The sequence below is a fragment of the Gallinula chloropus genome (genome assembly GCF_964237585.1).
Source record: "Gallinula chloropus genome assembly, chromosome: 2".
Taxonomy (NCBI): Eukaryota; Metazoa; Chordata; class Aves; order Gruiformes; family Rallidae; genus Gallinula; species Gallinula chloropus.
The window spans coordinates 128,975,580-129,047,668 of NC_140086.1; the positions used below are offsets into that span (position 1 = coordinate 128,975,580).

Here is a 72,089-nt window from a genome sequence, read left to right on the forward strand (position 1 = left end):
TAAGGATGAAGAAAAAAAAAATCCCAAAGAAATTAGTGTTCTTTCCTAATAAGAGCTATAGACTTTTGACCAGTTAAACACTGACGTTAACAAGTTTTACAAAAATTGTTTCAAGTATCCTTTTTTTTTTTAAATCACAGTGAAAATGTAAGACCAAGATGTAAATGTTGAAGTGAGTGAAAGATTCTCAGATGAAAAAGGCAAAGGTACTAAATCAAAACATATAAAAATGTTTAAACGCATTTCCTTCATGTGATATGAATAGAAAGGTTATCTGTAAAAAGTTAGAAAAATTAAAATAAATTACATATTTAGGTACACCTTCCCTTCAACATTTTTATAAAAATTCAGAATAGTGTACTTTGGAATATACACAGAGTAAAAATGCAGGGGTGCCGTAGGTTATCCTTGGTATCTACACAGCGTCACGTCAGCGCATCTGCTGCAGTTGGCTTTATTTGTTAGTTAAGCCCCTGGTGAGAGACCTCAGTACACCCAGCTAATGGGCACCCACTGGGGCTCCAGCCGCAGCCGCTCGATAGCAGTCTGTAGCTTCTCGAAGGCTTTGTCGAGGTTGTCGTTTACAATGGTCAGGTCAAAGTAGTGGTTGTACGCCCGCTGGATCCGCGCGCTCTCGTCCACCGTTTTTTTCAAGTCGGTGTCCTGTTGAAGAGGTTTGACAGATTACTAAGGCGTAAGGCTGGGCAAATCCTTCTACACCTGTACACACAGCTGACGACCCAATCAGAATAAAGGAACGCTTTAGGAACGGCTGAGTCCATCGGTTATGTAAATACATTGGTGCCCTGTTTTGTTTCCACAGAAAGCACCCAAAAACCCAAGAATTAGCATGAAGTGAAAGATACAGTTCTGGTAGGAAAAAGGGTCTAGACAACCTGGCTGATTTTAGAAGCTACGTTTCAGACTTGCTTTCCTGACATCAGCTCCTTGTTTGGAAACTACTGCTGCATTATTTGAGTTCTGACATGAGCTGCAAAATACGCAGGAGATTTTTATTTCCACATTATGAAGCCTTCAGGAAGTGCTGCCACTGAGCATTTTTTATGTTTCATTAGCCCTACACGTCCTCAGAAAACTCCTCTCCACTTCTGCACAAAAGCATTTTTTTGGAAGCAGTTAAGAGATTTGTCCCCTTGACAATATTTATTTTACTATTTAAGTCCCAATACAGGTGTCAATACCAAAGCCAAAATGAGAAGTGAGTTGGGGGACAGCCTTTCCTTCCCAGCAAATGAAGGAGACAAGCAAAATAGTGAGAGGTAGAGGACGCTAGAAGGTAGGCCCATCCGCAAGCAGGACACAAGACTTTAAATGAGGTTTGTTCTTCATTTGTTCAGGAAGTACAAGAATATGAAAAGGGAAATCATACTCTTCACATACTTGTGAACAGATACCCCTTGGAATCCATAAAGATACATAAATGTGTATTTTAAATGTCACTACCGTCTTTATTATTCATAAGGACAAGTAAAACCAAGGCAAGGATGTCCCTCAGGGAATCAAGTATTAGGAAGTGTGGGAAATTGTTTTTATACTTCCCTGGACAGTTTTAACTTTCCCCTCTCTTACACACATCACAAAATTCAAGGTTCATCTGGGGCAGGGAGGAGGAAAGGCAGACTGCCCACGGAGATACTAGAACCTTTAATAACCAGAGTCCGTGACTAGGACTGGACAGTCTCTCATGTGGTTAAGAGAATGGCATCTCAGAGGTTGGAAAATTAAAAACCCACTAAAAATTCCCATATTCCTTTAGTGGAAATTTACCCACCCTCCGTTCCATTGCTTTGAATGCCCTGTCATTCAGCACTGCACAAGATTTTGGTATTAGCTAAGCTGCAGCACTACAGGTGTGATCTGTCAGCAACCCATGGCTTTTCTCAGCCAGGGACGCCGCCCCTGAGCACAGAGGGCCCTTCTCGTAACTGCTCAGTCTGGCTTTTGCTGCTTTGGTCCAACAGCTGGGAAGGAAAGTTCATGCCCACAGAGTATTCATAACGTGCTGCACGGGGGGGGAAGAGGTCTCCATTTCCCCCTGCTACACACAGTGTCTCCAAAAAGGAGAGAAGATCTAAGGGGTAAAGTGTGCCACTTTGCTTTACAGGACAGACCAAGGAACCTGAGGTGAAGAGCAGCTTTTCAACGCTTCCTACTCTGGCTCTTCTCAGGGCAGGTTCTCAGGGCAGCACGTGCTGCTGCTGCCCCAGAAACACGCCCTGGCTGCATGCTGCTGCCGGTTGATTTTTTTCTATTTGTGCTGCAAGATCTTTCCTAGGTATTGCAGGTTCCACTTTTAAAGCACACCTGTGTTATAAGGCAAACCTGAACAAAAAACTTTGGAGGGGGGGGACAGATGGGGAAGTGAAGACAGTTACATAAAAGAAGAATCCCCACCATCAAGTATCTACCATTTGCTGCAAATAATCAGAGGTGACACTGCCCAAGTAACACACTACAAGTAATTTTTGTAATCAACACTTCTCCGTAAGAGGTCTATTTTTAAGAAAGAAGCAATCTGCCTTACACATAGTATTTGATTAACTTCTACTAAGTAATCAGCAAAATCTTGCCTAACTTTTCTTAGAGACATTAATTTCAGAGCAAATTCCATCTAAAATGAAAGTTAAAAAATATATTAATCTAAGAACATCCTGTTCAAAGCAAACTAAATATGAAGTGATCTGCTTACAGTGAGAAGTTTAGTTGTAATTCCAGCATCTACCACAGCCTTGTGCATGGCACGCAATGTCTCCAGCTCTGGAGCAGCAATAAACACCACATAGGGCATGAATTCTGAAGTCCTCAATATTTTCAGGGCCTAGTAGAAAAGAAAAAAAACAACTGAAGTTTGAGAATGACACACCATACATGCCTGTTACTTAAGGGACACTGCCAGACCCGTCTGTTACAATGGGAAGAACCGCCTGAGCAAAGACTGGTATCTCTATTTTAGGAACTCCTTGCACTGCCTTTTGAACAGCTCGACACCATTCTTTCGTTGGCTGAGAAGATTATTTACTACTCTGCAAGACTCCTCATCCATGCAGATTCTAAGTTGTTTTTCTCCCATCTTCTAACTCGTTCCAGCTAAGCACCACAAAGGCAAGAATCCCATTGATACTGTATTCTTTAACCCAGCTAAGAAGCCTTCTAACTTAAAGGCATAGCTCTTCACCATTACACTCCCACAATTGAAGTGTAACATCACAAATAACATACCTGTGGATTCACATCCAAAATGCAGGTCCTTCCTGTCTGAACAACTTCAAGGATGGAGTCAATTTTGGTGCCATAAAGATTTCCTTCATATTCTCCATGCTCTAAATATCTGCCAGCTTTAATATCCATCTCCATTTCACCTCGTGACACAAATCTGTATGCTTGCCCATCCTTTTCATCATCCCTTGGCTTTCGTGAAGTAACTGAACAAAAAGTTTAGGACAGAAATTGAACATTTTCTTTTAATACAGATATGAGATTGGACTGCCTATTAAGTTATTAGGGAGAGTATAACTCACCTTAACACAGAATTAAAATTTTTCCGTGTACAGATTAATTATTCTCGTATAAGCTTCAACACTGAGCACACTCCCTCCTGTTCCCTTTAGTTCTACTCTTTCCTATATGTCACTTACCCATTTGCTCAGTTATTTTGTATTACTCCTTCACACCATATACAATACTAATTCATACCACCCTTTTAATTATTCACTTGATAAAATACTTAAGTGCCTTGGAACTCAAATGGAAATTTAACTGTCCAATGCCAAATGTACTCTGAAAATAACTGAGCAGACATCAGAGACTGCCACCTCCCCACCCCCCCAAATCTTAGCACATGCTTTGCTCCCCATATTTACCCTATAGGGTAGAATTACCTGAGCTAGCTATAAAGAAAGTTAGCTTAAGTATCAGAAGCCCAGCCACTGTAGCAGAATCTTAGTGTGGGCCAAGCTAATGCTGCGTCCCACAACACCTTGCCCTTTAAAGCAATGTCAACTCATTAGCAGCTATCTTGGGTACTGGCTACGCTGTGCAGACATTATTTAAGAAAGAAAGTGAAAAAAAAAATATAAAAAAGAAAAGAAGAATATTATTACTGACCTTGCTGTCCAATCACCATATTATCTGCCCACTAGCATTTAATTAGATTTAAACTCTACAGTACAATTAAGCATTGCATTTTAATAACAACATAAGCATTTAATTAGGTTTTAGCTCTACAATACAATTAAACATAACAGTGAATGGATCCCTTTGGTGATACTTGTATCACCACGTGGTGCAACTTGGTGATACAAGGGGAAAGCATTCTCCCCCTCCCAGTAATTCCTATTAACTTAGTAGAGAAAAATTAAGTCCCCAGAGAAATGATGAAGCTGTTAGCAATTAACATATTATTAGAACATCTAGTTTTAGCCAAGATTTTACAGAAAAATTAAAACTAGAGTGGTTATGGCAATACCAAAAAACCCCCAACATCTCAGTTTGAAATAAATTTTGGGGAATGAGCTTGAACTGTTTACAGCCCGAAGGTGACAGCAGTTCAGCTCCCCACACAGAAGGAAAACCACGGCACCGTTTGCTCGGTCAGAACTCAAACACCAGGGACGTGCTTCTCCCCACAGCAAAACTGGATCCAGTTCAGCCATTCAAAACCACCAAGCAACCAACCACACGAACCACAAAAACCAAACAACCCCACACACATCTGTTTGTGAATAACCAAGAGAATTTTCTTCTGAGCAAAGAGACTGAAGTCAACTAAGATTACTGCTTCTCCTACTTAAAGTCTAAAAAAAGAGGAGATTCTATACGCAATAAACTTCATACTGCATGTGCATGACTCAGTTGTCAGATTGCTAGGTTGGAAAAGTTAGATTTTATGCCTTTGAAGGTGTTCCAGATCTCCAAGTAAGAGCATTTTAATGCTGTTTTGCATTACTTCGTGTATGTATATATTTAAACATCTCTGTAGCGTTTTAGAGAAGCCAGCAATTCTGAGGGCTTTTTAAAAAGGTACTAAAAGATTTTCAGAAGTAATAAAAAGTTGCTTACTACTTTGCCAATTCCCAGGGAAAATTTCTTTCAAAAACTAACACTGAGAAGTCAACCTTGTTATCAGTCAGCACACACCAATTCTAAGTGCCCTGGGCAGTTTCAGTGTTAGAGATACAGCAAATGAGAGACTGGTTCTCTCCCGTTGCACTATTTATCTTCCATACCTGTCCCTCCACCCCCATTATCAGATCTAATTCTTGCCCACTGAAAACAGAAGGTTTGGCTTTGAAATTCTGCAGAGCAGGTGGCAGAAGGAGAACAATAATTTAGAAGCAGGGTGGTCAGCAGTCAAACAGGAGGGGGCAGTTAAAAAAAATAAAGATCTTATGAATGAGCAACATCACTATCTTGAAAGAAGGCATGAAAAGAATCCTTCAGTGGTTTCTTCTCAAGTTGATAGGGAGAAGAAAAGAAAGATCATGGGCTTGTACTGAAACATCCAACTATCACATAAACTGTGGGAGATGACAAACCCCAAACCCCTCAGTTTTACTGGAAGTTGGTTGCTTTCTCCTACATTTCTAATATTAAAGTAACAATTTATAATGCCTAGGGTGCTTCTACAGACAGAACTGAACGGCAGATGCTGCTTGTTACAGAAGACTACTGGGAGCTTCCAGAATCCCCTCAGTAAGTGACATGACTGACATGGAAGAAACCTAGCAGACTGAAATGCTACATATACAACAAAATGTTTTTCTGCAGCACCAGTAACATTTAACTGCCAGTTACAAATATTTTCACTGTCATCACAGGCTAGGTTCAGTTGTCTGAGAAGATGAAGAACCTTCTGTTTTCCCACTCTGTACTACTATGACAGAATTACTCCTACCCCGAATCACTGGGATAAACATCAGGCATTTTCCAGATAATCAGAGGCTCTAGATAGGACGTTACAACAGGAATGCTGACAACTTACATGGCACTGTAGTTCCAAACCGAGTAGGATTCAGTACTATAAACCTGTTCTTCAAACTTCTTCGCCCCACTCCTTGGGCCCCAATTAAGACGAGTGTTTTCCTCTGAAAAGGAGGCATTTTGGCTACTTCCTCATAGATCTGGATTTCATGACGATCAAATTCTGCATTGAGAAATGTAGAAAAAAGTAGGTAATACAGAGTCAGCACTCTAAGGAGGAAAAAAAGCAGTCTGATATATATATATATATATATATATATATATATATATATATATATATATATATATATATATATCAGCAGAGCATGTGTGAAAATAAATAGTACTCAAAGGACATTAAGTCTGATACAAGCTTTCCTGCTTTAAATTGGCATGGGAATAAAATAGTTAGCTCTTCATCAACAGCATAAGGCCAGGTAATTACTTTTACTTCCAAGGAGAAAATTTGAGATTGACCGGAATGGGAAAGCTGTGATTAATAATTAGTGAGTTTTCACAGAACCACAGAATGGTTGTGGTTAGAAGGTGCCTCTGGAGGGCATCTGGTCCAACATCGCTCAAGCAGGTCCACCTGGAGATGGTTGCCCAGGGCCACATCCAGACAGCTGTCGAGAACTTTAAGGGTGAGATTCCACAACCTCTCTGGGCAAACTTTGCCAGCACTCAGTCAGCCTCACAGAGGCAAAGTGTTTCCTGATGTTCAGAGGGAACCTCCTGGGTTGTTGATTTTTCCCTCTGGTCCTGCCACTGGGCACCACTGAGAAAAGCCTGGTTCTGTCCTCTCTGCACCCTCCCTTCAGGCATTTATACGCATGCATGAGATCCTCCTGGGCCTTCTCTTCTCCAGTCCCATCTCTCTCAGGCTTTCTTCAAAGGAAAGATGCTCCAGTCCCCTCATCATCTCCCTCTGTCCATGTCTCTCCTGCACTGGGGAGAAGCCTAGTACACTTCAGGAGTGGCCTCACCAGTGCTCAGCAGAGGGGAGGGATCACATCCCTCACCATGATGACAACAAAGCTTTCACTTTTCTTCTCTTTTAACACACAGCTCTTCTCTGACTTTCACCTACCAAAAGATGTCCTCAGCACCACTGTATCTTTACTGGCCACCATTAAACCATAAAAATTATTTGATCTATCAAACCTATAATAATGTATTTTACTGCAGTTCTTTCAGCTTTAGATATACTAGACCCTGCAAGTTCAGAAGCCTAGAGAACTTGAGTCATGTAATATTGAGATATACCTGCATTTCTTGTAGTGAGGTACATCATCTTTTTCTTTTTTTTGCTGCTTATTGTTCCACAGAAAGGCCCTAGAAATAAAAATTGAGAGAAATTCATAATTTTTGTAAATGTGCTTTTCCAAAGCTTATTTGCATGAACATATGCAAGCTTAGATTAATTAAATTTACATGGGCTATTTTAGAATTTTATGTATTCTAGAGAGAAGATCAAATCTTTTTCATATACATCAAATGGTAGAAGAACCACAGTGAAAAAAATAGTTTTCCAATGAAGCTTTGTATAAAACAGCAGAAAAATCCATCAAACATGTTTAATTTATTAATTTTCAGTGCATACCATAAAAAATATAATTAAAACAAGAGCTAATTCTTATGCCTTTCCCACCTCATTTAGCTTTTCATCAGCAGGTGGCAAAACTGATTCATGTATCTATGAAGACTAAGCACACAGTTTGTGCTTCAGTCAAAGCCAAAATATAGTAACGAGCATTCTGTCATCATACAATCATAGAATGGCTTCAGTTGGAAAACACCTTCAAGATCATTGAGTCCATACACTAGGCCATGTCACCAAGTACAACATCTACTCTTCTTTTAAACACCTCCAGGGATGGTGACTCAACCACCTCCCTGCGCAGCCTGTTCCAGTATCTGGCAACCCTTTCAGTAAATAAATTTTTTCCTAATATCCAACCTAAACTTCCCCTGACACAACTTCAGACCATTTCCCCTTGTCCTGTCACTAGCTACCAGGGAGAAGAGACCAGCCCCCACCTCACTACAACCACCTTCTCGGTAGTTGTAGAGAGCAATGAGGTCTCCCCTCAGCCTCCTTTTCTCTGGACTAAACCATGTTCTCTGTATTCTCACAGAGCAGTTTTCTAGCATCTACGAAGGCAGAAGAAAACAAAACAAATGGAGTGAGAGCAAAATGGGTTCCTGAAATTCAAGAAATCTCACCTGAGTTGTCCCAGTCCCTCCTAACAAAGGCCTTTCTCTTCTCTTCCAGGAACTGGCTTGGAATGAGCCCTGCACTTCCTCCTTCTTTGACATGACTAGCCTGGGGGAACAAAAATAAAGCATAGGTAACTTGTAAGAAGCATTTTTTCCTCATTGACATGGTGCTGACTGACTTTCACACAGCCAGAGTTTCTCAATGGTGAGTATTGATACGTTTGCTATTCAGACTTGGAAATTCAAACCCAGATGTGGATATAAAATGCTGTCTTACAGCAACGGCGCCTTGCCACCGAGTATTAAAATTCAGGAAACATAAATAAAATAGATGGAAGTTTCATTACTGGTTCCCATTAAGTTAGTAAGCTCTTATAGCCATAAACTTTTGGCATCAAAACCCTAAATGGAGTTCTATGGCTCCAGACACTGAACTCTCAAGTGACAAAACTCAAAACTTTCTAGCACACAGTACCCTTATGTTACGTACTTTCAGCTGCTCCAAACAGGCTCCAGTGCAGCTGGACTGAATGCCATTAACACATGCCTAATCATGCCTTCAAGCCTTCTACACTAAGTAACCACAGATTTAAAATCTTACTAATTAAGTATTCCTGGTAATGGCAGTTTGGCTAAGATTCTCTACATAATAATTTCACGACACACACAATTCTCAGCAAACTTCACACATATACAAACACACAGTTACAAAATGTTACACTTTTCTTCTCCATAATTGGTTGGTCAGCTCTTGCTAACAGGAACTGTTTGCTTTTCAACTCGAATGCTTTTCTCCACCAGGAACTGATATTTTCACAGCTAGCAGGTTTTCAGCAACAGTCTAAGCGTTGCTAGAAAGCACAAGGAAAACCTCACTTTTCTCCCTGGTGGCATGATCTGCATAGCAATACTTGCACCACACTATGCTGGTTTAATGCATTTCATTTTTGCCATTGATCTGGTGTTTAAGATTTAAGATTTATTTCTCCTGGACTCCTGGAGAATTTGAAAAGCACAACAGAAGACAGAATGTAAGCTAAATGTCAAACTACTCCAGAGTTTTGGAATACCTAACTTCTGAAACTAATTACATTGGCTGTAATAAATTTTCTGCCTTCCCTCACACAGATTCTCTTTCTTGCTGTTATTATCATCACTGACAAGGAACAGAATTCAGCAACAGTTGTTGATGTATATTAAAACATTTTTTGTTGCTTTTAATGTCACATATATACTGCTCTCAAGTAGCACTTGGCTCACCATCCTTGTCATCTAGCAAAGGGTGAGCAATTTAGGGGTGGGAAGGGAAATTAATAATGCCAAGCTCCCTAGATTGCCACTGCCACTTGCAATTTTTAGTATCTTAGTTGAGAAGTGTCTTAGAGGTTCACTAGTCCCACTTTCAAAGGCACTGATTATCTTTAATTGTGTTTACAGTGTCTTGCAAAAATAAAAATAGCATAAGCACTGGCTTACATTTCTACTGCAGGACTGGATGCAGAAATACAACCTTAATTCAGGATGAACTATAAATATATCAAATAGTGCCAAACACTTTGTTTATGAAGATTCCTGTTACAGCTCACAGACACTGACCACCACCACCACTGTGGGAAATAAAAGATACGGCTTCTCCAAGCAGCTATTCTCACCCCTCTTCAAATCCACAGGGTCACCCTCTCAAATCTGAGCACATAGAAGGGGTGGTCACAGTCACTGTTAGGAAGGCTTGTCACACTCACCTTAGCCAACCCAAGACCTTCAGGTAGAAATTGTTCACTGAAACTGACTATAAAAACTGACTATAAAGAACAAAGTCAAACAAACTGCAGTAACAGCAAAGTGAGTGTCACATATACAATTCGTAACATTCAATTTTCTCTAGTATTTCAATGTTGGTATCTTGATATTAGCTTGAAATTAGATAGCAGTGTAAATATTTTATTTTACTTACTCTTTAATAGAAATAGATCATTATTTAAAGAATTTATTATTAAGGCAACTAGTGAAGCTTCTGGGGGGTCTTATTTTCTTAATCTTTTCACTAACCTGCCACCAATTTGGATCTTCCCGGTTCACAATCTGAAGGATTTCTCCTTTAGAGAATTTCAAACCTGCTTCTTTGCATGGGATGAGGTTGTCATTATATGGATTATAATCAAAATGACACTTCACAAAAACCTGGAACGTGCAAAAATTTACAAAGCTTAAACATTATAAAATACATTCTTCCTCATTTATCTGTCAAACTGAAGCAATGTCTTTACCTACAGCATAAAAAGTTAAGACATGAAAAGTTTGATGAGTTGCATTTGGCAAGTAAGATACAATCTATAGAAAAAGCCTGACATATACCCGCTGAGAGAGTAGAAATAATCAGCAGTGCAAACCTTGGCTGAAGGAGTTTCATGATAAAAATAAAGCCCCCAACTGTTCTATTTGGACAACGTATTACAAAACACTCCCTTCTGCATTTCAGTACATAGAGCTCAGTTAGTGTTCTGACTCTAAATTACTTTAAAACAGAGTAAAACCTCCGGATGTGAGCACTGTATTCAAGGCTTGTAGAATCTTAAGAATTAATTTTGCCACAAACTCAAATGTTTTAAACCAAACAAGTTCTGTGACTGCTTCAGATTCAATTTTGAAGCAGGGGAAGAACCAGGTATTTGGGTAAGTAGACTGGAAACATCTCTGACTTATTTTTGCCAGGTTGGGGAGCACAGGAAGCAGCATCAGCCCCAAATGCAGCATCTGCTCAACGTAAGCACAGCCTACTGTATCACGGGCCTTAAGACCTACTACCTGAATGAGTGTCTTACAAGATGTTGTAATCTTATGCAATAAAGTACCAAGCAGAAGTTCTTTTCACAGAATTGTTAGAAATGTGTTACTGACCTGTTGAGGAATAACAGTGTCTCTGTAGCTGGGGAGAATCTTCAGAGTGACACTGCCACTAATATTTTTCAGCAGTTCCTGCAATTCTTTTGGATTGTTGCCAACCTCATGACCATTCACCTCTTTAATAATGTCACCTACATGCAGAAGACCTTGTCGATCTATCATTCCACCATGGAGAATCCGTGCTATTACCAGATCATTGTTCTCAACTCTGAACGTAACACCCTGAAAGAGGTGACACCTACTTTACCATTGTTTGAATTTCAATTTCATTTTACCATTACCTCAAGAAAAATACACATCAGTGGGATATTCTGGCTACCCCAATGAAAACAGACAGTAACAGTTACTACCGTGTAAGAGTTCCCAACACACAAATAAGCATCAGGTGACACAGAAGTGCTCTCAGACAAGTTTTCCTATGACTGAACAAGGACTGTGCTGTTCCTGATTGCATGTAATCCTGTCATTTTGTATCAGGAGCAAAAAGATGTTGTGATAGTTACCCTAGCAAGTCATTCAGCCTAGTGACTGCCTATTCACTATCCCATAGCTTCTTAAAAAACACAACAGGATGGAGAACATAAAATATCTTATTTCAACGTCATTAAATTATATAACCTAAAAATGGAAATAATTAAAATGTAATGCAAGAATTCAAGCACATGCAAATGTTTTCACTCCACAATTTAAACTGAAGATATTCTTGTCTTCAGTGACTTACCAGTGGTTCTCCTGCTCTTTTGTGAATCCCAAGGATACGAATAGCATCTACAGGAACAATCTGGTTGTTCACTGAAGAGTTATTGACTTCTGGGCTAGAAGGAGGGGAATCGTAACATTTTGAAGCCACAATATCATGTGCTTCCAAGAGTGACTGCAAAGGAACAGAAAAAAACCCATTTTTCAAATCATGAAATAACCATCTGCAAAAGGATTTAGTGCTGAATAACCACTGAATCTGCCCTTTTGGGACCAGTTCATGAAGCTCTTACTTCATATGGAATGGAGCAAACATAGAAGTACTCACATTGACCAATAAGCCTACTGTCTTGGTAAATATGCTCTCTTTTGAAAATACAAAGACAACTCTAAAGGAAGCAAGGGAGAAATGTAATGGACTTGAGAGGAATGAGATCTTATACAGAAGAAGATGGAAATAGGAGTTCCTAAAATAGTCTTTCACCTAATGAGACAGTACCCGAGCAAATGGATAAAGCAAACAAACAACCCACTGAAAAAAAATGAAGATAACTCATCATTAGATACTTGTGTTTAATGTAATAAAATTTTCCTACACCATAATTTGGATAATGACAGGTATTCAACGGCTTCTAGCAATCTGCAGAACAAGTGTTCTCTGCTTGCATAAAGCCAAGGCAGAATTCTAGCACCAAATCAATCCAAGTTGACAGAATTCACTTTCTGGAAGACAGACACTCAGGCATTACTGTTAATGGTGTTTTCACCAGCCCACACACATAGATACAACGCAAAAGGAGGAAATCCAAATAAATAAAATCATCTTTGGGGGACAATGCACTTTAGTCTTGATTTTCTTGTAAAAGGTACTTTAAGATCTAAAGAAAAGATTTATAAAACAATGCATGCAGGTAAAACAAGATCAAAGTCGTGGAATTAGATAGTGGAATCATTATGTCTTAAAGAGAAAAAAGGACACCCTGTAGCTACCACATATAGTAGTTCAAGGTAAAGCATCCTATTGCACAGAGTCTCACTGACAGAAAGACAGCAGAGCTTTGTTGCAGTGACCTGATGGATGGTTTTATGTCAGATCACTGACTGGTGTCATATTAAGTAGCTAAAAAGAGAAGACACCACAGGGACTCCTGCGAACAGCAACATGCACGTGCCACAGCGTCCTGGTTCTGGCCATACTACTACTTCAGTGCTCAGCTCAACATGCAAGCCCTTAACGTATCACAAGTCTGAAGAGCCATTTTAACCTGCCCACTACACCATGACCCTGCTGATATTTCAACCTGAGGCTAGAAGGAAGCGCTAATTCACCAATTCTGCCCTCGCCATGAAGACTGCAAAGACAGCTGCTTATTGTGGCTGCTCTGATACTGTGGACATAAACCAAATAAAATTAAATAGGAATAACAATTGTTTATTTAAATCAAGCAGCTGTCAGATGCTAGCAATTTCTAATTCTTCATTATCCAAGACACATCCAATCCAGAAACCAGGAGAACAGATCTCTCTTTGCCAGTGTTTGCAAGCAACATTTTTAGATCTTTCTACATTTCCAAAATGAACCTAACTAGCATTAAGTAAATATTTTAACACATTACCACTGACAAAACCAGGTAGGTACACATCAGTATGTATCTACTTCCAGTTTTCTCTTTTGGTCACATGCTAGAACATACTGTTTCCAAAGTTTCTGGCCACAAACCACTAGGTTTCTCACAGAGCCCTTACACATGCTTGTACAGCTCCCTTCAATTAACAGTCATATAATTGATGGATTAGAATCTGATCCACAGTCAAAACAGACAACTGAAATAACAGTCTGTCATCCTAATCAAATTAACATGCTCTGTGGGATTCTTCACGTCTTAAATCTGATCCCACTCCACATTATCCTATTTATTCATTCAGTTTTATGGATAAGTATTAATTCTTTCAAGTACTGCTTAACCATCTCTCAACACAAAATCTTTTTCCTGCTATTTACATGAAGGCAGAGTTACAGAAGGACTACCAGGGACCATACATACCTACCCACAACTGTAAAATGCTTCCCTAAAACAAGTCCTCTTAATTTATTTCCTTCCAATACCTAATTCTCAGTTTGGAAGCTCCAGAGTCTATACCCATTTTACAAGGCTGTTTCCAGCCAGGCAGACAACCACATACAGTACTGAAGAACGCTTAAGCAAAGTCACCTGGCAACAGGGGCCACGGTCTGTATCCACTGCTGCACTGCTCTCCAACATTTTTACATATCTTAACTATTTTCTTATTTCAGTAACATGACTGAGTGATCTGTGACATACAGTTGCATGAACTTCACTTGCTTCTTTCCTCTAGTATTGGAAAAAGTAATATTTGGTGCCCCTGCAACTCCAGAGCTCACCTGAAATCTGACCTTTCCCATACCGGTGCTACAACACTTATCAAACCACTACCAAAGTCTGCAAAAAAACATGGACTGAATAATCAACAACCATAAAACAGTTCCATTCTCTCCATGTAGCTTACATAAACAACATCAGCTGGCTATGTAAGACTGTTTTTTATGGCAAAAATGTCAGTGTTGCCAGAATAAGGCACCTAGAAGTCTTTCCATATTATGAGATAGTGCAGAGTGGACATACTGTTCTATGGCAGAAAAATTTTCCCCTTTGTGCAAGATATTGTTATAAAGTAATCCATAAACTTAGAACATACTGACTTCTTTACAGCAGTTTTGTTTTCTTATTTCATAGTACAGCATAATTGATTCTGGTTGGAAAAGACCTTTAAGATCATCAAGTCCAACTGTTAACCCAGCACTGCCAAGTCCACCACTAAATCATGACCCTAAGCACCACAGCTACACGTCTTTTAAATACCCCTAGGGATGGTGATTCAACCACTTCCCTGGGCAGCCTGTTTAGTGATTGCCAACCCTTCTGGTGAAGAAATTGGTATTATATGAGTCCATTCTCTCTTGTCCTATCACTTGTTACACAGGAGAACAGACCAACCCCCACCTGGCTACAACCTCCTTTCAGGTAGTTGTAGAGAGTGACAAGGTCTCCCCTCAGCCTCCTTTTCTCCAGGCTAAACAGCCCCAATTCCCTCAGCCTTTCATTGTAACACCAGACCCTAGTCCTTTAGGCACTTTACAAGCTTCCTTGACCTCCTCTGGACACACTCCAGCACATCAATATCCTCCTTGCAGTGAGAAGCCCAAAACTGAACACACTATTTGAAGTACAGCCTCACCAGTAAATGAATCATACAGAGTACAGGGGGAACAATCACTTCCCTAGACCTGCTGGCCAGACTACTTCTGATACAAGCTATTCTGAGACAAAGTATTTCTGATGCAAGCTCTTGGCCTTCTTGGCCAGCTGGGCACGCTGCTGGCTCACATTCAGCTAACTATTGGCCAGTACCCCCAGGTGAAAAAATAATAATAATTTTTTAAAAAATCAAAATTCATTGAACATTACACATCCAAGGCTCTTTATAGCACTGAAGCCAAGTTCAAATTCAGAATTTTTTAAGGAAAAAGAAATTTTCAGCACAATCTATATGAGTTATGAAACATTGCCTGCCCTATATAGTAACTATTTCCCCCACTGTGATCCAATAGAACAGCTACACTACAAGCTGGGGGCTAGGGGTGGAACAAAACACACAGGACCAGAACAAGTCTATGGCCTTGAATTCACAACTCCTTTCCAAACACTTCAGGCCTTAAAATATTCCCATTCCTCATTCATGTACTAAATATGTGTTAGCCTTCTCTGATAACCCTGTTTAAATATTGGAACTTAATAAATAGACTGCAGGCTCCTAATGTGAAAATTAGATGTTCTCAAATGGTATTCTGGAAAAGTCAGGAGATCATCTAAGACCTTAGAGAAATCAGGGGAACGGCAAGGAGGCATGACTATGTGGGAAAAATAGCCCTATAAATTAGGATCTGTCTAGGAGGCAGCTTAAAATCACTTTTCCAAAGGAAACATTTAAAGGTATGATTAGTTAACTATCAGAAGAAAATATTGGCTGCTTTTCAGATTAAAGATTTTATTGCCAGAAGAATCTACTGTTTAGGATGAATGGCTTGCATAACTCTTGGAAAGGCAAAAGCAACTGAACAAGCTCTTCCATAAGCAGCAGAAGTGATTCTTCTGCATGTTTAACCACTCCAATGGTGCCAGACTTCTAACTCCTCTCTCCTCCCTCATGGCAACCTCTCATCACTCTTCTCTTCTGCTCTCCAGATACTGTCTGGCAAGACTTGCTACAGCCTTTTCTATGCAGTGCATGTGCCAGCTGGCTCTTCAATACATACTAGCCTGATGGCCAGCTATCAACACTATGAAACCCACAACAATTTAGTATCTACCACACTTGGGCTTCTGAAAAGTTTAGTGAAAACTACTGGAAGGGAATAAAAGAAAAGAAAAAAAAAAAAGGAATTCAATGAGAAAAGGGAATAGGGAGACAGTCAAACACACCAGTATAACCATACATGCACCTGTAGTTGAGGCCAGTCCCTCCCCAGTATATCTTCTGTACAATGCATAAAAGAAATGAAGTAATTTGGTCTTTTCAGCACTAAATGATACATTCAAATAAGCTGTTGCACTGATGACTTGTACACCACGTTTGATACTTGTATGCCCAAATACCTTACAATTTAAGATGATGCTGTGATGAAGTGGCACCATTAATTTGTAAAATGCCACATCAGCCTCTAAAAGAGTTACACAACAGTGTCCAGAAGACTAAGAGAGTCAAATCAAGGTGGCTTGTTTACTACACATTTACTGAACTGGAGAAGGGATACAAATCACATTTCCTGTAATTACGAACGACACTGTATTTTTCTTTCCTTTCTTGCAGGTCCCTTCTTGCAGAGTTTGGAATATGCTTCCTTGCACCAAATGAGGCAGAAAGGATAGCACTTACTTCTTGAGTATTTAGTTAATTTCTGTTTCCTTTACAGAGACAGAGAGATAAACAGTCTCCCTAAGCCTTAGGAATGAATACTGCATCCACATTTTGGTGTGCTTATTTTCCTAGCAGGTCTTCTAGAAGGATCATAACTACAATATCAGGTAAATAAAAACACTTAATTAAAATAATACTACTTTGGCTTCAGTTATCTTTATTGCCTGCCTCCAGATGGGGAACAGAAGCACAAAAGGACCAAAAAGTGCACCCTAATTTTAGGTTTTTGAACAGAATCCCATCAGATCTACTTTTAAAAAGCAAGTAGCTGGCTGCTTTTTCCCTGTTTACAGCAGCCAAAACTGTTCACTGTTTCTGCAAATGAGACTGAATGCCTCACAACAGGCACTTAGAAAAAAACAAAAAACAATCAAACAACAAAACCACAAACAAAACACCCCCACCAAGTTAAAGCTGCTTCAGACGTTGGTATATTTTTCCTTTAAAATCAACTCTAATTCTGACAGAGTGAAGGAGGTTAGTTCTCCAGGGCAGCATTTAACTATCTTAACTATCAAATAAGTCTTTTCGTTTCCATTTGTACCTAATTATTTCTGTACCATCTAGGTTTTGAAGCAAATGAAGTAAGGAGGTTTAGAAACAGCTTATTTCTCTTACATACCCATGAGTCACCCAATGGTATAGTGAAAGAAGCAGCATGCAATCTTGTTCATAGCACACAATAACCATGACATGAATTTTTAAACTAGGTTCCCAGGAAGAGGCAACAACTGCAAACCAGCCTGATGTTGATACTACTACAAATTAGAAAAAGTTTCCATAAAGCCCAGAGTGATTGGATGAAATAGATCATGGAAAAGCATCAACACACTTTAATAAAGGGAACTCCTGCTTCTCAAATCTAGTTAAGTCCTTTGAAAAAGCCACCCAGCAGGGCAGCGAGGCAGTTACAGTTGATAAGAGAGATCAATTTACAAAAGGCGTTTGATATACTCCTTTATCAAAGTCTTTTAAAGAAAAAAAAGCTACTATAGGATAAGCAGTGAGGCTTTCGAGTGGATTAAAACATTGGTTAAAGGACCAGAAAAATCTGGGCCAGGAATGTAGCATTAGTTTTCACTATTCATGTCACACGTGGGCTCAATTCTACACCTGCCAATACACTGACATGTCAGATAAGTGATGTAGGAAACAGTCGTGAGAAATAAAATGACAGGGTTTGCTGAAGCTCCTAAACTATTCAAGGAGTAAAGTAAGTGGTTGTAACCCACAGGAGCACCTCACAGGCAACCGAGCGAAGGAAATTCAACACAGAGTGCAAGGGTAAATGCATCCCTAATGTAACACAGGGACAGACTCAGACGTGGCACCTCAGAGGCGTCAACAGTACAAAACCAGACTGACAATCCACTTCTATGATTACTGAGCTTAGAGGTACCTCTTCTTTACCAAGAGGGTGGTCAAACACTATGCTAAGGATGAAGCCTTTGGGGAATTGTTATGGAAACTCCAGTCATAAAGGAAGCAGATGTTTGTCCAAGCTTTCCAAACATGGAAACTCAAATGGATTTTAATACAATGACTGAAGATATTCTTGAGGTGATATCAAAGAATAAAATCATGCTCATTCTTAACCCCACAGGGCTTTTAATTTACCTTTCATCTGGAGTAAAATCTTACATATTAAAGTTTGCCACACCTCAGGTTTTATTTCATTATCATTTCTAGATCCGTATGTGGACACTGACACAGTAAAGTGGTAATACAGAGTAAAAAGGTGGCACCTGAAAATGAGGCTCCTTGAGTATTCCAACCAGTTCTGCAATGTTTTCATCTTTATTTATTAAGGGACTGATGTCTTCAAGAATTTCATTCACCAGCTCCAGGTTGTTGTCACTGACAGCCTCAAGTTTAGAGTCTTCCAGTCTCTCATGAGCCTGTAAGATTAAATATATGAGACTACACTGTAAATAGGTTTCAAGTAGTTCCAATTTATAAATGTTTTAAATTAATTTCTTTGTGTAACCTTTAGCAGGAAAGCTAGGAAATATTACTAGGAAATATTTAGGTAAAAAATATTTAGGCTAGGAAATATTTAGGTAAAATCTGTGTATTTTATTTTTATAACTGCTGAAGGATTTTGCATGCTTATCCACATGACCCAAACTTCATATGCAGCACCTGTCAAGAGATGCTCCTACATCCCTATTTCCTATAATCTCTATGCCATCTACACCAGTCTTTTCTGAACAGTAGAGCACCTCAGACTTTTTCTGTTTCAGCACCCACTACAAGTACACCTTCTAGAAAGAGGACAAAAAACGAGCTATGGGATCTGCTCAGAAAAAAATGTCTGCAAGAAAAGCATTTACCTCAGGCTCCTCTCATTCAAACCCCTTCAAAACAGCAAATTCTGAAGGAAAGTCTGCATAACTACAGGAAATTCTAAAGAAAAGCCTGTGGCAAAGGCAGGGAACAGTATCCTGGGCTACATTAAGAAGAGCGTTGACAGAAGGTCAAGCTCCACTCAGCACTAGTAATATGGAATATTGTGTAGAATTCTGGACATACTGGAGACAGTCCAGCAAAGGGCCACAAAGATGATGGGACTGGAGCATCTCTTCTGTGAGGAAAGGCTGAGAGAGAAGGGACTGGAGAAGAGAAGGCCCAGGGGGATCTCATCAATATGTATAAATGCCTGAAGGGAGCCAGACTCTTCTCAGTTGTGCCCAGTGGCAGGACCAGAGACAATGGGCACAAACTGAAACACATAGGTCTCTATGTCTCAACACAAGGAAACACATCTTTATTGTGAGGCTGACTGAGCACTGACACAGTTTGCCCAGAGAGGTTGTGGAGTCTCCATGCTTCGAAATACTCAAAAGCTGTCTGGACATGGTCCCAGGCAACCATCCCCAGGGGAACCTGCTTGAGCAGGGGGTTAGTCCAGATGCTCTCCAAAGCTACCTTCTAACCTCAACCACTCTGTGATTAACTTTTCATCTCTTTCTAGAGCTATTGCTGCAGACATAACACTTTCCTAAACACTGTAGATACTTAAATCTAATGAAAGGTGGGAGATTTGTGCTGTAAGAGAAACATCTCATAAACACGAATGCTTCATTTATTATGGGCAGTGCTGTATCATAAAATTAGGGATAAGAGGAGGCCAAAAATAGCTAAGATCTTCAGCACAGTTAAGAGATATTTACAACACAGCTAGCAACAAGAAGTTCCAAAAAGAACAATAACTTTGGCATATAAAGACACAAGAAATAACAGCTATTTGGGAATCATCTATATACACTTCCCATACATATATATATATATGATTTGAAGGTATGCACAACACATCTACTTCTTATTAGTGCTTCAAAACAGTTGTTAAAATAAAATTTTGCTAAAACCAGAAATCCTTATTTCCTGAGTATTAAATGCTGCTTTATGTCTAATAAAAGGGTACTTCTGCAGCACTGATGATGGAATACTGGAAAGGCTAACTTAACACAGAGAAAGACATTTCAAACATTCCCCAACACCAACACACACAAACCAAACGACCATGATTACCAAGTCATAGGAAGTCTGGCACCTACACACATTCTCCTTAATCAGGGAATGCTATTTTGTATATAATGCATGTAGTAAACAATATCCTTCTTTTACAGTCTACTTTTTTACAGCACGTAAAAACACAAATCTATTGACTTTTAAGCATGCTCCAACCTTTATAAGATTAAAGAATATGAGTTGCCTTCTTTCTCACTCTTTTTTTTTTTTTTTTAAATACTACCACTAACAAAGGGTATACTCTACATACAAATACCCTCACCCCTCACTCCAGAATCAAGGTCATGTATATGCCAGGAAACAGAAAGTTTATCAGTCAACGATTTCTGCCCCTGTAACATGGTGTGACAGGGTGTGGTGTGAATAATGTAACCAAAAAAAAAAAAAAAAAAAAGGAATAGCTTAGATACTTGGATATTGCAATTATTTTCAGTTCAGTTCACCACTTCAGAAATAATGATAATGAATCGAGTCTTTTGATTAATTTGAAAGTTATTATACTTGCCAAAAGTTGAACTAGTAAGGCTTTTGCCTGACACCCTAAATACTGGACTCAATGTTTATAGACTACTCTTAAGATGTCTATTTGGTCTGGGTTAGGCATTCACCTGGTATCCTGCAGGCTATGCTACAGTACTATGCTATAGTACAACTGCAAAAAAGAAGATAAAGTTTTGAAGTTCAAAAAAATAGTTAGCAATCAAGAAGAGAATTTTGATAAGACAGTTCAGTAGCCAAACTGGGTAAAATTCATGCATGTTCCAAATTCAACAACTGTTTTCAAAAAAGCATAGCAATTATAAAGGCTAGTTAGGATTGAGCATAAGCATCAGTAACTGACAGGAAAATGCATTATATGTGATTACAGTTACTTCCCCTATACCACCCACTGAAAAACAGAAAGGTACAGGAGAAGAACCCATCTGGAAAAAGTTCTGTAATTTCTACCTTTATGCCTTTATTCTAGACAGAAAAATTATGAAATGAACTTAACACAATTTTGTAAGATTAGCCAAATCTTGCATTGCATGATATTCTAAACTACCTACTACACTTACTGCTTCTCTTCCATTTTTTAAGGACCGAAAAGAAAAAATAAGCTTGGATGGCTCATAGCACGTTTCCCTAAGTTTCTTTTTGTCCTTTTTGGGATACTTTACATAATGATTAGTCTTAACTGACTAACAAAGGAAAATGAAAAAGCATTTACATTTCTGGTTTGTTTTGAAATCAATCTGGTTATATAATCTGACCATCTCAGGATACTGAGAATTATCTATTCTGTTAAAACTAGCTCTTCTAATAGAAAACCAATTTTTATATATTTTTAGAGTCAAATGGATATATATGAACTACATATAGTTCATGAAGCGTGTTGTTATTTTGATCTTGTCCTTATTTAGCACTGCTAAATAAGTTTTGGGGTTTAATTCCAAAATAATTACAAAAGAAAATATGAGCTAAGTCATGCCATATGAGCACAATTAAAACCTTTCAGTATTCTAGATAAAGCAAGCTTACACTTAAGAGCACTTTTTACATCTGCTAGTCATTAAATTCTACATTAACTGTAATTGTCCACCAAAGCACAAATTCTTGCTATGAAAAAATGCTTTGTAATGAACATTTTCTTCATAATAAATATTAAAGATGATGTATGCAGCAGATACTGAAGTTGGAAACAACTCTAAGAAAATGCTTTTACTTACTCTAGTAAATTTAGTACACAAATCCTTCCCTCCGTAGTCATCTCACTAGAGATGAAATACATGCATTATATCTAAGTTTATCACTATGCAATGTCTTCCACTTACAACCAATTTTCGAACAGCTAAACAGACATAAATTCTTATAAGAATTCTTATGAGAAGTTTTGCTTTCCAGATTTTTATACTGAGCAAAATCCCTGCACAACAATCCTTTAGCTTTACAGCTTTTTCATGCTTGCCCAGAGGGCACTGCTTTCAGATGTCTATTCCTATTAAAGAGACAGCTACAACTGTTTTTTCCTCATGAAAGGAGTTTAGTTTTATGACTTAAGACTAAGAAAGAGTATGTGCTGTGCAATACTGACTGCATCTTCAACTATTTTAATTAAAGTCCCAAGATTTTTTGTAAATATCATCTTACATATTTATAAATATGTAGCATCTATATAAAAGATTTTCACAATGTATGACCTAAACTAAGGATAGTCTATGTCTCAGAGCTGACAATCAAAGGTCCTGGTATTACTCTGAGATCCAGGAAAGGGCATGGGGAGACTATTTCACTGGGCTGATCAGAAAGTTGTTTGAAGCTAAAGACAAAAAGAAAACTTGTTTATGCCATGGGGGAAAGAAGGTTATTGCTCTCACTTCTCATCTTTGGCAAAATGCTGAAAGTCAGAAGACATACGGATTTTGCACACAACAGTGGTCACAAGACTATACTGAAACCAGCTGCTTCTAATTTCGAGTATTTTGACGTTCTCTTCATAAATAATTTTAACAAATTACTGGAGTCTCTGATTTTTTCTTCTTCATCTAGGTTTTTCCATATAACAATAAATCAGCATACACAGAAATTACATTAAACCAAATCTTCACACAAAAGCCACTGTTAGTTCCTCATTCCATACTCAAGGTTCATACAACAGTTTAGGAGTTAAAATATTCCCAGATTCTACTCAGAGCAGCAAGTTTAAATACCTTAGCAAGTGATCTTACAATAGGGTTTTCCATAATTCCTTTAAGAAAAATCAGGTCTATTTCTTCAGCGCCTGTTGATGTCGGCAGATCAGTAAGGTTATCCAGGACCTGCTGCATGGCTGCTGACAAAACAAAAGCAAAAGGTAAGTACTGACCAAAACAGGCTTAAATAAATAGCAAAAGCTCTGGGAAATGCCACAATATTAATTTTAGAGATGTTAAATAGTCAACTGCAGCTACTGAGAGCAAGTGGACAGAATGGAAAAATAAGGTTTTCTGCTGTTGTTTGAAAGGTGGAAATAAAGGATCTATCCAGATCCTTATCAATACAATCAACTGAAATCCATGCCCAGCACATTCCTTTCAAGAGTCATTACAACATAGAGACAGGAGAAAAAGAAAGCCGCAAATATAAACTACACATATGCACAGTCTTCCAAATACAGTAAAAGCAACTCATTCACAACTCCTTACACTTCCCTTACAGAGCAAGTTTTCAGCCCTCATACGTACACCAACGAACTTCAAGTTTTACAGTTCGTGTATAGCCAGGCATCACTGGTTCTTGAAATAAACACACAGTTCAAAACCAACTTTTTTTAACCACAAAATTGGTTCCAAGGCAGCTCTTACCTTGGGGACATTTGTGTCTGTCCCCAGCAGTCCTTTACAAACAGTTCTGGCTTACTGCACTTGAGCACTCAGTGCAGATGGTGCAAATGCTAACGCCAAGGTGGCACCACAACAGACTGCAATAGGAAGCACGTCCTACAACGTGAAACAAATTGTGCCTGCCCAATACCCTCAGCAGAGATTTTCCCAGCTACCGACAGACTCACAGGGAGAACTGCAGCAACTTGGGTGAGAGTGAACAATGGTGCCCAAGAAAAAGTCAGGAAATCCCACTGTCCCAGCTGCCCCATCCCATGAAGTCACTGGGGTGAGTGATGAGAATTTATTTTTTAACTGTGTGCTCCAACGCTCAGCCAACAGGTTCAGAATGTCCACGTATTACAGAAGTCTTGCACATTTGAGCACCTGTGCAGCAAGCAGCGCTTAGCAGGGATTACATCAGTTAATTTGCAGAGATTAACGTGCCAGTTTAGGCTGAGCACAAAAGGGGCCACACTGGAGACAGTTACAATGTCCTTCACAAGGCATATGGTCATTCTTTTCCCATTCACCAACATATGACTAAATATTCCTATCTTCTACAATTACCTCGGCAGTGAATAACCAATACTGCTCTTTTTAACTGCGTTCTTTTAACCTCTTGCAGAGTTACATGTGTATGCTCAGACACAAACATAGATATATTGAAAAAACCCTTCTGTTAGGGATCTGAACAAAGCTAAAAAGCATCAGAACAACCACTGTGTACTGCAGTGCTCCACATGTTGCATAGCAGCATATATCAAGAGAATTAGAAAGCCTATATGCCCCTTCTCCCACACAGGAATTTACCCTTAACTTTCCTCGTTGCTTTATAATGAAAGCTATTATGAAACACAGCACATAACAGAACAAACAACATTTCTCAACACCTACCTTCTAATTTCAATTCTTCGTAGAAAATTCCAGCTCAAGAAAAAATTTTCTGGCCATTCTTTCTGCCAAGTGGAACTGACTTTCAACAGTGAAATCATCTTGTGTGTCAAAAGACCGCAATTTTGAAAACTGTTTTAAACATACTTCTCATTTTCAAAAAGTGAATCTTCTTGTGAAACCATGAGTAGGAGGGAAAATGACACTTACTTTATGCTTTCAGATTTTGAAGCAATATTATTTCTACTTTTTAAATAGACAAAGTGCTGTTGGCAATGACACATTACATAAAGTCACCAAATCAACCTGTAAATAGCCCACATCTTCCTCAGGCGAGGTATGTCCTATATCCTGACTAGTTCTACTGCAGATGCAACTGCCTTGTTTCATGTTTTCTCAATCCCCAGTTACAGATTCATGACTCAATGCAGTCAAGCAAGCTATAGGATCTGCAGAAGTAGATAGATCTTTCTAGCCAATTTATGTAGCATACTAGGTGCTGCATAAATGCTGCAGGTGTTTTTAAAATGTACAGAAAGGTTGTTATTAACAGTTATGTACAGTATTTTTAAGGCAGTTCAATATAGTGCCTTTGTTCTTATAAATAAACTGAGTAAAAATACAAAGCTTCCTTCAGGTCAAAGCATGTATCTCAACTATGAGTTGCAATTCCAGTACTTGATGCTGACAGAGGCATGCATAATAAAGACATTCCTTATATATCTCCATGCTAACAAGCTGTTTCCTACATAACCCTTACAGAATTCTGCCTATCTTGGACTGATCAAATTAAAAAATAAATTCCCTACATAAAAAATTTCTTATGAAGGAGAAACTGTTAAGAGGAACATTTAGCTTCACAAGAATGACTTTCAAGATTTGTGCAGCCAGACAGGATATTTTCAAATTAGTATTTTATTTGATAGAAGTTTCACAAATTCTAGCATCAAAACTACTTAACTGTATTTTAGCATTCTGCAAACACCTTTATTAACATGCAGAGTTGATAAAAAACTACACAGAGGCAGACTTGCATCCCAGGTGATCAAACCCAAACCCAGTTATTCTCAGAAATAGCTTCCTATTGCTGTGCATCAGATGGTTACCTTCTCTCACAACACAGCTATCATGGCAAGCGTCTTCTTAGCTATAAATAGTGTTCCCTCAACATTAGAAAGAAAAACAAAAAGGCAGGCATATGTAAACTGGATAAAGCACCTTTACTCACCCTGGATTGTTTACATTTGAACACAATGTGGTTCTCTATATTGCCTAATTGTAGCTAGCTCCCTATCCTCAGGGGAAGATCTTTTTAAGTAGCTGAATATAAAAATAACACTGTTAAGTACCATTTTATTTTAACCAACCACAAGGTTAAGTAAAAGATTTTTAGTTCCAGAGAAAGCTCTAAGAAGTTTCAAAGTCTTTGCACCTATGGTAACTAGAAACAACAACATTTATATGCTTCCCTCTCTTTACCTCCTTCATGATGTTTCACTGCTTTACATTCACCTGCTAATAAAAAAAATCCAGAACGCGACCAAATGTTATTTTTCAAAAAGAAAAGCATCTTCCAACAGGAGTTGTGTCAGCTGGATTTTTAAAAAAGATAATTCATGGGTACTTCTTGTGACAGACTAGACTAAGCACTTTAATTTCAGTGTTTTACATGTATTATGCAAGTCATGGGTCAGATTCAAATGTGGGTCCTGTTTATGTGAAATGCTAATTTTTATTCACATGTGAACATAGCTTTGAAAATCTAATCATCATACTGACCCATATATGCCTCAGATATTCATACATGTACTTTCAAAAAATTTGATTTATCAAACAATTTAAAGGCAGGGAGGAGAAGACGACACTTGGTAAATGTATTATAGACCCTCTTTTAATGTATCTATTTAACAGGCTTTTGTTTATTAATTTCTAGGGGAAAACAATCTTATTAAAATAGAAACAGCAGGAGATATGTTGTTTTCAAGCTTAATTGTAATGATCTTTCAAAACAACATAGATAAACACGGAATTTCAAGTAGCAGGCTTTAAAATAATTTCACTTTTTCTTTCCAGGGGCAAAGCCACCTTAGCTCTTTTAGAAAAGTATTTTATCTCTGAGCAGCAGGAATGAAAGAACATGTTAAGTACTAATCGTAGGAAAGTTTTAACTAAAAGATCCTATCAAGCAAGGAACAGATACAACTAAGGAATCTGGACACTACTAATACCCTTCCAAAAATGGCCTCTTGAGCCTTCCATCTCTTCTTTGCAAATCTGCCCCTGAAATGCTGATGAAAGTTACTCGCTGGGATGGGGAGGTTGGAAGGGGGAAGACTTGTAGAACTTAAATTTAAATCAGTCATACAGGACCAAAAGACTACTCTGAACAAATGCACAGCCTGGAAAGCAGTCAAACTGCATACACTAGGCTGTCAGGAGTGGTCCTTCTTGAGTACTTTGGTGTCTAATAAAAAGTAAATGTGTGCTTTTCCTTCAGTGGAAAATTAATGTGGTCTCTCCTGCCTCTGTCATCCCACCTTTTAGAGGAAACTGGTAATAACACCCTAACTTTGATAACTCTACCATGTACCTCATTCTCTCTCTGAAGACAAGCTTTTTTCCATATTCACAGACCCATCTGGGTAAATTTCACAACACAAAAGGATTACTTTTGTGAGGACAGCATGAGATAGTCATGGTTGACTATGAGGGTTAACAAAACCACCCAGGAACACACACATCGCAAGAAGTGCAGGATGACAACAGCCTCCAGACAGAACAGGAGAAACTGAGCAGAAGAAATAAGGTCTCCGTTGAGGTAAGGTATTGAAATAAAGGGGTTCTTAGGAAAAAGTGATAACAGAGCTGAGTTTGAGCTGGGAATCCTAAGAGAAAATGAGATTACAACAGGACTCCCTCCACTCCAGCCCCTGGCTTTGGTGACAGGGAGCATACACATATACAGAATTAATTTCCACAGTCAATTTTCAAGGAACATTTTCATAACCATAGAAAGTTTAAAGCCTCAAGCAACACTCAGCAGGAGCATATTGGTCTGTTGTGCACATGCACTGAACAATTTAATCCTACTATGCATATGATCCCATGCTCAGGAGAAACTAGTTTGTCTTTTGAACACTATATCAAAAAGGGAAAAGGCAGGAGGAAGGAGGAAGAAAGCCACGTTAACTGATCTCTGTGGCAAACATTGTCCATCCTGAAGCATAATACAGAAATCCTACTTGTGGATGCAAAATTTACTAATCAGAATTAATTCAGAGAGCTCTTCAGACAACCAAAGGATGCTTCAAACATTTAACTGAACATATTGCACCTTACAATAGGAAATTCAGATCAAATATAAGTAAAAGATACTATGATAACTCTTCTCTTGCAAGAAAAAGACAGGTTTTCACCAAGCTCTCAACTGTGACTCTTCCATTAAATTTGATTTTACTCTTTCTTTCAGTGCCTAATTCTTGTCTACATTAATTCTATGTAAAGGAAAGAGGAAGCATACATTTAAATAAATTTTCCAGATTTGCAGACAGAAGACAAATGTGTCATTCACTGGGGAAAATTAAGGCTTTCCAGAATTAATACCTTGCACAGATTTTTTAGTTCAATTTCATTTTATTAGTCTCCAAGCTTACAAACTAACAGGGATTAAAAGAAAATTACATATAATATACGTGAATAAATGTATGCATATGTATTTCCACATGATGTACCCATCTGGATAGGAAGTTACAATAAATACCTCAAGGACTACTGGTGAGGCTGGTCCCACACAAAGTCTAGAAAGTTAGATTAAAAACTCATCACACATATAAACTTTGGTTTTAAAAGCTTTTCAAGGGAGATATATCCAAAAGAAAAGTTTCAGAAGACACATAATATGCACAGACAAAAGACGACTCATTTGTAACTCATACAGCCATTAACCAATGAAAGCTGCTTTAATTTTTTCCATTTCTATTAATTATTTTTTAATGGATTTATGCTTATCCAACTGCAGGGGGAGGGGGGAGTTATTTTGCATTGGCCACTTCTCAATAACAAATTATAATACTTTTGAGAGAAAAGTACCTATGAACAAGTTAACAACTTAAGGTAGTACAAACAAGTTCATTCACTAACAGGCTACTGACCAAGAATAAACCAAACAATGACCAAGCCCTCTGTTTTAGGGCTGTTAGTGTATGTTTAAACAACCAGCTTTCATGGTAAGTCTCTGGGAAGGCATTATACAGTGAGCACACAGGACATTACCTTTGCGTTGCCACAGCTGGCAACTGTATTCACTGAGAAGAGATCAGATTTAGAAATACCTCCAGAGGACTGCTATAAAAGTGATGTACAGTTGCAGTTTAGCTCCTCTGCTCCCCTATGCCAGGCTACAAAACAGTTATATAATCCCATATGAGGCCTGTGGTGCTTATTGTAGCAGGATACGATGGCATTTGCACTCTCAAGTTTCCACAGACTTTGCCTCTACATCAGGTTTACTTCAGGCTGACAAATAATTGCCACGCAGGGAGTGTTGGGGCAATGCAGCTATACTCCTATTGGTAGTCACTGAAACCCAACTACATCTGTGCAGCAGTCCACTGCAGCATCATGTAGGCACGTTTTCTAAACAGGACCCCTTCCTCATCCAGTGGGAACACTAAGACTGCTTCATGAAGGGAGCTGCTGTCTGCAGCATGCGTACTTCACTGACTGTGGATTCAGTGAAATTAATAGCATGTATGGCAGTGAATTAGTAGAGGAAGGAGAAAGTCTAATTGAGAATAACAAATGCTCCTCCGGATATTCAAATTATACTCACTGGATTTTTGCATTTTGCAAAAAAATATCAAAAGTACTTAGACATGTTTACTAAATGTTTTACTTCATTTTCTCCAAGTCCTCTGGCAAGCCAAGAGCGAGCTATTTTAGCATAACTATAAATAGAAGTTCAAGCAGTCCCTACCTTTACAAACCCTAGCTCAATTAGATTTCACATGCCCGTTTTTCGTACCTCTTTAGGTCACAAAATCTATGGGGAAGAGCAAACAACCCTTCTCCATCCCAATCACTGTAGCCATACTTTTTTCAGGCTGTGAAGTTTGTCTAAAAAAAGATGAAGCACAAATTTTCTGATGAACAGATGGACCTCACAGCTGCATCTTTTGTAAAGAAAAACACTATTTTAAAATTATTTCAGCAAAGATAAAATGGGAACAAAGCATCACATCTCCAAAACTAGCCAAATTAAAAGGTTAAGTCTTATTTGAATCGTGACCAACAATAAGATCTTGGTAAGAGACAAGCTCAAACCCAGTACTGAGGAAATGGTGTTAGACTTCTCTTTCTTAAAAGGTTGTAAAGAAAGATCTCAGTCGTAAAGTACAAAGGCAATTACCTTAACTTGATGCTCACTGACCAAGCTTGATGCTTTGAAGATAAGCCTATGCAGGTGTTAAATATAACAGTTTTCTGATATTTTTTAGAGAAAGGACGACGCAAGCTTCAGGCACAGATGATGAACTGAGGAAGCATACACATGCACACACACAAATAAGCTGAATATGTCTTTTCTGACTGAGAGAAGCTTCTCATGCAGTGGTTCAAATTGTACAGGTCTAAGCCCACAGGTGAAAGCCCTCGGCAGCAAACAAATGGTAGGACAGCAGAAACCTGCATAGTCATTCTGCTGAAGTAGTTTGAGCCACCTAGTCTGTCTGCTGCTTCATGATGGTATTTGTGCCACAGTGGAAAAGGCAGGAGACCTTAAGATACCTTCTGAAAGATTCAGGAGATGCAAATATTTAAAAAGAGAATTCACTTTCCCTTTTTTCTGCTTAAATAGTTTTCATGCTTCATGAAAAAAAAAGTAGCATTTTTTTACCAAATTACAGCATATACAATTGTTTTAAAATAATCAGTTAAAACAAATGTTTACTAAAAAGTAAGCATTTTCCTCCCAGGGGTACATTCAGGGAAATAGTTGGATCAAGTTATGGAAGCTTAACTTAAGTAGGAAGGGCCCCATGAGGTCTCTAACCCAATCTTATGCTCTAAGAAGGGACAGTTATGACAGCACACTACATTTCTCAGGGCAGTGAAGTCTTGAAAACCTCCCAGGACGGAGACTATACAACTTCTCTTGGCAACCACTTCCACCACTTCCTAGTGATAAAAAAGATTTTCCTTACCTACAGCCTGAATTTCTCCTGATTCCATTTATGTTGTCTGTCTCTCATCCTCACTGGAACAGGCTTCCCACAGAAGTTGTAGAGCCACTATCCCTGGAGATATTCAGAACCCAATGTACACAGTACTGGACAAGCTGCCCTAGTTGATCCTGTTTTAAGCAGATGGGTTGGGCCAGATGATCTGAGGAAGCCCCATCCAACCTCAATGATTGCATGATTCTGTAATTATTTCCTGGAATCCTTCATTCTGATGGAAAGCTTTACTCACTACTTCTTGACCTTTGCTATATACACTTTCACACCATATTAATACTACCTTTAAACAAAAACTGTAAACTCATATTGATACTATACTGAAAGATAGAAACCTCTACTCTTTCTGTACCATAAAAGGCCCATGTTTAAACCCATAAACACCATCAAACTCCATTATGGATGCCTGCACATTTCCAGGTCAATTCAGGCAGTGGTCAGTCTGACCTAAACATAAGAATTTTCACACCATATTAATACTACCTTTAAACAAAAACTGTAAACTCATATTGATACTATACTGAAAGATAGAAACCTCTACTCTTTCTGTACCATAAAAGGCCCATGTTTAAACCCATAAACACCATCAAACTCCATTATGGATGCCTGCACATTTCCAGGTCAATTCAGGCAGTGGTCAGTCTGACCTAAACATAAGAATTTTCACACTATTAAAAAGAAGAAAAAAAGCAGACCCATACTTCAAAATAATTACTTTACAAACTGATACTAAATTGCTAATATGCTGGTTTACAGCTTTTAAATACTGTTCATCAGAAACTTATTAGCTGCAGTAAATCTTTGCTGAACATCTGAACATCACCGTTGCCAGCAAATAAATAAATTTACTTCTGTATCTAAAATCTTTACACATTTCCCTAAATATATGAAGCTTTTTACTCTAGCTGTTATTTGCATTAGTCTTCCTAAAATGCAGTACAAGGAGCTGAATTACGAAATCAGTTCCATACCCCCTCTAAATTGTATGATACACAGTTACAAGGCACAACTTAAAGGAAACCACTACTTTTATCTTGCTATTACAAATGTTCATATGTTGCCATTTAGAAGATATAATCTTTGAAATATTGAGAAGACTCCAAAACATAAGCATTTTTCTGCACTTGCCAAGCTGCACAAATATGAAGACCAAATATTCCATACATTGAAGAAATTACTAAAATGCATTTAAGTAATACAGAAATCTAAATACGTTGGAGGCAGTAGAGGTCAGTGAAAAGGAGATATTCTGTACTTCTGAAAGCCTTCACCCATAGTCTAGGCAAGTAAGACAATATATGTAAAAACTTCCACTGAAGGAAAAAAAAAAATTAAGTGCTCCATGCGGAAAGAAATGAAAAACTGTATTGTGCCTCAAATTACAAGCAGCAGTTGCATTGGAAATAAAATATGGAGGGAATTTAATACAAATGCTTCAGCTATCAGAGCACAAGCTGGAGTGTATAAAAGCAAGTCAACTAAAAGCTTTTTAAAAAGAACAAGTTAAATTATTTCATTTTTCATCTTTTCGGTGAAAAGTAAGAATACTGAAGATGTTAGGAAAGTACATATTGATGTCACACATAGACTACTGTCCTCTAAATAAATACTAGCACATGCCCCAGGAGAAATTTCCATTTTGGTGAACAAAGACTGTACTCCCTTAGTTCTTCAATGACTTTAATACCTCAGGTACCAGAGGATATTTTAAAACTGACTTTTAAATAAAGGCAAAATGCATTCAGTAGATACACAGTCTACGATACTACTTTCTGTACAAAGACTCAAAATCCAACACTTTTCATGACATAGCCTGCACTCCACTCAACTTATACAACAGGCTGAACTTACTGGATCACATTAATCATCTTCCCTGGTATTTTGCAAGAAACAGCTGGATGAAGAAACTTGTATTCTCTGCAGTCACACAGGCAATTAATGCCAGTATTTATTAAGTTTAAAATGCCAGCACAGCAGATGCAATGAAGTGAGCACAGTTTTTGAAGTAGGCCTCTCTAAGTATCTTCATTTTTCATCTCTAATATGAATGGATCAAGAAATGAATCAAAGCTTCGTATCTCTATTTCTCTCCCAGGAGTCAAAATTATTTATCCTTTGCAGGGGTTACAGAGCTGGAAGACAGACAGCTTAAGTGACTGACAGAATGCTTACAGTGTAAGTAAAATACATAGTTATGTACCCAGAGGAACAGGTTGTGTGTAAATAATTCAGTTCATTGCACCACTTTTCTTGGGGGAAAACTTGAGGTGAATTCATGCAGAACCACCAATACAGTTTTATTCCATTGATAGCTTTATCCTAAGGTCAATGGGAAGTCAGTGAAGAGATCTTCCCAAATCAGATCCCTTTATCATACAAATGCTAAATTTAAACCCAAAGGGAAAAATAGCTAACACCCTTCCAAAAAGACAGACAAATTCCCTTCAAGTGTTAGAAGCTTGTGTCTTGTTCATACCAGTTTCCAATCAGCTGTGAAACTTCAAGTTGCGTGTTGGGCCCCACTTCTAAGCACAGGCACCCCAGCAGCCAAATGGGAGGTTCAAGTTCTGCTATTTTTCTTCAATCATTTGCACTTTCACCAAGGCACACTATACAGGCATATATTCAAAGAAGAAAGCTAAAATTTACAAGGATTGTAAAGTAGTCTACTGTCAGGGTAAGCATCATGGCTCAGAACAATATTAAAAAAGCTATTTTGGAACGTGCTTTGGGTACATCTGTGAACAAGACAAGGTACTTTTAATACACAAAACTGGATACTCTATTGTGTAGCAAAGTAACCATGCTGGGCACACCTCCAGAGACCCATGATGAATGTGATCACTAGAAATCTAGTTGGTTCCACTGGAGTCTGCATCTCAGGGGTGCATGCATCCTTTCGGTCTGAAAGCACCTGATCACTCAACAGAATAGAAGTAGGAAATCATTTTAAAAATCCACATCTCAGATAACCAAGATTAAGGACATGCCCAGGTATCGTGAAATTTAGCTTAAACAATTCTTTCTGCTCCCTTTGTAACAATTTCACATGGTTAGATGTGAAAGAAATTGTTAGATGTGAATTTCTTTCACATCTAACAAACAAAGCCTCAGTTTTTGCTCTTCTAACTTAAAGAGGGTAATTTTCTCCCCTACAGAGGGCAATTTCTCCTCTCCTGTATTTACCAGAGAAGAAGCAAGCCTGGTATAATACCCCTGTACCTCTTCCAGCCTGTACCTTTTTTCAGTAGGGACAGTCAAAATTGTGCAATGCATATTAGGCAGGAGTCTCATGAGTACCTTGCACAACACCATTAATACTTCCCTTTCTACTCATACAGACAAGTCATGAGATCTATTTTGACTTTCTCAGTTACATCATACTGTCAGCTCAATCTACTGCTCTGTCACAAAAGAATAGAAAAGATCATTTTAAATCTCTGTCTCCTTCAAACTTTAAATTTGTGGCTGAACAAAATGTCCTTTTCCTGAAGTGCAAAACATTTAATGTCTATTTTGTCTTGCTGGTATTACCCTAGGTTTCAAAACCATTTTTGGCACTTCGGTTTTGATCCTATTTCGCTTCAGTGAAAATGCTTAGACCTTTAATTTCACCAGAAACCACCTTTCACCCAGATACTACTGCTGCTTTTAACACTCCCTTCTTCAGCTTGTAAGTGCAGGAGACATTGAAGAATTCCAACAATTAAAGAATTTTATGATGAAGAGTTTTGATACAGAGTGAAGTACGACTGTATTAACAGATTCTCAGACTTACTTCAGAATAGCAGAATGTTTTTTAAATGCAAGCATCCAAACACAGCACTTTCAAAATCTGATTGCCCCATTATGATGCAGTCAGTTCAAAAACTACATCTATGCCCTTTTAATACATCATACCCATATATTAACATTTCATGCATGCCCTGTTTCAGATTTCTGTTATTGTGAAGTATTTGTTGAATTATAACTTCCAACTTAAAACCTCAGAGTATTAAATTAATTTGCATCAGTGAAGAAAGAAAAATATTTTTATTTGAGGTTCTATTACAGATGCTGCACAAGCATTTGAGAACTGCTCAATAAATTCATATGCAGGAAACAAAAATGACTTTTTTTTTAGATAACAAAATAAAGCCCTTTAGAAAATATTTAGAATATATCAAGATATTATTTAATCAAGAATGAAAGTGATTCTTATTTAAAATAAGAACAGAGAACTTTGAAGTTAATTCAGAGTCTACTTAATTTCACTGGAAGTTGTCCTTTGCATCGCAACTTACAAGTAGAAAATTGAAGACTGGTGTGAAACTGTAATTTCATTTACATTGTGCAATTTTTCTCTCTGAACTGGGACCCCAGTTTTCAATTTTACATGATCACATAGTACACTTTCCACAAGTTTAACTTGAAGTTCATTCCTAAACTCTAATGCTCCCACTTCCACTAAAATAATCCTTCTTACACAAGCAGTCCCCATCCCTGCCCAAACAAACCTATTAGGAAGTTGTAAAAGCAAGTTGCTTTTACAAAAACAACATTACAGTTCAGGGTGACTGACAACAGGGACAAAAAATAAGTTTTCTTTAGTACCCTGTCATATGATGCAGTTCTTGTTTAAAGACAAAAGGTAACGCCTTACCTACCATTTGGAATGTTAGCAGTGACATAGTGGATAGGAAATGATTTCTCCAAATTTGTTTGAAGGCAGACATAGCTGATGTTTTTAACTTGTGAAAAATATCACATAATACCTTTGTGCTTTAATACAGATGGAAAAACATGATGGCGTGTTAAATGCTTGCTTCACCTGTGTGGATGCCGAAAATGCATCTCAGACACTTCCCCAGGAAGAGACTTTATTCTTCACTTCCAAATTAATAGTCAAGATTTACACAATTACCTATTCATTATCCTCATTAGTTACCTTCCGTTAGTCCTTCAAAGGGTATGTTCAAACACCATGATAAAGGAATACAAAGATCACCTTGACACTCAGCTTGAGAAGAGAACAGAGAAACGGTGGAGTAAGTTACACCGCATTTAGTCATGCGTTTCACACCCCAGACTACTTCCCTGCAATATGCTGTCAGGATTTAGTTAGGACCACAAATGCTTAATTAAAGTGGGAAATTTAATTTCAATTTAAGAATATTTTGCACTTGAACCTGTGATGCATACAGACAAGTCTGAAATTTTCTACTCTATTTCCTTAGAATACCAAGTTTGATTTCACTAAGTTTTGTTTAGGAACTTCTGAAATTGTCCATCCTGTACTCTGTCACCCCAACTGCCACAAAACCAAAGCACTTTTAAGTAAAGGCTTACTGTGAATAACTTGCAATCAAATAGTTACAACTTTTCTAATTTAACATCAAGTTTTAAACACCTTTCCATTCAACTCTTCCTTTGGAAAGTGGGACACTAGACGACAGATGCTCAAGGACACAACTGAAACTTCAGAGTAGTGGAAGGGCTACAGTAAATGACAGGGGAATATAGTTCATGTTCAGAAACACAATGGTAAGTTGTGCATATAAACAAAAATCTTGCTCCCAACAAGTACTGACAGTTTTGTTTCCCATGTCCAAAGAATATGCTGAAATAAATGTGCTGGTCTTAGCTGGAACAGAGTTAATGTTCTCCACAGCAGCTGGTGTGGGGCTGTGTTTTGGATCTGTGCTGAAAACAGCGTTGATAGCACAGGGGTGTTTCAGCCATTGCTGAGCCGTGCTACACAGACCCAAGGCTTTGTCTGCTTCTCACACCACCCCAACAGCAAGTGGGCTGGGGGTGCACGAGGACTTGGGAGGGGACACAGTCAGGACAGCTGATCCCAACTGACCAAAGGGATATTCCATACTCTGTGACACCACGCTCAGCATGTACAGTTGAAGGAAGGAGGACAGGGGCATTCAGAGTTGATACTTGTCTTTCCAAGTCACTGTTAGGTGTGATGGAGCCCTGTTTTCTTGCAGATGGCTGAACACCTGCCTGCCAATGAATAGGAAGTGGTGACTGGATTTCATGTTTAGCTTTGCCTGTATGCACAGCTTTTGATTTGCCTATTAAAACTGTCTTTATCTCTACCCACAAGTTTTCTCACTTTTCTGATTCTCTCCCCCCATCCCACTAGGAGGGAGGAACAAGTGGCTGCGTGGTTCTTTGCTTCTGGCTAGGGTTAAACCATGACAATGAAGAACAACTTACTACCAGAACGAAAGATTAAGTGGGATGTTGTAAACACGTTACATACCCACATATAATCTACTGCTATTGTACTACGCCTATATCAGATTACCTGATAACACATAGAGCCTAGTAACTGCTGTAGTGGAAGACACTTCAGTTTACTTCTCTTGAAAGCAGTAAATATTAAAATACATAATTCCGGTCACTCACATTACACAAATCACTTAGTTACATTGTTACTGTTGCACAAGACAAATTCCACACATCTTCTGTTCAATTATTATTTTTTTTCCCAAAAGAAATTCTGGTAAATGGAAAGGCAGCTGAACTTTTGCTCTTAAGACAGTCCACACATTGCAAAACTTAATCAAAGAACACAGTCTATGAAAGCTTTTTATAATTTTCTTAGTCTGGTAAATTGCTGTAATATCTGAAAGTAGAAATGTTTAAAACAACAACTGGTATTTCATTACCTCTTTTATAGCTACTTCCTTGCAAAAATGAGGCCATGATGGAATTTGTCTTTTTGAGTGCATCAGAAACATGAGAAAGTCTACAGAGGGAAATAAAAAAAATTAGAGAATTTCTCTCTAGACTTCAAACTGCAATTTCTCTTTCTTAAAAGCAGTTCATACATATCCTTATCTGCTAACTCTCTTCAATCTCATTTATGGTGAAACAATAAAAAACACAGGCACTTGGTTTTGACCCAAGTCCTTTGTTCTATTCTTTCAACCCAAGTCCTTTGTTCTCTATTATTTCGCCCACTGCTTAGAGGTCTCAGAGAAAGGGATGGGAGAAGAGCATTGAGTAATACTTTAGTACAAGCTGTACCTGACCAAGCCACAACACTCACTGTTTTTTGACAACAGAACTTCTCTGATTCACACTAGTTTCTAGGCCCAGGTACTTGCAGTAGTCAGAATTACTAAGAATATAACGCCATCAACAGAAAACAAGTGGAGAAGACTCTCAAAATAAGTTAAGTCCCCCTATGTACAATGAGAAATGGCAGGTTAGGGACCATGATTCTTCTCCATCCCCAGCTTTGGAATTTCACTGCAATAGATAAATAATTCCATGTTTCACCTTTTCCACAAGAAGATCTTCAGAAATCTGGGTCCTGACCTGGAAAAGAGTAATTGCCTTGCCAGCCACCTTCAGCATGGCAGTTAAGAGGACTGTCTCATCACACTAAATGAGTTCTCAGAGTAGTCAGTCCCATCCATAGTCATTTCTGCTTATTATACTCCCCATTAAATACCTCTTTACCAGAAGAGTATTGGGCCTGAGAGATGGATAAAAAGAGAACAATGAACCCTCCCCTATGGATAAATTGGTTCTTTGGACACAACTAGCTTTAAAATTGTAGAATAATTTAACATGAAGTTACCTTCAAGTTCCCAAGTTAACTTAAAAGGGCAATGATGTCGTCTTCTGTAATGCTAAGATACCAAACATTTTCTGGGTGTTTCAAGGTCAAAAAAAACATTCATGACATTCATATCTACTGGCAACAGAAAAAAACAAGTACTATCCCAGCATACAGCACACAAAGGTAATTAAGAGTCAAATAGATGGAGTAGTCCTTACTCATGCACACTCAGTACCGAAGTTAAAGTGCCACATTCTTCCCTAGAATTTTGAAAGGTCTGAAAACAAAACATAGTTTAAGAATGAATTTTCAGAAACTGTAAGTGCCTCAATAAAAAGGTTATCAACCTGTAGTTGTTTTTCAAATAATTCATTTTTCACTACCTTGCTCCTGGCAACATGCCCATGCATATACAAAGCTGCAAGGTAGCATGCTGGACTTTAACTTGCTTTTTGGTCCAGTAAGGAGAAAAACAGCTTGAGGAAACAGAAAGTAAACCACGTGCAGGTTAACTGCCAGAACACCTGTTCCTGGACAGACCCAACAGCACACTAATAAAGGCGCAAACCCAGCAGCCTGTTCAAAGCCAGGCAAGCACTCGCTGGACTGCTGATCCACCTTTTCATTATTAGTCTGCACAGAGATCCATTAGAAGCATCAGATCTTCATGTTGAACCTTTCTTTGGAATACTAGGTTTGGAAGAAACCTTAGCAATAATAACAACACACTGTTTGGACAGGTATTTTTATTACTATCTTTTCCACAAATCTAGCTTACTGATGGCACCAAACATTTCTCTACAGAAACTTACTGGGGTAGCAAATAACAATGACACTTGATTCAGTAAGAAGGAATTTGTGTTCAATGATGGAAGCAGTTGAAACATGAAAGAAGCTTTCTCAATTGCAGAAACACTGGCAGAGTGTATGTTTTCCTGAAGACAGTGTTGATTTAAACACCAATTCACTTCTCAGTGCAAGTTTACAGATGCAGGCAAGCCAACTTTCACACAGAAGGACTCAACGCTTGCTTTTCAATACCAGAGAGACTGGTTTGAATGAGGTCCTGCCAGAAGTATAAACAAGAAGCTGCGTCTCTGTATTTAAAGATTCTTTTCTCAAATTACCATCCCTCTTTCCAGAACCACCGACATCAAGGGCTATGAAGTAAATAGATACAAGCAACCATGCATCACATTAACTCCACACAGTATTCAATTAAGGCTGAAAGGGTAGAGAATTAAACAGCCTAGTGATTTTTTTTAATATAGATTTTAAGTACTTGAAATTCACAATGAAATTATGTAAATTTAAGATGTGCTCAAAACCACACTTAATAAATTAATTAGCATACTGTACAAGTTTAAGCAAAGTACACAAAGAAGCCTTGTAATTTCCTGGTCTTGTGTTCCTGTTATACTTTTCTTGCTCTGACAGTACCTGTAATCCCATACTCTGGCTCCATTTAACTCCTCTTAACCTATGTACCCACTTGACTACTAGAAAGGAAAGAAGTGTAGGAAGCAAGTACACATGCAGATAGCCAGCAATTCAGATTTAACTACTGAGTTTTGTACCAGTGGGTTTGACACCTCTTTAGACTCACAAGGTGTCAGTCTTCTCTGTTCCTACAGGTAACAAGTCCAAATAAAATTAAGCATTACCAAATCCACTGACTGCCTGAAGACAGAGAACAGACTTCAAATACCCACATAGTATTGCTGTGTATGACAAATGTCAAATGAGTCTCAAGAGAGTTATTTGATCTTAAAGCTGGAAGTAGTCAATGGCCAATATTCAGTAGTATAACACATGGAAAGAGTCTAAGCACAAGTACAAACCAAAAACTATTTTCATCCATTCTGAAGACAATACTGACTAACAGCAGGAAACTATAGAACCATTCCCCTAAAGAATTTTCACCAAAGACTTACAGATACAGCACTGTCACCTTTTCTAAGCCTTCTTGAACCAAGTCCATCACTCAGCAGACACCTCTTGTTCTAGACAAGATACCTGAACCAAAACACATTTAAGTTTGTTTTTTGGTTGTTGGGGTTTTTTTGTGAGAAAGGAGCACTCATATAATGTCAGATATATGTCAAATACATATGTCAGGTCTCTCTTGATTTAAGGTATCAGGAAGCCTATCAAATTCAAGACTTAATAAAATCAATAAATCAGAAAAGTAATTCTGCCAGTCTTGCACTTCAGTAATGGGGCTAAGAACAGGTGGATACAGGTTTTTCTATATGACAGATACAGAAGAAACAATTCAAAGACTGACAAGAAGTGCACAGCACAAATTTGCGAGTTCAGCAAAGCTACAAGAATCAACTGTAAATTTGAAGTACAGAGATATCACTGTAACTGCATCTGAAACATTCTTGCTTTCTCTAATTCTTTTTTACTTTAATCTACAGTGCTAACAGCAAAGTCAATGCACAGCGTCCTATGATTTCTGAGGAAGGAAAATAAGATTCCATAAAAGACACACACTACAATAACCCCAAACAAACTTCCAGACACAGCACTTCGGATACCTTGCACGAAGATGCCTCTAATAAAACAAATATTTTAATCTTTTGAAGGTTTTTTGTTGGATATTTTGTAAAATTTATTTATTTTAATGAGTTTAATCACCACTGATATGCAGAATTTCAAGATCATCAACCCATCTCTCTCATGGGTTTTTTTGCAGTCCTCTGCTTTGTGTATTTCCGAATCATTCTAAGCATAACAACACAAAAACATGCATACAACCCCCAACACCAGGGTTTACAATATTTAGCCACAGAAAAGCTGGTCAGGTCTCTAACACAGAAACATGAGTAAAATTTTGTTTGAGGCCCCAAAGTCCTGAATACCAATTTAACAGTGAATTATTTGAAAACTATTGAATAAAAACCAAAAAACATCTGGAAAGTAGGCAACATGTTATGATAGAGTTAGAAAAATCTAGATACAGCAGAAGGAGTGGCTCAGAAGGGAAAAGACAAAAATGTCAGATGGCTTACAGCATGCTCTGGCTGATGGCCCAGGAACCACGCCTGGACTGTCATTTTTTCACACAATCTAGCACTACAAGACAGTGCCTTCATCATGCTGGAAGGGGTAGTGTTTAAATGGGACTGCCACTTGTTCCACCCGTCTTCAATCATACAGCCTGGCACTTCTACCTGGAAGATGACAATATGCTTACTATTCTTTCCTTGATGGGGAAGAGAAGGAGGTTCCCAAAGCTGTGTAGGTTCAACTTGCCACTCATTTTACTCCTTTTTTAGCCTACTCCCTTAAAAATTTTGTTAGGCTACATTACAGAGAAGTGAAATTTGCTAAAATATCACTGAAATGATTTAACTATATGTTCAGCTGCAAGCAGGTAAGCAGTCACAGTGACTTCAAAGTTAAGGCATCTGTTAAAGTTGGTTTGGGAAATTAGGCCAGAGAAAAAGTGCAAAAAGGAAGTGACCTACTTGAATGAAAGACTCATTCTGAGGTTTATATGTTCAGATCCTTTCAAGAGAGGCTGACAAGAGGTATTTGCATATATTTCATTAAGTACAAACTGTGAAATGTCACATAGTATAACTCTTGATTAAACCCTTTGGTTCACAAAGGTGATTCATGCTCAAGATTTTTTCCACTATCTTTCCCCTGACTGCCTATTTCTGTTCATCCAAGAAAGTACTCCTCCAGTTTCCTAAGCATGCCTAAATACTTAAAAACCAGAGGAGACTAAAGTCAAAATGGCAGCTTAGCTGCATTAAAAGGATGAGTAGTTTGATTAACAACAATCTGTGGTGTTTAGAGATCTTCCTAACATGTTTAAAGTCTATTTTAAAAGACAGCCAGGATCTAGTGTCCTGGTGACTCTTTTGCCTTTCTTCATCTCGTTAACTCAGTCAGAAGCTGCCAATGAACCATAAACTGCGTAATAAAAGCTTTGGCAGGATTCTAATTTTGGTCAGATAACCAAGTATAGTAATTCTAGATAATATTAGCTGAGATTTATGATGCATTCAACATCTTCAGATGCACAAGAGTATTTTTGGGCATCACTTGAACAGACAATATTCAATGTACAGCTGGTAAATTTTACTCCTCTTTTTTCTCCTATTTCTACACAATAAGTCTGTGTGTGCTGCGCTTTAATCTTAATTTTCTTCCAAAGGATCTATTTCTTCAGCAAGAGAAAAAACAAGTGTAGTCAAGCTCCACTTTTAAGACATAAGAACATTAAGCTATAGCTATTTTTGCGAAAGTAGATATACTGTTATCACTTCTCTGAGCAAGAAATACCAATAGTTAGAGGAAGACCTGCCCTCCTGGTGCAATTTGGGATAAGAAAAGTTGGTCAATTTTTTCTGAGCTCCACTACTGCATTATTTCTCAACAACAAACAAACCAACTCAAACAATTATTTGTTTTACCCACAAAAAGCCAAGATCAAGTTCTTGGTAATGGAACTGCTCTGAAGTATTATACACTTCCCAACTTATGTCAAGTCTGAACTTCTAACTTCCCCTTACTCCAAACCAGGGATTTGCCAGTGACTATACTTCTTGTTGAAAGGTTGTAAGAAAGTCACCTTGAAAAACTATTTAAAAAAAAAATAAATTTAGACAATTATATTGGAATACTACTTCTTCATCACTTCTCCAACTGACTGATGAATCAACGACTAGAACCTCAACTTTTACCAAGTGTGAAAAGATGGAATACTAAAAAGCAAAGAAGGAAGAGATCTTTATATCTCTAGGTTCTTATCACATTTCCACCAGGTAAGAGAAACTATTTCTATAGCCCTATGCCTCTATTCTGTATGGCAATAACTGCTTGGATTCTAAGACCTCATATCAAGCAAATTTCACTGAACAAAATACATCTCCTGTTCACTGATAATACAAGATGGTATAGAAGTCCTGACTCCATCCTTCTAACTTGTATCAGATGACTGAACTAAGCAGCTTAACAGTCACTGGGTATTACTGTAAACTTGGAAGCGTTTTCCAAGTGATACTCAATATAAAAAACTGCCATATACCTGAGAACAATTGAGTGAAAGATGAGCCAGTTGCTACACATTGTTCCCAATTTTGAGTCTAGGTATAGAAAATGCAAAGATGGACTTCAAGAAGAATGTTTTTAATCACAGCAATCTAAAACAGATCACTGCTTATTTATCATTTATGCATTTCCCTACATCAGTTGAAGATCTGTTTCCAAGCACAAGATACCATGCTGTCAGTCTGACTTGAAAGAATGTTTCTATTGCTAATCTAGAAGCCTTTCCTTAGCTTCAGATGACCACTTGTTATCAGCAGACATGTAAGTTCAGAAGACTGAGACCAACCAACCAAGTTCTTTGTTTAGCCCCATCACAGTGTATGTTTCTGCCTTTATTAAAACCCCACACTGAGGGCAAGACCACATCAAACCTGTGAAAGATCCTGATGCAGGGTTTTTCTTCAGTGCAATATCAGAAAGTAGGAATCTTTCTTACATGTAGCTGCTTACCTGTGACTGTTATTTTAGATCATCCTCATGCACTTATACTGGCTCCCTAACGACTTGCAGGAAAGAGAAACGGTGGCAAATGCATCATCTCTTTTTGTCTACAAAGGGATGGATTTTCTGGAGACCTTCAGTCTTATGCCTTTAGCATTATCAGTCATTCTGCTGTCTTAGTTTTCAATCCCCTCTGCAATTACATTCAGATCTTTTTGGAAGCTGTTAATGTGCAAGCTCTGGGCAATTACATAAGATGTTATTTTAGTCATGAAATTTTGGGTTCTGCCACTGTTGCAGATTAACACAAGGAAATTATTCACTAGTTTATGGCTGAAGATGTTTGGATACTTGGGGACCATGATATGCTTTTTTATCCCTTTTGGAGGCTGAATTTAAGGCTATCCAAATACTAAATTTTCTGGCCCCAGCTACTTCTCATCAAGAGACATACATGTCTTGTGTCTTCTTGAATATCTCCTCAGATATATGTTAAAAGGAGATCCTGACAGTTTCTGAATGGTTTCAGTAGTTTCACTGCACGTTGGAAAAAGGAGTTAGATGGACCTTCCCTTATTAAAGAGCACCCAAATACTTTCAGGTTTGTAATGGACTCAGGTGTTAGGTAGCTAAGCTATAGGAATTCATTGACAATGCAAGTAAGTTTTACTCATTAACGCTGCATTCAACAAACAAAACTTGCATTAGTATATAGTGCTCCCACACTGTGATACCAGAAACTACAGAATTAAAACAAACTCCCTCTGCAGACATCCTTGCTAGTCTTACATTCAACACGAACAGGAAGTCATGTCCTAACATCTCTAAACACCAAATATTTCCTTTCCTATTTCAAAAAGCACTATATTCTCAAACAATACGGTTCACTTACAAATTCATCTTTATTGACTTCTGTTATCAAATGCTTAAGTTAAGCTACCTATTAAAGTACATAAAATCCAAAGAGAAACAAGCCAGCTATACAAAAGCATTTGCATTTTGGATTTAGTGTCCCACTGTGGTTCACTATCAACTACCCAGAGAATTGCCCTTCCTGCTTAAGTTCATGAAGAAAAACGGGAAAACATTTTCCTGACTGCAGTATCTCCTATGACTAACTCTGCTTCTCTGTTTATTTCATACTGACTAGTTCTCTGTCCCAGGATTTTGTAGTAGAGGTAAAATGTAGTAACTTGTTTTATTCATGCAGCCTTCTGCCAAAGTACTTGAAAAGTTTGCAAACTCAGACCTCTGGAAATAGAGATTTAACAAAAACATTGCTCTAGCTAGACTTAGTTAAATGTCACAACTGAAAGATTTACTGTGCTTACTCTCTGGTTATTAAGTAAATATTTCCAGTATTTCCAAATTAAGAAATTCTAAGACTGAAACTAAGTGAATACAACATAAGTTCCAGAAGTAGAGCAGATTTCTACCTGGAAAAAATAGTTATGGGTAAAAAAAAGCTGATGTTAACCTTTAAAATACAAGTATTCTGAGGTATCCCCGTCTAGTAATAGGAATAGTAAGCAGTAGAAGTTATCTGAATTTTGAAGTAATTACAGAAAGATAAAACTCAATGTTTTAACTCACCCTGGAGGAAAAAACAGAGTAATCTAATTCAAACTAGTCTATGGCTGTCCAGAGAGATTACCTTCTGGAAGTACAGTAATTATATTTGTAAAGTAAAATCGCTTATGCCTGGGGTGGGGAGGCCCAAGTGATTTTTGATTTTTTATTTTAAATGCATAAAAGCTTCATAACTGCATGATACGGAGAAAATAATTTTGTGTACAAAAGTATGCATTCTGTGTGATGGACTTTTTTGGAGGTAGCAAACAGATCCATGTAACTTCTAAGACTGCTGAACACCAGAGGTCAAGTATGATCAGGAATATGGTTCTAGTTTTCCATATAGTGCCTGTAGATTCTAAGCAGCAGAGTGTTTTGGAACTTCTTACAAAAGCACTTCTTGTTAAGTTTGTAATTAGACTAATCCTCATAACTCTGAAGAAAAACCTCCTGCTGGTTTCACTGAAAGTTTCTCTACACAGGTTTTTGCAAATACCTTACAAATGAGATTACTCCAAAAAAACCACCAAACACTGTATTCTTCTAAGCTCTAACTCACCTAATAGTGCACATAAAGTGTTTTAATTCGCTGTGTCCTGTTAAAAAGCTGTGTCCTGTTAAAAGCAAGAGCTAACACCACCATTCTGATTGTCAGAAAATAGAACTTTACTTGGAGCTAGAAGTTTTCAACAGTTTAGAAGAAACAAGGTGAAACAATACCAGAAGCTTGAAATCACATATGAAACGATCACTTCTCTTGGAAATTACTTATGACACATGAGACCTTTCACCTTATTGGGACTCCAGGTGGTGAACAGTCCACCCTTCTCTCTTCCATTTTCATTAGTATCAATGAAGTACTTTCTTCTGAAGACCCCTGTTCAACAGTGTCATGGTTTAACCTTGCAGGCAGCTAGAAAGAACAACCACAGAGCCGTCTGCTCTCTCCCCCATGCAGTGGGATGGAGGAGAGAATCAAAAAAAGTTATTAAAAAAAGGTAAAATTAATGGGTTGAGATAAAGACAGTTTAATAGGGCAGAAAAGGAAGATGATGATGATAAAAGAATATACAAAGTAAGTGAGGCACAGAACAATTGCTCATCATCGGAAATGATGCTTAGCTAGTTCCTGAGCCACGCTGCCACACAGGCAACTCCCACATTTATACACTGATCGTGACTTCAGATGATACAGAATACCCCTTTGGCCAGACTGGGTCAGCTGCCCTGGCAGCTTGGGGCCAGTTTGAGAAGGTGAAAAGTCCTTGACTGCTTAACACCTAAAATATTAGTGTTATCAACATGATTCTTATCCTATATGCTTAACACAGCACTATACCTGCTTCTAGGAAGAAAATGAACTCTACCCATGTCAACACCAGGACAAACAGTTTTACTGTGGCTGCTTACAGCTTTCCTAAACTGTAATAGCCTGGAGTCTGGCCTAAGACAGAGAACTATACGGTAAACTCAGTAAGAACTACGCATTTAATTTTGCTGCTGTTTCGTTAGCCAGTGCTGTTCGCAGAGCTTTTTTCCAAGATATAGCTGTTAAATGCATATGCTTCAATTTATGGCTAATAAATTCCCTTCAACAGTAAACTTGCATGATTCCAGGCAACAGCACAAAAAGTCCCAGCAAACAGACTGCAGCAGTGTCCCAAGCAATAGGCTGCTGGATGGAAGAATCACTTTTTGATCCTAGACTAAGATTTCTAAAGGTATCTACTTTCGGCTACGTTGGATTTTTCAATGTATTTAGCTACTTACCTGTAGGTAGCACCGGCTTACTTACCACTGCACAGAGCTAAGCAAGCAGAGCACCCGAAGAGCAGCCGGCTGCTGTGACCCACCCGGAGAGGTCTGCCTTCCCAGAGCACGTCCCCAACTTCCATGTCACCGTGTAACCGCCAGAGGGAGCGCTCGAGCTACGTTTCTATTGCGAAACGCGAGGGGCTCCGCTTCACGCTTGGTACTCGGAGCTGGAAAGCTACACAGCTCCTCTCTGAACCTTACACCCACATCCAAAGCTTCCTACCTTTCTCATCAGTGTACACGTCCAGTTATTCTCCAATCCCAACAACAAGATTTCTATCAATGCCTTGATCCCTAAAACCTACATCTTGGGAGACTGGGGGGCACACACACACACACACACACAGATGGATTTTTTCCTATGTAATTATGTGTCAAACTTAAGACAACTCAGCTTCCAACTCTGTGGTACTCTCCTACCCCTTTCCTAATGTCTCTTTTACTGTATTTATTGCCTGTCACTGAAACTGCCCAATTCTCTTCTAGCAAGGGGAACATGAAATGGACATGATCCCTGCAGGCAACAGCAGAAGGATGAGGGTTTTCAGCCATCAGTCAGAGCAACTCAAAGCACAGACATTACCTCTAGGTGACCAGCTAATGTTACAGGAGTGCTGTTTGAACTTCAGTAACTGTTTACCAGTTTATCTTGCTTCCTGAAGAACAGGGATTTAAGTGTAGCATGTCCATCTCATCACCCTTGAGCCAAGACATCTATGAGATGATCACAGGCATAACGTTGGACAATCGTTCTCACACAACCGGTTCATGCAAGGGTTAAATTTTACCTATGCAGCAAGTGGGTCACCCTGGAGAAAGCTATGAAAGAATGAAACAAAAACCACAGAGCCAGCCCAAATATCACTAGTGTTTCACTTCATGAATAAGCTTCACTTCAACATAGCTTTAAATACCACACATTGCAATGTACAGAAAACAGTTTGTCCTCAGTAGTAGGATCACATATGAAATGCCAGTGACATTAAGCAACATGCCTCTGGAAAACGCTCAAATACTACAAAAAATAAATCTTTTATATAAAAGGCCTTCAATGATTAGAACTGACTACATCAAGCACTGCTTGATTTTGCCATTGCTTACCAAATCTTACCGCAGAACTGTATGGGCAGGTCTGGTAAGAGCAACTGAGCATCTGCATGATTCGCATGCAGGTAACTGCCTTAGTCATACGCTCTATAAACACTGAGTTTCACTGAGGAATTTCTCCCTGCCCTCATGTTCCTTACCAATGAACACATAACCTGAACATTCAATTGTTAATTACACCTCCTCCTCCTGCACTTCTAGTGACCCGAAAAAACAAGTGAAGCTGTCAGAAGCAGTCTGACTATGGTAAACTTAATACCATTTGAGCAATTTCTGTCCAGCAACACTGCACTTTGCTACAGCACAAGAGTTCCCAATACAGTAAGCCAGAATTGCTTGGAATGGCAAAATAAACTGTTCACTCATTTCATTCACCAGACCGCAGTTTGCCTTCCCAGTTTCAGAACAACTGCTGTATAAGCAGTTTCATCTTGCCAAAAAGACTTCTGTAAACTTCAACAGTGGATAAGGAAAGGCATGGGACAGAATTTTAATAAGATTCATAAAGGCTGACTTACTAATTGGACCATTGACTTATTAAAAAAATAAAATGATATCACATAAAAAGGTGAGATGTTTTACATAAAAGCTTTCACATGACAGCCACATGTGTTATCTCCAAACATCAACACTGGTAACTGATGGACAAACATGAAATCAAATAGTATTTTTAAAAACATTGTGTTATTAGTCTTAAGAAAAAGCTTCACTAACTTTTTACCTTCAGTCTATTTACCTGATCTATTTACCCTCAATCTACTTCACTCCATCTGGTGATTAGAGATTAAAAATTTCTAACTTTACATTAACGGGCATTTGACCAGTGGATGGAGATAAGGCTTTAACTAGAACCAAACTATCTGAGTAGCCACGCTTACTACAGATAAAATATTTGAATGCCAACACCACCTCAGCAGACAGGCTTAAATACACTATCTTAAAATAAAAATTTAAACAAATTTTCCTCACCTCTTAATTTTCATTATTTCAACAGTATCTTGGCAAAATGTTTGGAATTAAAAAGTAAAGGCTTAAGCTTACTCAAAATCAACACTTGTGTCTCCACCTACTGGAAAAGTGAATTTAATTGAAACACTCATCTGAGATTTGGGTAAGATTTCATGAGGTTTCTACTCTCAAACAGCCATTTGGCAGAAGGCAAAACTAGTCAATACTTTTAAAAGAACATATCCAAGTAGCTTCTTAAACAACATTTACTGTCAGTCAATCTACAATGTCATTCAATTTCAGTATCTTTCTAATTTCTACCCTGCCTTCAGGACACCTGGACACTAACATCAGAGCAAATTCTATAAATAACTGATGCCTAAAACCCACAGAGTAGATGCTAATATGAACTGTTCTCAATATGTGACACTTTTTTTGAAGCCAAAGAGACATTGAAAATAATTAGAACCTCCCATTTTGAAATTTTTATTTTATTATTTAATACAGGCTGTGAAATTACTTACCATCATTTTCAAGACTCTAATTAAGCCAAAATAGGAATTTAAATGTTTTCATATGGAAAAGCACATCGCAACCTCTCTTTTTTGTTTCCATTATTCTCATAAGAATGATATCAGCCATAACTAAATAATTCAGGCTTGCTTTATTCTGAAAAAAGCCATTTTTAAGCCACAGAATAGCACAAAACATCATGATGCTTTCTTTAACCCACTGCAAAAGACAACAGCTTTGCTGTAGTATAACCTGAGATACAACTGCAGATGGTTATAATAATGATCAGGGCACCAGGTAATACCTTAACTTAAAAATTATCTTAACTCCTGCCCCCACAACCTGAACCATTATTCTGACATTTTGTTGAAGTCAAAGACTTCAGTCACAACCATACTGAGCTAGCCAAAAACACCTACTGGCCCAGCTATTTGGTACTGCCTTCTTGCTAGTACACAAATGAAACCCAAGATCAATTTTAAGCTCTGAAACAATCATCTACTATTTATCCTGTGACAAAGAAGTCACACTGATGCCTTCCTTTCAATGAAAACAAACCACTGCATTCCTCTAACAGTGTTTGTAATGGGTGCATCTGTGTTTCAGCTTGCCTCTCACATGCCAGCCTGAATGAAACTTACTTTTCCCCAGGACCTTTTATGAACTGCTTCTATTGTGGAGGACAGTAAAACCACTTCCACGCTCGCAGACTCGCTCTTAACCCTGTCATCATATTCTGCTTCATGCAATCATGTCTGTGCTACTCCAGCTGCACAGTTTCTATAAAGTCAGGTATTTACCACATGTGCAAGGCCAAAGCCATCCCAGTTTGCCTCAGCACTGGATTTACCCAACACATACTGTGCACTTCCTACTGGTACAGTAACTAGATTGGCTTGTTAAGAATTAAGAGTGTCTCCCTACACCTCAACTCCTCTGTTGGATCTCTTTTCCTCAAAAGAACAAACATGAACAGCTCATTTGAGGCCTGCTGGGGGGAAAAAAAAAAGAAAACAGAAGGAGACAGTATAAGCATCAAAAAGCGAGCTCAGGTGTATGCAGCACTGAGAACCCATCCCTCCATTCTGTGGTGCTCCTCCTGCAGCATATACTCTTTCTTCATCTAGTAGCATGTTCACTACCTCAGTCAATTCCCTCAAACCAGGATGAGTCAATATTTACCCATTTTTACCTTAAACACAGAACATAACAGGGCACTTTAAATTGTGTGAAATTTTATCCTTTTGAATCTCAGGATGGTATAATTCATTCCACATCTGGATGGAGACTGCTACACCTAAAGCACTAACACAAACATTAGCACCTCAAGTGCACACCTGTCTCTAAAAAGAAATTGTTTTCCCTTTTCTACAGCATTTCTACAGCATGAATCTTTCTAAGATTCACTGATTACAGATCAGGGTCCTGCATGAGAGCCTGGGACAGTCACATCAAGTCAGAACTTTAAAACCTATGATTTCCATTATAGTTGTAAGTGATTTAAAGCAGGACACTGAACTTTTATAAAACTTGCAGTCAAACTGCAATTAATTTATACAAATAAATAAATTTAGAAAAAAGAATGATTCACAGACTGAGTCACTGGATGAAGAGAGTCATGCTAAAGAATCTTTTGCCTGTCATTATGGTACTGTAAAGTTTTCCCCAGATCACTGACCTTTTTTTTCTGCATGCAGAAATACCCAACAGATGACTGAAGCAGATGAATGTCTGAGGACAATGCTTAGATCACACCCAAAACAACCTAAAACAAGGACTGCTATATTATTTGGTAATTATTTGGATTTCTTGGTCTTACTGGGGTTAAACATCAACCAAACCCACCAAAAGTACGAAGTTATATTGCCTAGATTTCTCTTCCTTTCTACCTCCCTGAGGCTTCCCTACACAGTAATTCAGGGAAAAAAAAAATCAGATTAAAATTTTATGCTTTAAATAAGGAACATCCTACAAGTCAGGGTTCTTGCAAAGATTCATCCTATTAGCCTTCATTAAGACTCCTTCATATTAGCCAGGCATGTTTACACTACTTCCTCTCTTATTTTTTATTTTAAAAAACCCCAAAACATACGTGACTAAGCTACAATTTAAGTCAATAGCTTCCATTATTTGTTTAAAGGAAAAAAAAGCAACAAGAGGTAGTTAAAGAAAGCTCCGATTGCACATATGTTGCAACAGCTTTTCAATCATTTTAGAGACTTTTAGTATGCACAGTTAGCCCGCTAATATAGCAGCAGAACAGACACCATTCCACATAGTCGGTACAGTGTATTTGTCAATAATTTCCATATTAAGTAGTTCTTGACAAGACAGGCTGAAACAGCAGTGATCCATACAATCTGAAAAAAATGCAAGCCTCCCAGAATTCAAAGAAGCTGAATACACACAGTTTTGGTTAGATGCTGAAGGTTCTATTTTAAAAAATGCAGAAAAAGAAAAAGCCAACATAAAACCCAAAAATGAAAACAGTAGTAAAGTGTCTCATCTAAAAAGACACAGAAATAAAAAAAACCCAACCATGGTACTGGCATTATGACAGCATGCCTCAGTACTGCAGATTTTTCACAGCAATATGGATCTCAGGTAATCTATACAGTGCAATACTTTGAGAACAAAATAAGGTGAGCAAGAGCATCAATGTCAAACATTTCAAGGGAGGGAAGAGGAAATTAAAGATTTCTCTGAAGAGTCCTTTAAAAAGCACATAAAATTGAGCTCAAACTATATTCCAATTATCAGCACTTTCTTTAAATGAGAATATTCTCTATGGCATTTTCAAGAAGAATTTTGTGACAGATGTTGCACAGTCCAGTCACATGTCAAAGTGTTATAAGCCAACCACCTCAGCAGAAATAAAAGGAAACATTATGATGCCAGTGTCAACTCAACCAGTTTAACAGACACTATCTGTTCAGAAGCAGCATGCTAAGATTTGTTCAAAGCCTCCTCTAGTCCGACATCTATTTATAGCTGCCCAGCCTCTCTACAATTTCTCACAGCCCCTCCTCCTCCCAAAGCCAAGTCGGGGAAGTTTAATGGATATAATCCTGGGCCTTGTGCCGCAAGATGGTCAGAAGATGTGCAACTCTCCTCCAGCGATTCCATATGCAGCAAGATCAGGAGTAACAAGAAGAGAATGGTCACAGGAGCCAAATGCATGGGATAAACCTTATCTCCCTTCTTTAGGAACAAACTCGTTTTTCCTCTACCAGCATGCGGACAGTAATGAACCACATATGCATCAGAGCCTAAGCAGAAGATACCTGCCTCCTTCTGCCTTACCACAGAGCAACAGCCTAAGCCAACTGCCTTGAAAGCCAAAGCAGAATCTATGCAAGTCAGCTTTGACCCCTGGACAGCAGCAATGTCATCCATGAACCTTCCCACTTACACGTTGTACCTTCCTAAAAGAAACTAGGAGGCTGTTGGCTTTATTTTTTCGGCAGTTTCTGGTTAACATGCAACATCCAGCACCCAGCCACACACGTACATGTCTTTCTGAAGCGTTGGTCTAGATAGGGTTTCTTCCACCAGCATCTCCACCAACAGCTGTAACATCGCAGAAAGGGTGCAGATATTTTCCTGCCTGTGAAGCACCACGCCACAGGCTGAACTCTGCCACAAGCTTTCTACATCCTTAGTGCCTCTCCTACCACCTACATCCACTTGCTTGTAGTACTAGTACAGACACCAAGGAGATGACAGCACTACTGGAAACTCCTGCCCACCCGATTACAACCACATTTTCTCCCCTTTCCCCAGTCAAAGGCAGACGGAAGGGGAGGGATGACTTCCTCGGGAGGAAAATAAGCAGGGAAAGGCCGGGGCAGAGATCAAGAGAGGAGGAATCACCCCAAAGGGAGAGCAGATAATCCCCGAGAGGCGAGGCTGCCGAGGGGCACAACCGGGGAGGAAGACACAGCGAACCGGGGGGATAATCCGGCAGAGAAGGGGGGAGATAATCCCCTCGGAGGAGGGGGAAGCGGAGGATCCCGGAGAGGGAGGGGCGGGAAATCTGATAATCTCCAGGAGGAGAGAAAATACCGGGAAGGGGGTGGGGGGAAGGAGGGTGGGCGAGTAGATAATCCGGAGCGGCAGATGAAGAGCGAGTCTCCCGGGGACGTATCCGGAGGCGGGAGGAGGAGGGTTAATCCTCGCTCTGGGGGCAAAAATCCCTCTTCCCCGACTCTGACGCTGCCATGTTCGCTCCCCGGCAGGCCCGCCCGGCACCGGTACCTGCGGGTGGCTCTTCCCCCCTCACGCCACACGCACACGGGGCGCCTCAGCTCCAGGCGCCGGGGCAGCGCGCCCCGCTCCGGCCGCCCAGCCCCGGGGCAAGGGGCTCTGCCGGGATCGCTGCGGGACCCCGCCTCCCACCACCATTTCCCCCGCCAGCTCGTAGAGAGAAGCGGGCGGAGAAACCCTCCCTCTCCCTCCCCTCCTCCTCCCCGGCACACGCGAGCTCCTCGCCGGTACCGCAACTCACCGGCTGGCACCGGCTCCCGCTCCCCGTCCCCTCCTCAGCGGGCGCCGCTCAGCGCCATCTACGAACTCGGGCGCGCGAGCAGGCGGTTGGCGGAGGCACAGCGCGAGCCAGAGGTGCCGCCGCTTCCCCCGCCGGCTCCGCAGCCGCTGCCGCCGCCGCTCCTGCCGCTCTGAGCCCGCCTCGGCGCGCGCCTCCGGCGTGGCTGTAGCACGCGCGAGCGCCTCCCCCGCCTCCCCGGTGTGTGTGCGCGCGCGGCCGCCGCGGCGATGGCGCGCGGGCACCTCCCCCGCCTGCCGGAGCGAACGGCCGGGCGCCTGAAGGGGCGCGCGCGCCGCTGCCTCGCGCCCCTGCCTGCCCGGCAGCGGGGCGAGCCCCGCCCCCCAGCGCGCGGGCGGGCGCGGGTGAGGGAGTGGGAGTGTGAGAGCTTGTCAACGGCCCTGAGAGAACAAGGGTGTCCGTCCGTCCGTCCGTCTGCTCGCCCGCCCGCCCGCCCGCCCGCAGCAGTGCCGTGCGAGGCAGCACCTCTGCGCGCGGGTGTGCCGGAGGGGGGAGTGGGTGCGAGAGGGCAGGCGGGCGTTTGCGTAGCGGGAAGCGAGTGCGCCGCGGAGAGCGCCGGTGTGTGAGGCAGCGCGGTGGTGAGGGTGTGAGCGCCCGCGTGGCCCCGCGCTGCGGAGCCGGGAGCTCACGCAGCGCCCGCCTGGGCTTGGCGCCGGCCTTTGCCAGGGAGGGCTTGGCGCCTCGGACGCGCCAGCATCCTCGCTCGGCCTTGCCTGCCGCGTCCCCGGGCGCGAGGAACGCTGGCAAGGGATAAGCCAGGTCCCTCAGAGGGGAGAGGTGCGGAATTTCCCCTGGTGCTGGAACCCTCAGGTGCTGGAACACCCGAGACCACTCAGGTGGAAGGAACACAGGAGAACCCATCTTCTTGCACTTCTGATCACCGCTCTACCTTAAACGTTTCCTTTGTTGTGAACAGGGGTGACAGACCCGTGCTTGGCTTCTCGCTTCTGCTTCAGTTCACAGGGACTGTCACCTTTGGGTACTCCTGGACTTAATGAAACTTGAGTTTCGAATATAAAGTCGGCCACATAGGCATGGCTCCCACTAAAGCTGGTGTGTGTGTGTGTGTCTCAGGGTAAGATTTGCCCCGGCAAATAAAACGTTTGTATCCAAAGCAATGCTTCGTTCCTCAGCTCGTCTTCATTCACTTTTTCCTTCCCCTGACGACTTTCTAAAAAAAAATAAATCCAAGTGTACAGTTTGACTTAATTATGCTGTTCTAAGAATACATGATAGCCTGGTGTGACGTTTGTTAACCCTTAATAATAGGCTGTCTGCAATAAGCTTCTGCTTTGGGACCCACTGGGAAAGGGAACCTGGAGCTGTGTGAGGGTAGAGTTTGAACAGCAAACCCACTAGGTATCGATTTGCATTTTAACAAACTGATTTTTATGCAATCAAAGATATCCAAAAAAAGTGTTATATCTGTGATGGGCATAATTAAAGAAACCATGGAACAGCTGCCAGCAAGTGGAAAACCTTTCTTGGCCTGACCAATAAAGATGCATCAAGTAAATAAGATCCTGCTGCCCTCATTTTAGGAAACCAGCAAGTAAGATTCCTTTAGGAATTATTTTTTCTTACTCTTCAAATTACAGTAGCTACTGAAGGCTCTACTCAGAAAAGAGTCGCTGTGCCGAGAGCTTCACTAGCACATGGAATTATGCATCCCCAGGTCCAAAGAGCTTACAGCCCACCTGTGATTTCTCAGTGAAAAAGTCCAAATTGAACATATTTTGGTAATTTGCTTCGCAAGCAGCTGTCTTTTCCTTATTAAGCTGAAAGGAAACTCAACACGTCATGAGGGATTCTGAGTAAGCTAAGTAATGACCTACCACCCTTTTGGTGTTCGAACCCCTGCAGCTATAGTGGAAAAACTGACAGGCCTAGAAAGCAAAATCCTCATGCCCCGAAAAATAACTCCCAATCTTTCTTACTCCTTTGCCCTTCATTTATTTTTTGTGATGTTCTAATGGAAAATCTTTTGAACCAGAGCCATAAAGTACACAACTGTCACCTTGTCCTGTATTTCACAACTCAACATCTTGTTGACTTCTCTTACAGTCCCTGTGTTTCAGGAGGCTGAACGTTACTCTATTAAGGAGAAAGGGTTGTAGCAATTTATGCTGGCATCTTTCATGATATCCTGACTTTACCTTCGTGGCCAATGAAAGAAAATCACTTCACTGGAAAACATGGAGATTCCTTATTACAGTTCAACTCAAAGCTCGAATCCAAACCTGTGAAACATGAGAGCTCGTTTTTGGCTGTAACAGAAATACCTAAACGCAAAGTACTTTGAGTGCTCCACAGCCTTTTGAATGTCTTCCATGCTGGCCTCTGCAGCTGCTATTTGGCTATTAAAGCCCTTCAGGGAATGTGTCCCAAATGCTCACGCACCATTTCTTGCCCACTACTTAATCCATTTGACCCACTAGGGTCAAGGAAGAAACAGAGATGTATTGTTTTAGAGAAGAATTTGGAAAGTGATGTTTACCCTCTGGCAGGAATTGTCATATCCTTTTGGCTTTTTATTACTTGCATCCACATGCCGCTCATAACAGAAATCCCCCATCCAAGGATGGTCATTAGGACCTTGATGGTGCAGTTCAGTCTGATAGCTTTGCATCATTCCTGCGGTGCAAAACGACTGTAAATCTCTCTTATCCATTTAACAGGCAATTACTGCACTTCAGCCAAGCCTCACCCTGTTCCCAGTTTAGGGCAGAGAAGACAGGGACCTGGCCAGAACTGACTTATGCCCCAGCAATTTCTGGCTAGTGATCACGATCAGCCAGGCGTAAATTAGAATAGTGCCAAAGCCCGGTTGCTTTATGCCAGGGATTATCTCAGTTTCTGTCTAGCCACAGGATTCAGGGACCATAAAGAGAGTAAAGTAGGTCAGCCCCAGCCCTCATATTTTTGGGCTGATTGATTAGTATTCGCTTGAACTGGAGTTTATGACTCTACAGAGCTTTGAACTCTGCCTTTGATGATATGGATCTCACCGAAGCAAAAGGTTTCTTTTACTATGAAGTCTGATGCGCCCCTCTGTAAAACTGCAGAGAGTAGGATTGATAATGTTGTGATAGTTCTCTGCTGGTGCTGCAAGCAACATAGTAGACATCTTTCTCCAGGGGCTTCTGGTTTTGCTAGGGCTCCTACTGAGATGTAGAGGGGTTAGAGGAGCAGGCACTCCAGTGTACAGAATATAGGGAGGAGGATGATCTGGTTTTCAGTCTGCTTACAGTTCTGGGTGTCCAAATGGAAAACAAAATCTGTAATCTTCACTAGCACCATCTTATTTGCTTATTACTGGAGGAATCATCTACAGGCTGATGTCAAATACGCCAAATTTTTCTGTGCCTTATGCTCTGCAGAGTTCTGGGTCTGAATTCTCCATCACTATTCTGATGACTATTTTAATGACAAAATGAACAGAAGTATCCACAGAAGAACTGCTTCTCTTAGTCGCCCCCTGTTCCTATGTAATTGTTGTGGAGAACTGGCTTTGAACATTTAAAGGGCTTTGAGACAGTCCTTTTTTTAAATTATGTTTTAAGCTAATTGCTGGCATACTTTGCAATTCCAGCATTCTGTGGACTTCATTTTACCACTGTGTAACTTGGATAATCAGTTGTTATGGTCAGTCTTCAGGCAGTTGGAACTCCAGACTACTTTATTTGATCACCCATAAATACACTGTCTTCATCACCTGATAAATTACAGACAATAAAGTGTCAGCTTCTTCACTATGTTTAACACCATTTGGGCATCTTATGATGATAATTTGTTTATGTATCCACTGGCATACCGTCCAAGATCAGCATCATCAAAACAGTGAGATTTTTTAATGAAGTCCTTTGTGCCAAATAAATGAGCTAGGGGTTGGGTTGGGTTTTTTGTATACAGTATGATTTCATGCCTATACACAAATCGTCATTAAAGATTTTCAAAAAGATCCAGCAAAGACAGCAAAATCTGTAGGAAATTGCATTATTTTCAAAACTATCCCAGAGGAACTAATTAAAATATCACATGGATGATTACAAATATTGAAGATAAAATAAAAAGGTTTCTTTTGGGGGGTATGGGGGTGGTGTAAGTGTTTGATCAAAACCACAATAATTAGGAGAATGTTGATTTACATGGAAAGTCAATATGAAGGAATAAAAGGAGACAGTACCTACAGAGTTAAAAGGCTATACAGTTAATTCCTGTGCTATTTTCATCGCTAAGGACTGTTTGCATGTGGAATTCAACTCCACAGGAGGAGATAATCAAGACAAATAGTATGGCTTTATTTTTAAAAGGGGTGGATAATTTCATGGCAGCTTACAACATTGGTAACTGGGCAAGCTAAGATAATAAGGCTAATCAAATCTCATGCTCCACAGCACTAGTTCCCTGCGGGGTCAGGAAAAATCTTTCCACTATATTCAACACTATACAATTAGCAAGGTTATTATTGGGGAGCAGAGGTACAGCCTTCTAAAGCAACAAGCTTTTGCCATTACCAGAGAACAGAGGCTGCACTTGGCCAGATAGAGAAAAAAAGCATTATTTTCGTATGTCACTTATGCTTCTCTTCCCTGTAAGAGTTTTATAATTACAATGCTTATTAAAACATTTTTTTAAAAAAATTAATTACTCTCCTGAACATGATTACTGAAAAAAAATTATTCTTTCCCCTGAACATTACTGTCTGAAATTCATCAAAAACTCTAACACCTGTGACTGATACCCCAGTTCAATAATAGTTATCACTGACTGGACACATGAATGGTATTGCTTAAGTTGTTTCAAGTTACAAGTGCACATTGCCTTTTGGTTAGGTCAGTAATGTTAGAGAGTTTGCTTCTCAGCAGTGGTTAGGCAGAAAGAGATAGTCCCACATGATGCTCAGCCCTTAGCTAGGAGCTGAAATAACACGTGTTTGGAGTATTTGGTTTTAGAAGTACTGTTCATTTTCTTTAATTGCCCGAACATATTGTTGTAGGTGTTCTGTGTGTATACTTGAATTTTATTTTCCATCAGTGAGCGCATCAGAGTAATTATATTAGCTGCAATTGGAAATATTTGGCTATTTTTTTCTGCAAAATTGATGTTCTGCATGTGAATGTGGTACCCTTTAAGAGTTGGTGTTCTTTTTCCTTACAAGGTGGAGGAAATGCAGCAGCAGAACAACATCCTTTGAAAACCTTTATTATTTAAAGCACCCTCTTTCTATAAGCGATACCTCAAATACAAAGAGTAGGAATTTCCTTGACCCCCATCTCAAAAATATTTATTTTAAATGTACTGGTTATTTTCAGGTGGCCTATTCTTTTTTTTCCCTGTGCACGGGCTATGTGCATTCTGAACTCTGAGCCCACATACTGGTCACAGTGGGGAAAAAAGCAAAACACACTCTCACCTCCACCTTGAAATTTGGGTTAAATAACAAGAAAATCTAAAAACGTGAGAGGAGCTTACACAAAGATAATTTCAAGATTTCTTCACAGATGCAAAAATGTTCATCCCGTTTTATTTTGCTGAACTGCATGGCTGTGAGCTGTCAAAGGTTCAGCTAAATGAATCTGAATTAAAAATAAAACTTTTGTTTACTCCTTGGGTCTCAATAACAAGTCCAGTAAAGTATCTACTGTCCACAGTATCCTCCTAAATACAGAGTTAAGCACAAAAGGTCCCTAAAGCTGAACAGTGAAAATGTGGATCTGTTATTGAATGGGGCATGTGATTTAGTGACAACAGACTCAGCTATTTCCTAGGTACTCAACGACTTCTTTCCCTCATTCTTCACCAACAAAAGCCTTCCAGGTCTCTGTACAAGAAGGAGGAGAAGTACCAACAGTGGGTGAAAATTGTGATAGGGATTACTTGTGAGAAATCAGCTTGTACAAGTCCATGCGACCAGATGGGCTGTGTTTGAGAGACCTGAGAGGACTGACTGATGTCCTCATAAGACTGCTCTCTACCAATTTAAAAAAGTCATAGAAAACAAAATTGGTCCTGAAGCAACTGAAGCAAGGCAAATACTGCACCCATCTTCAGAAAAGGCCAACAGGATGATTTGGGAAACTATAGGAGGGGTCAGTCTCACTTAGGTTCCTGGAAAATCCTGGAGCAAGTCCTCTTGAAACAGAGCCAAAGGTGCCTGGAAAAATTCACCATGAATTTACAAAGATTAAATCATGCCTTACCAACCTGAATGTGTTTCTATGGTAAAATGACTGAATTTGTGGATGAGGGGAGAGCTTGTGGATGTCAAGGCTTTAGCAGGGCTTAAAAGGCTTAATAGAGCCGTAGAATGGTTTGTGTTGGAAAGGACCTCAAAGATCATCTACATCAAATCCCTCTGTGGTGGGCAGGGACACCCTCCACTAGACCAGGTTGCCAAAGCCCCATCCAACCTGGCCTTGAACACTTCCAGGAATGGGGCATCCACAACTTCTCTGGGAAAACTGTTCCAGTGCCTCATCACCCTGACAGTAAAGAATTTATTTGTTATATCTAATTGAAATCTACCCTATTTTAATTTAAAGCCATTACCCCTTGTCCTATGACTCCATGTCACTTGTAAACAGTACCTCCCTAGCTTTCCTGTAGGCCATCTTTAGACTACACAGACTACGGCTATGTTTGCTGACGCTGACTCTCACAATGTCCTTTTACTCAGGTTCACAGGTTTCAGCCTGGATGACCTGACTACTGGATGGATTGGATGCCCAGAAGGCAGTGGTTAATGGACCATACTTTACCCAGAGGTCAGTAGCAAAAGTAAGAAGGGGAGTACCACAGGGATCTGTTCTGGAACCTATCCTGTTTAATGTCTTTCACAAAGACCTGGAGGAGGTGACGGAGTGACAGCTGCTCAACAGATTTGCAGATCAGACCGGACTAGGGGTACAATTAACATACTAGTGGGGAAAGATACCATCCAGAAAGACTTTGACATGCTGGAGGAATAAGCCAATAGAAGCCACATGAAATTCAGCAAGGACAAATGCTGAGTCCTTCACCAGAGATGGACTAACCCCTTGCACTGATCCAGGCTGTGGGGAAATGTTTCTGCCTGCTTGGGCAGCAGCTGTTCTAAAAAGGCCCAAGGGGTGTTTGTAGACAGTGAGCTGAACATGAGCCAGGGGTATCCTCTGGCAGCAAAGAAGACCAACAGCAACCCAGGCTCTGTTAATATAGGAGGAAAGTTATTATTATTGTGCCCGGTTACTTGGCACTTGTTAGACCACATCAAAATACTGCCTCCAGTTTGGGGACCCCCAGTACAAGAAAGACATTGAATAAAATGAAGCAAGTTCAGCAGAGGACTGCCAGGATGGTTTGGGGCTGGAGCACTTGGCCAGTAGAGAGGTTGAGGGCACTGGACTTGCTCAGTCTGGAGCAGAGATGGTTTTGAGTGGGACACAAAAGCACTCTGGCAGTGCCAATGAAGAGGTTATTGGGAAGATGGAGCCAGGCGCCTCAGTGGCACATGAATGAAGGGTAAGAAACAAAAGACATAGATGGAATCTAGAGATATTCAGCCTGTAGATAAAGAAACCCCTTTTCATCATTAGGAAGCACTAGAAGTGTTTGCCAAGAGAATTTGTACAGTCTCCATCCTGGGAGGTTTCCAAGACTTGGCTGGGTAGACTCCTGAGCTGCATGGTGTGCTGTGATAGCTTTCCTTTCTTGGACCATGAGGTTGGACTAGAGTTCTCCTGGGGTCCCTTCCTATCTGAATTACTCAATGGTTCTGTGACTCAAGGAGTTCACAATTTGTACACAAAACATGAGGAAAAGGAACTATATATATTTACAGGGAGAGAAGACAATTCTGGCATATTTGGTTTATCTAGTGAAATGATAAATCTTAAATTATACTGGGACCATGGACCAGAATCCAGGCTACAACTGCTCAGCTGTGCTCTACTGTTGGCTATAGTTCCATACTCCCCCTTGTTTGTTCTCCTTTTGGCCTCATCAACCTTGCACTCTTGGAACTTGCACAGCTTTAGGAAGAAGGCTTGCATGTTTTGAAGTCTCTTTTTGGCCACCAGAAAAATTCTTATGTTTTTTTCCCTTTCCATAGCCTCCTTTCCAGAGAAGGAGGTCTCCAGAGTGAAAGAGAAGCCACGGCAAAATTCTGAAAACAATGCTTGTGAGATCTCTTGGCAGGTTTCTCATATCTGAAAATAATTTCTCGAAAGAAAATGCAGAAAATCTCCCTATGTCACCATCTTTTCTTCAGGCCAGACACACAAAGATGAAATTCCAGAAAAAAAAACCAGGATACAGGCATTCTCATTTTCCCTAAGGTTTCCTTTACATTGTTAAAATGTTGTCATTTACACTCAATTCAGAATTCTTTTACACTGTGTGATGGCTGTAAAGGGACCCTAGTTTAAACAAAAATCAAGTCCCAAGAAATCTTCGTCACATTCAATAAAATCAGAGTACCAATGCAGAGAATTTTAATTAAAAACTTCAAATAAACTCAAGGGAATCAAATAATTTATGAACCTAAGCATATCAGAAAAGCCATGGCTCAGCGGCCTACATGAGTAGACTCAGCTCATTTGCTAACAGTGTTCTCCACCTTACAAAAAGTGTTGCCAGAGAGACTGTATCCTCATGCTTTGAGGCAAAATTAATAGTTAGCTAAGGTCAGGAAGAGCCATCCTTTACAACAGAGAACTGAGCGGTATTAGCAGCTCTGGACTACAAGGCCCTCTTCCATAAGCGGCTGTTGTAGCTCTGGCTACAAAAGACAGCTCCTTTCCCAAACTCTTTGGCTGCAGATCTTTTCAAGACAAAATACATTGCCATTCATGTCTCCACATCAATGGGATGCCAGCAAAAAAATTGTGTCTCCAGTGAAAATCTAGTAGAAGATAATAATTGTCAGTAGCAAGCATTGCTGCCTGCTCCCTGCTCTCTGCCATGGCAAATTCATTTAGAGAAACCCACAAGTCAGTCTGGCAAAGATGACAGCAGCAGCAGAGGACACTTCTGCCTGAATGAGGAAATAAAGAAGAAATAGTGAAGACAAAACATGAGGTGATTCAAAAAGATACGTAGATTGGAAAAGGGGAGCAAAAAGAAAAATAAATGCTGGTTAGACATTTTACTTTTTAGAAAGGGCTCATTTTACTTGCAACCACATTTAGGGATTAAATTCTTATTTTAGAAAAATATAATATCATGGGAAGAGTAGTTAAGGAATTATTCTGCCAATATTGATCTTACATAACTTCTGGTTCCTTTTCCTCTTTAATTTTCAAATGCTTTTGAGGATGTAATATGTAATTTTAAGGTTTGAGCCTGTCTGTCCTAAAAGTATTTGAAATAAATCCAATTATGGCCGCAACAGCAGACCAGGCTTAAAAAAAAAAAAAATTAAATTGACTGTAGGCACATGTAGCACAACATCTCCTTTTAAAGTCTAGTTAGTTCTACTGAATGGTCTAAGCAAACACAAAACCCATATTTTTTGTTCCTGCGGTTAATTTCTTTCACAAAATTGCTTATCATTAGAGAAAGTTGGCTTGTAGGACTAATGGTATCCTTTGTTCTGAGTTTTATGTCCAGTCAAAACACCACTTTTGCTGTGGAGTGCATTTTGGAAAGCCAGGGAAAATTTGGCCTCCTGAACCTATTTGAGCAATTTCTTCTGAGGCAAGGGGATGGTTACAAAACAGATGTATGGAGCTGTACAATACACATCTCTCTATGGGGGCTACAGACAAAGCTTTCGCTTCCTTTGCCTCAGACAAATTTCTGGCAGAGGAGGCCACTGAGAACAAAGCTGACTAAACATGGGGCAGCACCTGCCAAAGGGGAGGTGCAGACTAGTTACGATGTATTTCTCACAGGACAAAGGCTGTTGGCAAGGCTGAATTTCTAGTTATTGGTTAAACTCTCTCGTGCAAGATACTGGTTTTGCACATTACTTAGGAATCTGGCAGAATTTTCGTCTTTATCAGTCTTTGAGAACCTGCAGAGTATTACAGGTATGGTTCATCCTGCCTTGAGACAGGAACAGGGACTATTTGACTTTTGAGGTCCTTTGCATTCCTACTTTTCTGTCATTCTGTTACTAGAGAATAATTTATAAACCAAATGGAAATTTTCCAGTGTTTTACATTGCATTATTGGTTTATTAAAACATCACCTGTGATCTTTTACACAAGAGAAGCTGTAATAAATAAAGGAACTATCATATTTTACAGTATTTATCAACACATACCCTTTTTCATGTTGTTTTACAAACTTGTTTATTTACATTTAAACTCCATAATACAAGGATTATCTTCATTCTGTGTCTGAACAGTGCCTAATCTGTTAAAACCCCACTTCTTGTTGGTCCCCAGGCACTCCTATGAATAAAACTAGTAAAAGTAGTAAATTATGTTTCTTAGTTTTCAGCAACATTATATACACAGTCCTCTTTTTTTTTGTTGTCATTTTACTGAAAATCAAATGATGTGAAGCTTAGGACTTTTTTAAAAGCAGAATTTAGAAACAGTGATGTTTGAAATCTGCAGCTGAGTTAGTGTTATCAGAACAGAGTAAAGATCCTTTTTCATTTTTCTAGCAGACTGCCAGTGACTTTTAATAGCATTTCATTCCTACCTGGCTTTTCAATTCTCATTTAAAAAAAACCCAACGAACAACCATAAATCAAAATTGAAAGTTACCATCAGTAGTTTCCCAGGCTTAAGGCTACTCAAAACAAAGCCAGGTAATAGTGGTAACTACCTACAGCCTTTCAGTGCCTTGGACTTCAGCCTAAGAGAGACCAAATTACTTTATAAACTCTCACACACACATGTTAAGTGGAGATACTATTTAGTCTACCAGTCAAATACTGGAATTTGGAGGTGGGGAAGAGAGAAGGAAAGAGGATATGCCAATGATATTTAACAGTGCACAGCTGTTTCAGGAAAAAAAAAGAAAAAGAAATTAAGTCAAGGGGTAAATAAAGTGTTCAACTGTAGATTGGATTTATGAAAGTGGTGCGCAAAATTTGGCCAGGTCACAATCATTTGATTTATTCTGATCACACCCAGGGATCCAGTTTCTGAATTTCGATCTTATCTAGATGCCGATCTGTGCCTGAGGAATGCAAGACAGGGCTCAGTGGCAATTCAAAAGTGACTTATAGCAAGGCCAGGTGCAACCGCTCTGTAGCTGCAAAGGCGCACATAGCCACGTGCTGCTTCCATAGCACGCGATCTCAAAAGCACACTGTACCCGCTGGTACTACTGCACAGCCTACAGTTGCATTGTTTCTGGATATCTGCACTGACTTTGTGGCTGTTTCAGCTGGGCACTACTGCTCTTGTCCCAGTATAGGACAGAATACAATCCACTAAGCAGTGGGCACAGGCTCCAAGACTAGACTTTCTGTTCATAGCTGCTTCTGGGGAAGTTGCATCCATTCTCAAGTCACAAGTACTGTTGCTCACAAGAGCTCATGTTTTCAGGTGTACTCCACACCACAACTGTAAGGCCAGCAGTAGAAGTTGTGGGACAGCTGACAGACATGATCTTCAAGCTGGAAATGAGTTGTGATCCTCCAAATGTGAAGCAGACAAAATCAAATTCAGGCTTAAAAGGCCAAAGACCAGGTATCAGCTGTTAAAAAAACTTGAAATATATGGTTACAAGTTAGGAACTTACATTCCCACTCTCTCCTAGACGGTGAAGGCTCACCTCTGCTGCTCTAACCAAATGCAGTCTTTCACAGGGGTGCCATGTCCTTCACAGCAACAGTCTCAGGAGTAAGACCTACCTTACAAAGAAAGGGATATCAAGTCATTATAGGGGATATGGTATAAATTAGGCCTTCCAGGGTTAGAGAAGTGTTTCTGTGTTGCAGTGAAAGCCAACATCGATTTGGCAAACCCTACTGGGTATCCATCCTGTTGCTGGGATGTGCAGCTGTCTGCCCTCTCCCACTCACAGAAACAGAAGGGAACATATGGTTTCATACATCTATCTACTGTGGCGCGACCCTTTTTCCTCTGTGCAAGGGAAATGGAGCACTGAAAATTCCTATCTTTTTAGTGGTGCATTAATCACCGGGTGCAAATTCGCAATCATCTAAACCAAACACTTGAGTCTGATTTTTATTTAAAGGAAATCTTAGCCCAACAGATATGATTTGTGATTATCACTTACATTTCCAGTGTACTAGATTAAAATGACAGCTTTAAAAAGTCATTATAGAGTGCACTAGAAGCCCTCTCCTTTTATTACGATCTATTTTTCCCTAAATAGGAATATGAATTCATTGAAATATATTTCATTAAAATGGATGTTTTTTAATAAATACTAGAGAGCCATATTATTATAGGAGTAGCACACAGTAAGACATGTATTAATTGACCATTAGTACTATTCTTGGGTAGCTGAAGTTAGGCAGCCTTGAGCTTCTTGAGGCACACGAGGTGCATTTTAATAGACCATTAAAACCATGGCATGTTGTATCTTATTGCAATATATTATGGAGTGAAACAAGCTGCATTTCACTGAGAACATATTGACTGCTTCTAGCCTAAAAAAAATGGATGAGAACACTGTGTTCCATACATGTTGCGAGAACCAGAAGAAATTTCTCCCCAGTGACACAGAACTTTATGGAAAGATGTGAGTCATACTGGGTAGGAATCTGTTGCCTGAACCAAGACATTTTTGAACTGCAGGCAGTCTGCATGGTGTCCAGCTGTCCCTCCAGAAGGTGCCAGCCTCTTCTAGATCTCTCTTCATCTTCACTGTCTTTTCTAAGCAGATGTCTTATATACTTTATGTCATCTGAAGGACTTCAAATTCCAACATGTTGGCACCTGAATGACAACCATTGCAACTTCTGTAACAAACCTGCTAGACCAATGCATAAATACTTGTGCCATGAGCTATGGACGGACAGATGTATGAATAGACAGGTGAATAGGTAAGCTTTCTGCAGCACAATTTTCCAGACTTTTGTGGAGCTTTGCTGTTGAGGCATTCGGGTTCTTCCAAAATGATAGGAAATAGACAACTGAGCTGGTCTCAGTGCAGTTATCTCAGCTGAGACAGCTGATGTATTTCTCACCAAAGTTTTTACTGCCTCCAAGATTAGTTCCTTCAAGACCTTCTCCATGAGTTCTTTGGCTCTTCCTCAGAAGGGGTTGAGCTAAGGAAAACTGCCAACTGACACCTCATAAGGCTTCTCAAGCATCCATGTCCTCTCTGTGGATATCTAACAAGGACATGAGTTTCAACCCAATGTGTTGATATTTCCTTTCCCGGTCACAATTCAGGCAGTGTTATCAGTGCTCAGAATGAGTTGCCATTGCAGCTGAAGGTACTGAAAATGAGCGGGGGGAAAGGTTCTTAAACCAAGACACATTAATTTAGAAATGTTCCAAATCTACCTTCTACTCAAGTGGTCTCAATGCATCGTTTTTCTTTTACTTTTTAAACAACTTTTACAGCCTAGAATTGTCTTTATATTCATGCCTAGTATTTTATGAGATCTTAATAAACACATAATAATAAATGATCCCAAACTGCTATGCTATGATAACTTACAAATATGGCAATGCTTTTGAGTTTTCTAGTGCATTAAAAAAAGATTACATTAGTGCTTCAAAAATAGACTGAAGTAAATAAGCTATGACAGTATAAAGAAATGTTGGAGAGAATGGAATCAAGTTAGTAAAAGAGCTTCTCTGTTTACTCAGAACAGAGTTTGATGTGCTAACTATTAAACATTAACATATTATCTTGATGGATTTTGTACCTACACACTTCAACATCACAGACAAAAAAGCTTTAAAAATAGTGCATTGTAATATGTGCTTCGTTTATTAAAAAATGTATGGACAAAATAGATGGTATTTTTCTTGCTCTTCACATTTTTGTCATTGTTCTCACAGTGGAAATCACAAATTCTGTTTTGAAGCTGAAAATGAATTGCAGTTGTCATTAAATGTGGGTGTTTACAGATTATATTAATTGAGAAAATAGTACACTGTTCTCAACAAGAGAATGCTTCATTTATACTCTGGAGAACTGAAAGCTACCCTAGAAGGAGAAAAGAGCACTTAGCAGCTTTTGAGACGTGAAAAACATGGGACATGAAGAACATTATCTCTCTCTTACCTTTTTTTTTATTAATAACTATTAAATAGGTTTTTACTGTGTCTCAAATTTCTTTCAAATTTCACCAATAACTTTGGCAGCCAAAACAAGGATCTAATCCTTCTCAATTTTTAATTACTCTTAGAAAGCATTGAAAACTTGCAATGTCCCTGGCAGATTATGGAATGGGCAGCACAAAGCAAAAACTCATACATCTGGTGTGCCCCCCTTCTAGTTCTGCAAATGGCCTAACCACATCAGCTTTCAGCAGTTTCAGTGGGAGATTCAAACTCAGGAAGTTCATTTCCAGCAGAAATGCTTTATGCAAAATACATTTGCTCCTGTAAAAAAAAAAAAATGCTTTGTAAAAAGCATTTTACTCCAGATTTTTTTTTCTTGAACTTCTTTGTATCAATGGAAATCAGAATCAGCGCTTTTAAGTTATGATAGGAAACTGAAGACAGAATTGGCCTGTAATTATCTATCTCATTCCAAAATAAACTGAATTTTAATAACATACAATTGACTCTTATCTTTCAGGAATCAAAATACAAGCTATTAAGACAGATGTTCCATTAAAGCAAGTATGCCTGTAGATTTTGGCAGGTAATAGAGAATGGGGAAAGTACAGTATGAGCAATGTTTATACTTAATTTTCAAATTAGCCTGTTAAGGTTTTCCAAAACCTTTATTTTGTCGCTTTGATAGGAAAATATAGAATGCCTCGTGTGGTCAAAATATTATCTTTTTACTCCCTATTGTGGTATCCTAACCTAATGCATTTGAGAAGTAACAGTATTTATCCTCCAAACATTTCAGTAGCACCAAATAGTTGATGTTATCACTAACACATATACCAAGGTGGCCCTTCCATTTTTTTAGAATTTGTGGTTTTAATGTATCTTACTACTTCTTGAAAGAGAAATATAAAGGCATGAAGTGGCCTACTTAAAAATAACAAAATGATTAAAAAACCAACACTGCATGCCAAGATGCTTAGCTCTCATCTGCACTGCTTCACACTGTGCAAAACCATGTTCCAACACTGTGGTCTCTTATAAATATGTGCTTGACAGCTCTGCAGCAAAGTATATTCCCACTTTGGATGGAACATTGCGGTTTTGTAGGATGTTGATTCACTGTGAGTTTGTCCAGTTGGCAAGTTAATTAATGTCAATCAACGAGAAGAGTTATAAATATCATTGTACACCTCACTCTTCCTTTTGCTTCTTCAGCTCTACTACACATGATGTTTTTGACCTGGGCATGATCATTAGTCTGGCTTGAAATGTGTCTTGCTTAAGTTGATCATTTAAACAGTTAACCCTTGCTTAACACAGTGGCTCATTACTGAAGGGCATCTCAAAGTACAATGTTTTGTGGCTCAGCAGGGACTTGCAGGCAGATGGTGACTGCTTTTCTGCTGGAAAACACTTGAAATGTCATACAGCAAAATGTTTTAACTAAGATTCCACCTCAGTCATGTCATATTTCTTACAGGATTCTTCAGTAATATTTCCCAAACTGGGGGTCCGATGAAGCTTTTCAGGAAATGGTTCTACTGGGTTTGCAAAATACTGGAAAAAAAGTGATTTCACCATATCAGAGTGTTCTTCTCAGATGAGACAGCAGCAGCTTAGTGCTCATAGGGCTGGACAGGGAGAAACACTGAAATCATGTTTGTGCAGCAGCTCTGCAAACATCTTTTATTTGCATGCGACAGTTGCAGGTCCCTGGTCCATACAAACATCTGCAGATGATGTGTTTAGCAACTCTCCTCCTGTGCCCCTGAGGGACTAGGTGCCAGCTGACACCTCTAGAACTGCGCCCCTGAACTCAGCCAAGCTTGGACTTAAATTCAGCCCAGCTGAAAGTGCCCACATAAGTCTTCCTGCAACCTGACAACTTAGATCAGCAGCAGTTTTCAGTGAGGTTTTCTAGCTGGGGTCTCTCAGCTGAGACTTTCAACAGGTTGGTTTCTTCATGGTGCTTCTCTCTTATTTCAGTGAAGGTACTGAGCATTGCTCATGTCCCTGTAAAGCAGCTTGAGGCAGCTGGGCAAGGGATGTGAGCAAGTGGTGCGAAAGGCTCATGCATGGCCAGAGGGTTTCCTGCCAGCCAGCCCCAGGTGCCTATGTGCCCTCCTTCTTTGCTGCAAAACGTTCCTGAGCAAGCCCTCAGCCCCCGCACTGAGTTTAGGAGCTCTGGTACTTACCACAGGGTACGGCCTCCCACTCTCAGGGCCAAGTTTGGGAAAGACAGACATTTCAATGCCTCAATTTAATTACCCGTGTTATTTATTGGCTCCCACATCTTTCCATTGATTGTATGTCAGAAACTAATTTAACAGTAGTGGAGTGACAGGGAACAGAGGGCACCCAGGGGCTTATGGCACTTACGTTGTTTTCCTAAAATATCCTGGATCATACTGACTGTTTTTTTCAGGAACAGGAGAGCATACATTAAAATCAGAAATAAACATTTTGACACACGAAGTCAACCAGGGTTTTGCCATCGGCTTCAGTGGAGCATGACTAAACTGCAGCTGACCAGCTGCTAACAAGGTAAAACATGCCCATGTGTTAATGCATTTTCATGACGTCCAGATGTGTACATTTACCAGCCCAGGAAAGGGCAGCCTTGCTAATCTGAATTACAGCGTGTCTTTTCTAGGTTGACAGAAGTGCTACTCTTTAATATGGGGCAGATCATGTCACCTACTAGGAAGACATCTATTCCCTATATTCCACTACTTATTTGAAATATTTATGTAGCATAGTAAGTAGGGAAGAGCTTTGTCAGTACAAAAAACATAATAAACAGAAACATACTAGTATAAAGATGCACATCCTAGGGAAAAGCCTAACTTTCCCATGAAGAGAGCTTCACAGAGCAACTGAGGTCAAATTATTAGGAATTTCAATGAAGAGTTTCTCTCACTAAACTACAGACTGCTCTGGTCCTGCAACCCCGCCAGCAGCTGATGGGGGATCAGTTGCATAACCTTCCCATTGGAAAAAAAATCAGATTCTTTCACATCCTGAAGTTAAGATTCTTTCATTTGTATATAGACCATTGTATCACTTTTTTTGTTGCCTTACAGGAAGATGAGTCATTAGGAGAAACTTGAACATGGAGAAGGCTTGACACTCTGGGATGGGGAGGATAGGAATACTAAAAATAATGAATATGGGTGAGGAGATGGGAGGAGAAGGCAGAAGAAATGACTAGAGTATTGATATTGCCTGCGACTGACAGCCTCAGGAAAACTAATTAAGGCTGAGGAAGCTGATGAATTCCATATGAGAAAATGGAGTTTGAATATTAATAGGCTCTGCCCCATTATTGTCCAATTTTAAATCCATTAAATTTGAAGGGGCTTAAAGTTTGGGAAAACACATTTTCTCATTCTTGTGACATGATGAATAATGCAAGGATTAGGAGATAGTACTTTTTGCAACGGCCCAAGCCCATGTGTATACTGGGTGTTAGCACACAGATAATGCATGACTCAAGTCCTACTTAAATAATTTCTTTTTTGAGGGTTTCCATGAAACTTG

The 72,089-nt window shown here is 39.5% G+C and overlaps 1 protein-coding gene across 1 annotated transcript; it reads right to left on the reverse strand.

The window, feature by feature from the left end:
• Nucleotides 1–486: 486 nt before the first annotated feature.
• Nucleotides 487–54,359, reverse strand: PALS2 (protein associated with LIN7 2, MAGUK p55 family member; the record flags this gene model as incomplete). Its single annotated transcript, XM_084260276.1, has 12 exons — nt 54,340–54,359; nt 23,022–23,140; nt 18,546–18,698; nt 11,825–11,977; nt 11,098–11,325; nt 10,249–10,380; nt 8,206–8,305; nt 7,246–7,314; nt 6,002–6,163; nt 3,241–3,443; nt 2,711–2,839; nt 487–663 (listed from the first exon to the last, which is right to left on the reverse strand). The coding sequence occupies exons 2-12, from the start codon at nt 23,136–23,138 to the stop codon at nt 487–489; spliced, it is 1,623 nt and encodes a 540-aa protein (XP_084116402.1). The 5' UTR covers nt 23,139–23,140; nt 54,340–54,359.
• Nucleotides 54,360–72,089: the final 17,730 nt, after the last annotated feature.